We start from the raw sequence: 72,089 nt of genomic DNA on the forward strand, positions 1-72,089 counted from the left end.
CTCTTTTAATTAATCAATGTAAATGGGCCTTTACTGGAAAATAGAAGGGAAGTGTTTCTAGAACTCAGGATATAATGTTACCTCAGGGACTACCGTACCCTCTTTTTATTTTGAAGTGGCAATTTTTAAAAAATGTAGAGACGCTAGGTCTGGACTGGCTGAGAGAAGGTTCACAAATTATTGCTGAACAGGTGATTTTGTAAACTCAGGACTTCTGTTTCTCAGTTTACTTTCGCTGCAATTCATTTGTATTCAGTCTGGTGGGAGCTCAAATCAAGCAAATTATCTGGATGGAGCAATTTATGAAACAAGAAATAACTCCACTTCTTCCTTATTTCTCTTTCTCATTCCCTCATGGACCAATGCAATTATCACTCAGCCGGGGACTAACGTAAATATTGATCAAAGCAGGAATCCTACAAGGTGATTGCTCGGCTTGGCCTTGCTTCAAGTTTCCCTTGTTCTTAGTGCCTCTCCTGGTGCAGAGGCTAAGCTGCTTTCATTTCTCAGCTCCTTTTTGCTTCACTTTTTCTCTCAAGACAATCTAATTTAAAATTGATCCAAAGCCACCCAATTTTCCCTCCAACGTCACATAATTTATTATTTGACACAGGCATTTATACATGATTATATACTGTGTAAACTAAATGAGTTTATTAAAGAAAATCAGGAGGAACTAGTTTTTTTAAAAACGTGGGCTGAGCACATGCGTTGTCTTCTCTCTCTTCCCTAAGTCTGCAACAGCAACTCCGAAGAGTGACAGGAGCCAGGATGGAGATGTCCGTGGATGAGAGACTAAGGGAATTTTGGAGAAAGGGATCTCTAGAAATGTGAATCAGTCTGGCATCAGATTTTTCGTCAGAATGAAAATATTAAAAGGCAGCAATTCTGTCCTTCAAACTTTGAAAGTCAAATGATTTAGAACGCATAGTTCTAAACCTGGCCAGTTTTTAAATAGATTGTGAGGGCAAAATGAAGTTCTTTTTGGTAAGACAACATCTCTGGTAAGACAATATCTTAAAACATTACTTCTCCACAACTGTTTTTGCGGAGGAAACTTCATCGTTGAACTCCAGGGCCCTGAGTATGAACACCAAGTGGAGGGAATGGGATCAAGAAGCACGTGCGATAAGGAGTCTCATGAAGACTCCTCGGTGGCCTGGTGGCCTGGTGGCCTGGGGATCATCAGTGCAGATAAAAGTAGAAACAGAAAACATCACCAAAGGGTTGATTTGCCAAAAAGTTAGGATTTTTTCTTAAGCGTTCATTTTTTAAACATTTTTTTTCAACTTGTTGGTGGAATACTTAATGTGCAAAAAGCTGCACATTTAATGTATACATTTTGATGCATATCCCCATGATACCAGTACCACAAAAAAAAAATAATAGACATATCCACCACCCCTCAAAGGTGTCTTGTGTCTACTTGCTTTGTGATGGTGTATGTGTGTGTATGGTAAGAACACTTAGCATGAGATCTACCCTCTATAATTTCTAAATACACAGCACAACACTGTATTGTCAACTGCAGACACAGCGTTCTGCAGCAGATCTCTAGAACTCAATCATCTGGTCTAGCTGTAACTTTATATCCGTTGAACAACAATGCCCCATTTCCCCCTCTCTTCATCCCCTGGAAACCACCATTCTATTCTCTGCTTCTGTAAGTTTGACGATTTTAGGCTTCTCCTGTATGTGAAATCAGTCAGTATTCTTTAAAAAAAAAAAAAAAAAAGAGGGCGCCTGGGTGGCTCAGTCGGTTAAGCCTCTGCCTTTGGTTCAGGTCATGATCTCAGGGTTCTGGGCCCTAGTGGGTCTCTCTGATCAGCAGGGAGTCTGCTTCTCCCTTTCCCTCTGCCCCTCCCTCAGCTCATGCTCTCTCTCGTTCACACTCTCTCTCTCAAATTTAAAAAAAAAAAAGGGGGAGAGACAAATCAGGCAGTATTTGTCCTTCTGTGTCTGGCTTATTTCACTTAGCATATGTTCCGAGCTCATTCATGTTGCAAAGTTAGGATTTCCTCTTTTGAAGCTTTTGTTTTGCTTCAACCACTGACCCCTTATTTAATTGGGCGAACTTCCCTTTAAATGCTGTCCCCTGGGCTGTTCTGCTGTCTGATACTCTTCCCCTCCTACTGCCTTGGTCTGAAATACTTTTGTCATATCAGTTTTGCCACTGTAGGGGCAAGGACAGGACACGAATTCAAACAAATAGAGAAGCCAGTAAACAGTGTTAATGGTAGTAAACCCATTTATTTGTTCCTTTATAAAATGAGTGAAACCAGGGGCAGGATGGTGGCACGAAAAAAAAAAAGCAAATATTAATCTTTCATAAAGGGAATAGAAAAAAAATCAACTATTCAATGATTTAAATATTTGGCAAGTTGACCATGACATTAGATGAGTAAGTCAGTAGGCTCCAACTAAAATATCTTCAAGGAAAGGGAAAGGATTTTAAGAAACTACAAAATGAATAAGAAATGAGGTTATTAGGGATATGATGAGAAAGGTATATGTATCATCTCCTGAGAAAAAAGCAAAGCAATCAGAAACTCCAGGGGAGGAAAATGCTGTACAAGAAAAGTGTAGCGCCAATATGAATCTGAAATTCAGCATGATTTTGAGCAATGTGTACAGTTAAAAAAAAGAAAATTCATTTGATCTTCACGTGAGGAACATTCTTGGTTGAGTGAAGGATGGGATGGCACTGGGACCATTAGAGAAGGAAATCTGACGACAGCACACTGTTGGAAATGCAAAAAGCAGTGGGAATGAGCTTCATGATGATCAGAACATGCCTCTATTTTTCTATAATTCTTGCTGCTTTTCCTTAGTCTGTCAGCTGAGCTTTAAGGCTGGCTTCCTCTTCAACTCAAGATGGCTGCCTGTGTCAACAGAGCCTCATGTTTCTTGTTTCTAATGGAGGATGGGGAGAGGAGGAGTGAAGTCCCATAATCACTGAGGTTGGCATTCATTGGACAATCCCTGAGCCAATCCTCAAAACCAGGATGCCAGGTGCTGATTGGTTTCAGCATGATTATCTGCAGAAAACAGAAGACCCTTGGGTGAGGGCAGTTCTACCCAAACCACAGACTGCTGTGTCACGAGGGAAGGCAGAAGGGGTTCTGGGAGGCAAAAACAACATGCAAAATGCCCTACTACTTTCATGGCTTTTGTAAACTTTGTAAAAGGATGTGATTTTCCTTCAATTTACCTTCAGAACTTAGAATTGCGCTGTACTAGCAGCTACTAGTTATGTGTGGCTATTCACATTTAAATTCACATTTAGTTACAATTAAGTACAATTAAAACTGGTCTTTCAGTTTTGCTAGCCATATTTCAAGTGCTTAATAACCACACATGGTGGGGCCCCTGGGTGGTTCAGTGGGTTAAGCCTCTGCCTTCGGCTCAGGTCGTGATCTCAGGGTCCTGGGACCAAGCCCCACATCGGGCTCTCTGCTTAGTGGGGAGCCTGTTTCCCCTGCCCCCCTCTGCCTGCCTCTCTACCTATTTGTGACCTCTGTCTGCCAAATAAAAAAAATTAAAAATAAAAATTAAAAAAAATGTGTAAAAAAATAACCACACATGGCTCATGCTACCACATAAAACAATGCAGATTATAGAAATTTCTATCATCACAGATAGTTCAGTGGACAGCCCTAGATTGGAGCATAAATGCTCCATGTTTGAGGATGCATGTTTTCTTTGAAGTCCCGTACTTGGGTATGCTTTATCTGTGATTACAATGCCTATTTCCCCCCAAAGCTTGCAGTGTAAATAAGAAACACAGAGGTTTTTCAGCTTCAGCAATATCCTTCCTTGTGTACTTACTTTCTCAAAGGAAAGCATCCAGGGGTCACTGGACAGAGATTACGAAGTAGGTCAAATCTTTTGCATTTCAGCCCTTTTTGGTTGCCCCTTATCCACCTGTTCCTTATATGCCCTCCCTCTAGGTTGTGCTCCATTCCATGATTTTCCTCCTTAAACAGCAGCTGATACTCCATTATGCAGCTACCATTACCTTAGTTTCTAAGGTGCATATCTATTATATTAAAATTGATCTTAATATGTTCATGGGTGTGAGTAGTGGTTGGAGGGCTGGCACAAACTTTAATGCAAAACTCTGTATTTCACAAAGAAATGATTTGGTGATAATTGAGGTAGCTAAATTTAGTAATTAATTGTTAACATTTTTTTTTCTGAGTAGAAATAAATTTCTTGGGGGCGTTTGAGGGATCACATCCTTCCAGAACACATAAGAAGGAGCTGAAGGTGGTGAGGAGTAAGCAGAGTTCTTCAATGTTGCTCTTTCTGAAGGCATAAGGAAAAAGCTTTTGGAATAGGGAGTGATTTAAAGGTTTACAAGTGTTAAAAAAAATCAGCTAAAAATTAATGAGAAAATAACATAAGTATCATTTACTGGGCACTTAATGTATGCTGGGTACTGCTTTATTTATAATATCCATTTCTTATTCTCAACAATTCTATGAGATAATTACTATTGTTTTCCCGTTTCTTCATTGATAAGGAAACTGAAGGACTGAGAGATTAAGCAACTTGCTGTAGGGTCCAAGGCTATGAAATGACCCTATATATGTGAGCCAGTCTTGTGATTCCCGCCTCGGCAGGCAGCCTCTGTGGCTTCATCACCATGCACTGGCTTGAGGAAGCCATTAAAACTTCCCAGCACCAGCGGCTGGCCTGTGTCTTTGAATCTTTGCTATCCCTATTTATCAGGAAGTAAACATAGGCAGGGAGTTCTAAGGTTAGTTGGTTGATTTTTATGAATCCCCCATAGCTGAAAAGATTCTAAATAGTCAAAGTTTGCTTGAGGGTGAGGAAGTCCAAGTCAAGCTAAGTAGCAATTGATAAAGTAGAAATTAGTAGTAAAATCTATTCAACATTTACTTAAACATCTATATTAGTTTAAATCTTGCCCTATTTTGACTTAAATCTGTTCTATGATAATGATTAGAGAATGTCAGTTATTTTCACAGAGTCTTCTTTTCCTGTATGTGGTTATACTGTTCTACAACCGAGCAGCCACAGGACTTTTCAAGGAACCAGGTGTCCCTCCACTAAGACATTTCTAACTGCTTTAGTGAAGGGAGGTCCTTCTGGGCTTTCTTATGGGTCATAGTTGGGATGGGTGTGCAGATCACACATGACAAATCCAATCTACCATTTGGATTCTCTCCAAAGCCTTTGGATTCTCTCTTCCATGACATGACAGGGAAGCTCTGGAATCTCAGTCTCTTAAGCTGTAGACCACCTTGGAGTCCGAGTCTCTGCCCACCAACCAATAAACTCTTAGAGCTACCTACAGCTGCACGAGCTAACACATTAAATCCAAAGAGTGAATTGAAGCAGAGAGGCAGTAAGGAAGTAAGTGGCACAGCTAGTTATATATCGTTTACTGAAAAGTAATCCTAATTGTTTAATTCAAGGAAATACCTGAAACATAACCCAGAGATTTTAAACCCAGAATCCTCCCAAATTTTCTAACAAAGATATATGCAAAATTCTACTTATAAAAATTCAACCAATGACATAGAAAGCCAGATAAATGTCCTTTTTGTTTGTTAAGAGATAGTCTGCATTTCAAAACACTTGTAACAGTCTTCTATTTCTTGTGTTGTGAGTCTGTGCAACCCAAAAGGTTTTGGCTGTGACTGTAAGCCCATGCATTTCACACAGAGAAGCAAGAGGGCCTGATCACAATGAAACCTCTCACTACAGGCTAATTATCAATGTGGTCTGGTCACTTGCTGACCCCTGTTGCCCCAGGATACCTGTATCAATTACACCATACTGCCTCTCAAATTCATGTTTATTGTGGCACAGAAAGCATTTCACAAAACGATGGGAAATGAATTTTCTGTGACTTATTGGTGAGGGAGATATTTGGGGGAAAGGAGAAAACTTTTTGCCTGGGGCTATTCCCCTAATTTCCTAAAGGATAAAATAAAGTTGAGAGCAGTATAGATTTGATCTGATCCAGCCACAGGCTGAGGAGGGTGACTAGGCTGAGACAAATAAATAACACCATTTTTCCAGATGCACATTCAAGGCATTACCCTTAGGGAATACCCTACTATCCATACTTGTCTTTATCAGATACTTTCCAAACACTTTATTTTTTATTGCTTTTACCTTTTTGTAGGCGGTGGTAAAAACTCTGAAGTTCTACTCTCTCAGCAAATTTCAGTTATACAATATAGTATCATTAACTATAGTTAATAATCACCACGTACACATGAGATACTCAGATCTTAATTGTCTTATAATAGACAGTTTGTACCCTTTTAACAACCTCTTTCTGTTTCTCCCATCCTCTAGCCCTTGGAAAACACCATTCTACTCTGTTTCTAGGACCTTACCTTTTTTTTTGTTTTGTTTGTTTTGATTGATTTCACATATTAGTGATACCATGCAGCATTTGGCTTTCTGTGGCTGACTTAATTCACTTAGTATAATGCCCCGCCACCCCAGTTTATCCGTGTTATTGCAAATGGCAAGATTTCCTTCTTTTTTAAGGCTGAATAATATTCTGCTGTGTAAACACACCACATTTTCTTTATCCATTCATCCATTGATCAACACATAGTTTCCCTACCTGGTTATTGTGAATAATGATACAGTGAACGTGGGAATACAGATATCTCGTCAAGATAGTGATTTTGCTTCTTTTGGATATATGCCCAGAAGTGGTGTTGCTGGATCAGACAGTAGCTCTGTATTTAATTTCTTGAGGAAAAGCCATACTGTTCTATAGTGGCTGGATCAGTTTACATTCCCACCAACAGTGTGCAAGTTTTCCTTTTCCTTGCCAGCGTGTGGTATCTCCTGTAGTTTTGATGATAGACATCCTAACAAGTGTGAGGTGCTGTCTTGTGCTTTTGGTTCTCATTTCCCTGATGATTACTGACGTTGAACACATTTTCTATTGGTCATTTATATTCCTTCTTTGGAAAAGTTTCTATTCAAGTCCTTTGTCCATGTTTCAATTGGCTTGTTTGGTTTTTTGCTCTTGAATTATATTTTTACTATTGAGTTATTCCATAGGTTGTCTTTTCATTTTGTTAATGGTTTCCCTTGTGTATGTAAGCTTTTAGTTTGATACAGTCCCATTTTTTAAAAAAAAATTTTTTAAAGATTTTTTATTTATTTATTTCACAGAGACAAATCACAGGTAGGCAGACAGGTAGGGAGAGAGAGAGGGGAAGCAGACTCCCTGCTAAGCAGAGAGCCTAATGTGGGGCTCGATCCCAGGACCCTGAGATCATGACGTGAGCCAAAGGCAGAAGCTTAACCCACCAAGCCACCCAGGCACCCCTAGTCCCACTTTTCTATTTTTGCTTTTGTTGTCTATGCTTTTAGTGTCCAAAAAAAAAAAAAAAAAAATCATTGCCAAGACCAGTGTCAAGGAGTTTACTCCCTATGTTTTCTTCTAGGACTTTTATAGTCTCAGGCCTATGTTCAAATCTTGAATCCATTTTGAATTAATTTTTGTTTCTGGTTTGAAATCAGGGTGAAATTTCATTGTTTTACATGTGGATATCCAGTTATTGCAGCATCATTTATTGAATAAACTCCTTTCCCTATTGTATATTCTCAGAGCCTTGTCAACAATCAATTGACCTTGTATGCATGAGTTTATTTTTGGGTTCTTTATTCTGTTCCATTGATCTAAAATTCTGTTTTTATGCCAGTACTATAATGTTTTGCTTACTATAGTTTGGTAATATAGTATGAAAGAAGGAAGTGTGATGCCTATAGCTTTGTTCTTGTTTCTCTACATTGTCTTGGCTATTTGGGGTCTTTTGTGATTCTTAGGAATTTTAGTATTCATTTTCCTATCTGTAAAAAATAACATTGAAATTTTGATAGGGATTTCACTGAATCTGTAGTTTCAGGTAGTATGGACATTTAACTATATTAATGTTCCAATCCATGAACATGAATATCTTTCCATTTATGTGTGTCTTCTTCAATTTCTTTCACCAATGTTTTGCAGTTTCAGTGTATAGGTCTTTCACTTTCTTCATTTTGTTCCGAAGTATTTTATTCTTTTTGATGCTATTGTAAACAGATATTTTTCTTAATTTCTTTTTCCAGATATTTTGTTGTTAGTGTATAGAAACACACTGATTTTTGAATATTGATTTTGTATCCTGCAACTTTACTGAATTTGTTTATTATTTCTAACAGTTTTTGGTGGAATTCTTAGGGTTTCCTATATCTAATATCAGGTCATCAGCAAACAGACAATTTTACTTCCTCCTCTCTGATTTGGATGACTTTTATTTCTTTTTCTTCCCTAACTGTCCAGGCTAGGATTTCATTGCTATATTGAACAAATGTGAGAGTGTGAGGTGAGAGTGTGTATCCTTGTCTTGTTCTTGATCTTAAGGAAAAACTTTCAGTTTTTCATCATTGAGTATGATGTTAGCTACGGGCTTGTCATACGTGGCCTTTATTATGTTGAGGTACATTCCTTCCATACCCATTGTGTTCAAATTTTTTTTATCATGATATAATGTTAAGTTTTGTGTAATGTTTTTTCTGCATCTATTGAGATGACCATGTTGGGTTTTTTCCTCCTTTATTTTGTTCATGTGGTATATTACATTTACTGATTTGAATATATTGAACCATCTTTGCATCTCTTGAATAAATCCTACTCGATTATGATGTACTTTCCTTTGAATGTATTGTTGATTTTGGTTTGCTAATATTTTGCCTGGGAGTTTTACACCTATGTTCATCAGGGACATCGGCCTCTAGTTTTCTTGTGGTGTCCTTGTCCTTCTCAGAGTAATGCTGAACTCATAGAATGAGTTTAGAAATGTTCCCTCTTCTCTTTTTTGGAAGAATTTGAGAAGAATTGAGAATAATAATAATATCAGTTATTATTTAAATGTTTAGTTGAATTCACCAGTGAAGCCATTATGTTCTGTTCTGTTGTTTGTTGGGAAGTTTTTGAGAGCTGATTCGATCTCTTTAGTAGTAACTGTTCTATGCAGATTTTCTATTTCTTCATAATTGAGTCTTTGTAGCTTGTGTGTTTCTAGGAATTTATCCATTTCTTAAAGGTTATCTACTTTGTTAACATATAATTTTGATAGTAGTTTCATATGATTCTTGGTATTTCTGTAGTTATCAGTTGCAGTGTTTTCTTTTTCATTTCTGATATTTTTGGTCTTTTTTTTTTTTTTTTTTTTAGTCCAGGTAAGGGATTGCCTATTTTATTTATCTTTTCAAAACATTAGTTCTTACTTTCATTGATCTTTCCCATTGTCTTTCTAGTTTCTATTTCATTCATTTCATTTTATTTACTTTCTCCTACTAATTTTGGGCTTAGTTTATTCTTTTTCTAGTTCCTTGAGGTATAAAATTGGGCTGTTTATTTGAGTTCTTTTTTCTTTTTTCTTTTTTCTTTTTTTTTTGAAGATTTTATTTATTTATTTGACAGAGATCACAACTAGGCAGAGAGGTAGGCAGAGAGAGAGAGAGGAAGTAGCAGGCTCACTGCTGAGCTGAGAGCATCACATGGGGCTCGATCCCAGAACCCTGAGATCATGACCTGAGCCGAAAGCAGAGGCTTTAACCCACTGAGCCACCCAGGTGTCCTGCATTCTTTTTTCTTAATGTATGCATGCATCACTATAAACTACCCTCTTCAAACTGCTTTTGCTGCATCCCAGAAGTTTTGGAATATTGTGTATCCATTTTTATTTGTCCAAAGATTTTTTATTTCTCTTTTCATTTCTTGCTTGACCCATTGATTGCTCAAGGACTGTGTTGTTTGGCCTCCACATATTTGTGAATTTTCCAGTTTTCCTCTTGTAATCACTTTTTAATTCTATACCATTGTGGTCAGAAAAGATGTTTGATATGATTTCAGTCTTCCTAAATTTCTAAGACTTGCTCTGTGGCCTAACATATGATCTATCCTGGAGAATGTTTTGTGTGCACTTGCAAAGAATGTGTATTTTGCTGCTGAGGGATGGAATGTTCTATACATGTGTGTTAGGTCCATCTGGTACCCTGGGGCAGCAGTTTGTGAGGTATGCAGTCAAATTCCTTGCCGGGAAAGGCTGGGAAACCAGTGTTTTTGCCTGCTCTCTCTCTGCTGAACCCTGAGGGGATAGCTGTGGCAAGTGTTTATGTCCCTTTTAACACGTGTTTCTTTGTTTGCTATAATCCCAAGGGACTTGTGAATGCAAGCCCTCTTGCTTTCAGAGTTAGATGGTTTGGGCTCCTATCCCTTGGGTGGTAGCCCACATTGGGGCACAAAAGAAATTGTGGTCCAAACCTTTCACTCCTGGGGGTGAAGCTAAGAGTTGGGGATTCCCTCCTGACTGTATGACATCGTGTCAAAGGTAGGTTTATGGTGAGAGTGTGTCTCAGTTTTTCTTATTGTTTTAAGGTAGGCATTTCTTGTCATCTGATGTATAGGAGTTCCTCAACTCATTTTTGGATTTCTCTCACAGGGAAATTGTTTCCTGTGGCTGTACTCAGTGCAATCATGGGGGGGAAAAATTCAGGAGCCTCCTATGTCACCATCTGGTCTGGATCCCCCAGGTTATCTCAAGTACTTGAAAGGAGTAGAAATCTAGGAGGGAGGATGTGAGAAGTTATTTCTCACAGATGCAAAAATTAATATTGACATATTAGTTTTAGAGGCTATCATATATTGTGTCCTTTAATCCTGATGACTCTCCAGAAGCACAGGTGTTACCATTCCCATCTTAGAGATAAGAAAACTGAGTCCAGGAAGGATGAATGACTCGCCCACATTAGTAAATCTCAGAACCCAGTTGACAAGTTGGTTAACCTCTTCTGAGGCTCCTATTTTTTCTGCTTTATTGCCTCCTAATAATAATTAAATCTTGTTAAAATACTCATTTAGCATCTAAATAAAATGTCTTCACAGCCTACACAGGGAAAGTGCATCAGTTATCCAGGCAACTGGAACAAGTAAGACCTGTGGTAGGAGAGGAGTTTATAATTATTTAGATAATAAACGGATTGCCTGTTTTATCCAATGTTTTATAACAACTCTACATTTCTTTCTTTCTTTTTCAGTAAGTCTAAGTACATAATGCATGAAATATAATTTCTCTCACATTATTTATGGCCTCCTTCCTTCGACGTAGCTTTCTAATTGTAACAGGGTCAGCTTCAATTTGCCACATGGAAACTTAATTGAAAATGAGTGAATAATCCAGTCCACTAAAATGTCAATCCTGTAAGGAGAGAAAAATAGGTCAAGTTAATAATTTAGCCTCATATAAGATTTACCACCTTTCTTATTTTCTACACGTTTATCCTAGTCTTTTGTGAGTACTGGCTCTGGTTTTGAGAATTGGAAAGATCTTGCCTATAAAGTGTTCCATAAAGCATACCACTGAAGAACTCGGAGGCTGTCTGCTTTTCTTCTATAAAAATGTTAACTAAACTTGATAGTATTATTAAAAATTATGCTAGTTGAAATAATGCATTGTCAAACATAATCCTGACATATATAAAAAGTATTAATGAGCATAGATGTTTTCGTGAGTTTCTCCCCTTTTTGAGTTGCATATGTTGCGCTAGAAAAGATCAAGTCCTATGACTTGCTACTTTAACAAATTTATTTCCCACAATAGACACCCTGCAAGCAGAAATGGAGTCCTAGTACCTGGAATGAGCCCCTGCAAGGCCCTGTTCTCATCCCCTTCCTCAGACCCCCGTAAGTTTATACACACACACACTTCCACATCATCTTCAGGTTTTAAGAAACAGTTTTAAAATCATTAACTTGTCCAGTCCCTTTTCTTTAGAAGAGGAAATGTGCCTGAGCGTGTCAGAGCCTGAAGCCACACAGTTTTCCACAGACAGAAGCTGTTAAGGACACAGGTGTTATGCCTCAATGGCCATGCTTGTGGCTTGCACTGCAGGGACTCCTTCAACCACTTCTTTAAATGCAGGCAGGGCTTATGTTCAGGGCACATGCTTTATTTCAGAATTTCCAAAGCCACTCATTTTGAGGAAAAGTTGCAGAATTACTTTCCCTGAAGAATAAAACATGTTGACTAGATACCTATCTGTTCAGGACCAGAAAGGAGCTATGTACTCTTCAGATCTTGCTTCGTCTTCTGTATCACTAGCCTCCTCCATCCTATCTGCTATTTACACAGGTATAATTTAGTTGAAGCTTCAAAGAACTTGTTTCACTAAAGAGTCCTATTTATTTTGATTAGGAGATGAATCAACCAAATATATAACTCATTAAGAAATTCAGCTTCATTAAATTTGCTTATAATAAACTGCATCCATTTAAAGAACAAAATTGGATGAGTTTTGACAGTGATAAACCAGTGAACCACCAGCATTATCGTGATACAAACCATATTCATCACCTCCAAAAATTTCCTCTGGCTGTTTTGTAATTTATCCTTCCCTTAGCTCAAAGCTCCAGACAATGTTTGGTCTGCTCTTTGTCCCTACAGATTAATTTGCATTTTCTAGATTTTTATGTACTCTGAAGTCTTTTGTGTCTAAATTTTTCCATCCATGGTGACAGTTCTTTCTTTTTTCTACTGAGTGGTATTCCATCGTATGGATTTACCACTTTTGGTTTATCCAATCAATTACTGATGGACATTTGGTGTGTTTATAGTTTGAGGCCATTTGGTTTTCCATTTCATATTCAGTCAATGATATATGAGCATTCCAGCTGCTCCATGACTTTACTAACACTTGATATTATCAGTCTTATTAATTTTAACAAGTTCAATGGTTATATATTAGTATCTTATGGTTTTAATTATTATTTCCTAAATGATTAATGATGTTGAACATTTTTTCCTGTGTTTTTGGTTGTTGTACTTTTTGAGGCATATGTTCAAATCTATTATCGAGTTGATTGTCTTCTTGAGTTTTAAGATTTTTTTTTTAATAAATTCAGGACACAAGTTCTTTTTTAGGTGTATGTTTTGTGAATATTTGCTCCCATTCAGAGTCCTCACCAATTGCACCATGGAAACATTAATGGTCCCTATAACCCATTTTTGAGGCATATATGTAGATGGCAAACAAGACAAAAAATAAGGTTACAGTGTGTTATTCCACAATTTAATTTTAAAATATGCATTACACACTTATTAGTAGTGATTATCTTCTCTTCATCCCAGGCTGTAAATTATGTACTTCATAGTCTGATTCTTCTTCTCTGAAAAATAATATATTACAGTTAACGCCCAGGGCCATTCTTGACAATAATATCCTTGCTATTTTAATGTCTAATTTAACACACACATGCACACACACATAAACACAAGCACACCCACACAATGCAGTTCAATGACCCCAAACCATAATTGCCTGTTAAGTGTATGTTTAATGTAAGTGGATCTCTTTTCAGATGTGGAAATACCTGCTTAACAATAGTCTTGTAATTAGCCCACAAAACAGGCATGACCATTTATTAGAAAAACAAAGTGGACTCAGCTCATTTCCAGCCTAAGATGCTAAGCATCAAGTTTGAACTCAGAAGAGCTTTTATAACCAATGGATACAGCCCTGAAAATGGAGTTTCCCACTGGTGATGCCAAGAGACCCTTGAGTACAGAATTAGGCACTGTGGTGATAAACATCTGACATTTTCATTTGCAAGTATTCATGTTTCATTTTAGATAATGTTCCCTCTATTTACTTCTTCAGCAGCAATGCATCAAATATCCTACAGTGTAATCCTTCTCTCAGCACTTATCAATGAACTATGAAATAGTATTAAATAGAATTAATTAGAAGTTTTAATGAATCATGTCTGTCCTCATTTATTATACAATGTAATTTTCAAGGAGTGATTAATTACGAGTTACAGATGAGTGAATGGTTAATGTAGTTTGTTAACCTTACTAAGGAGTGACTGTACACAGCAAGCTGCTTCTCTCTGTTTATTAGCATGTGGCTTTGTACCACCATCAGTTCAAGTGAATAAAAAGGTTTTAGTGACTTTGCAATTAATATGCACTGTCAGCTAATAATTTATTCCCTTATTTTCTTTCGTCTATATCCTATGAAGATTGTGAAGATTCAAAGGTAGAATTTAGCCACCCTTACTTTGGAGTGTTTCTACAGAGCTGTTAGTTTGCCCCTAGCACGTCCACCTGAGCTGTGTGATTATTTTAAGTAGACCCTATTTAATATACGATGGCTTGTTTGAAATGATTCTCCCCGCATATTTCCTTGAAGAATAGACCAATTTACCACATCATTACTATCATTATCTAAAAAGTGGTAGCTGGCTGCCCTTCATTTTCAATTTTCTTAGATGCACCTTTCAGAAGCTGAAAAATGCCCAAGCTGACAAAAATGCAGTGGTTAAATACAGAATAATTTTGTGGACGTGAGTAATGGAGAATGGCATATAGGAATGCCAAGAGGTTTTGTTTTTTGGGCTTTTGGGTTTTGGCTTTTTTAGCCTTCCCAACAGACACACTCATAAAAGACCATGACATCCCTGGGGAATGAGTCACCATCTCACAACAATCTAGTCTGCTGCTTCTTCCAAGAACTCATTTGCTGTGGTTAGATGGAGGTGGAAACCCTCATGGCATGCCCCCACAAATGCCTCCATTTGCTACCTGAAACGCAGACAGCAAGAAGCTCATTTTGCTGTGAAAAGCAGATGCTAGTGTTTTCTGCTCTAAATCTAGGGGAGTTTGATAGCTCTTTGGAGGTACAGCTAACCTCAGTAGGAAAAATAACAATACTTATTTATATCTGTGTGATGTCTAATGATTTTCATTATTTTTTCATAGGTATTATCTTACTAAATCTAGGTAAAAATTCCATGAATAAAGAAACTATTACAAGATGTTAACTGACTTGTCCAGGCCCCCATGAGCAGTGAAAGGATAAGCTAAACATTAATTCAACAATATTGAGCGCCTAATATCAGACATCTACTACTTGTTGACTGGATAAGTCCAAATCTTCTCTATCATGGACCTAGATACCAGTAGGGGAGACAAGAAATAAATGAATAAAGATAGTGATAAGCCCTGTAAAGAAAATCTGAAAAGGAAAGTGTTCAGAGAGGAAATGGGCATGAGGAAGGTTATTTATTTATTTATTTATTTGAGATTTTTCTTTCTTTCTTTGACAGAGAGATCACAAGTAGGCAGAGAGGCAGGCAGATAGAGAGGAAGAAGCAGGCTTCCTGCTGAGCAGAGAGCCTGATGCGGGGCTCGATCCCAGGACTCTGAAATCATGACCTGAGCTGAAGGCAGAGGCTTAACCCACTGAGCCACCCAGGTGCCCCAAGAAGGTTATTTTAGACAAGGCAGTTAGAGAAAGCCTCCTTGAAGAGATGTGATATCAGAACAGAACTAACTAATGAGGAGTCAGTTAATTAGAAAGAACATTCCAGGCAGAGAGAACAGCCAATCCAAAGGTCCTGAGCCTTTTGGTGTGTTTGAGGAAGTGTAAGAGACCGACGTGGCTGGAGAGAAACGCAGCGAGGGAGAGATGAAGCTAGAGAGATACACAGGGGAGATCTTCTAGTTAGTTCTTTTGGAGGTGCCAGCAAAGACTTGGGATTTCAATAATGGATGTTGAAAGGGCTTTTCGAGTCCAATTCTGCCTAGAATTTCTAGGACATGAGAAATGGAAGATAATGTGCTAGAACATCAGGTAGCATTTTAGTTTCCATTTCTCATGTTAGGGAAGAGAAGTAGAAAAAAGAATTTCCCCTGGAGCTTAGGATTTGAAGCTATTAATATAAAAGTATACTGGTAATGTCCTATCTTCATTAGGGGACTCAACTGCCAGACGAGCAATGCTCTTTGAAGTCAAGGACTACTTTTTATTCTGTACTGCACACAAATCAATGTCTCGTGTTTCCAATCAGTGCTCTCTGAAATGAACTGAATGACCTGATACTTATTGCTCCGTCCAGCCCTAGTCTGAGGAATCCTGATAGGAGATGTCATGGTGTTTGAAATCGCTGTAACAGAACAGAAGGATCCAGAAAGCAGCCCTCACTTAGCACTTGGCTTCACAGTGTATATGCTATTGATCCAGGCATCCAGTTTGTCTGTAGTGGGGTACTGCTTATCCCTGAGGCAAGTATGTAATAATGCACTTATTTTGCAAAGTGTTTTCCTCTCTTAAACCTACATTTTCTAACCTACTTCCCCAAGTAAAACTATGAGGAATTACAAATGTTAATTCTCTAAGGAATGCTATGGAAAACCTATTGCTGTTTCCACTCTGTTATGTACTCTGAGAGGTGATGAGCGCAAATAAAGGAGCAAGACCACTTTATGTTACAGCAACAGGATTTTATCAGGAATCTCAATACCATAAGCTTCTAAAAGCCAAATTTTTTATTAAGGAATTTTTTAGATGATCCATTTCATTTTTTAAAAAGATTTTATTTATTTATTTGACAGAGAGAGAGACAGCACAAGCAGGGCAGTGGGAGAGGGACAAGCAGGCTTCCCACTGAGCAAGGAGCTCCATGCAGGGCTCTATCCCACGACCCTGGAATCATGACTTCAGCAGAAGGCAGACACTTAATGACTGAGCCACCCAGGTGCCCCTAGATGATCCATTTTAAAGTACATGTCTTTGTAATCATAAAAGCAAGTGTAAAAGAGGAAAAACCTTTTGGGGTTACTCTTCTTAGGTTCAGTGGCTAAGCAAGGTCTATTCCTTGATGTGGCGATGGTTTTATGTGTGTATGTATATGTCTACTTTATTCTAACAATAGTAGATCGGAAGGTAGATTGCAATGTAATAAACCTAATATATGAACACAGGTATATGAAACAAAGTTCTGGCATTTGCCAAGTTCCATTGCATAGTAGTTAAGACTAAAAGGGGAAAAAGTATTTTTAAAATTACAAAATATTGTGAAAATGCTAAACTGTATGCCGCATTATACAGAACGATATAAAGTTTCTCAGAAGAGATATAAAGTTAAAATGAAAGTTTGAGGAGAAAATTCACTGGTCAATTCCTAATTTAATTGTTTAATAGATGTCATTTTTTAGAGCAGTTTTTAAGTTCACAGCAGAAGTGAACAGCAAATACAGAGCATTCCCATATACCTCCTGTTCCCACCCTTCCCCCATACCCACACAACTTTCCCAGCTCTCAACATCCCACACCAGAGCGAGACATTTGTTTCCACTCTGGTGAACCTACCAGTTGAACCTACATTGATACTTGATTATTATCCAAGTTTTATCATTTACATCATGGTTCACTCTTGGTTTTGTGTATTCTGTGGGTTTTGACAAATGTATAATGACATGTATATACTATCATGGTAGCATACAAAATAGTTTCACTGCCCTAAATAGCCTCTGTGCTCTGCTTATCCATATATCCTTTCCTTCAACCCCTGGAAACCATTGATCTTTGTACTTTGTCTATATGAATCTACTTTTTCAACTCTAAATTCTACAGAGTTTAAAAACACATTAAATATTTCAATGAAAGTTTAGCATTCAATTTGAGATATATTTTAAGTGTAAAATATAGGTCAAATTTTGAATACTTAAGTATGAAAAAAGGTAAAATGTCTCAATCATTTTAAAATACTGATTACATGTTGAAATGATAACAGTTTGGCTATATGGAAAGAGATAAAACATATTCTTAAAATTAATTTTATCTATTTATTTTCACATTTTTAATGTGGCTGAAAACATTTTAATTATGTATGTGGCTTACATTATATTACTGGACAGTGTTGCTTTAGACTTATGATAGCTGAACTCCAGAAATATCATTAACTGGGAGACCAAGCATTTCTCAGGCATTATGAGTAAACTGCCTTTCACTCTATTTCATTAAATTCATATTAGCTAGAAATTTAAGAAATTTGCCTGCATAAATATGATTAACTATTGACTAAGACTAAATAATCATCAGCTGATGTGTGGATGTAGTGAAGTAATATAGGGAAATTAAACATTTTAACCATAAACATATAACACAAGTCTCCGTTTTTTGTATGATATCATGGGCCTTATAACCACATGGCCTCATTTTGCCTGCAAACACCATGCCACACAGTCCTGATGTGGGAAACAGAAGCAGAAGAAAAGTTATTAAATTTCCTTACTATCTAGAGTCCACTGACAAGTCCTTGAAACAGGCAGAGTGACATTCTTCGAAGGACTCAACTGCCTTCACGTTAATACTTTGTGAAGGGCAAAAGGCAATCCTGGGGTGCCTGGGTGGCTCAGTGGATTAAAGCCTCTGCCTTCAGCTCAGGTCATGATCCCAGGGTCCTGGGATCGAGCCCGGCATGGGGCTCTCTGCTCAGTGGGGAGCCTGCTTCCTCCTCTCACTCTGTCTGCCTCTCTGCCTACTTGTGATCTCTGTCAAATACATAAATAAAATTAAAAAAAAAAAAAGCAGTCCTAGCCTGACCACCCCCCACCCCAACCAGGATCCTGTAAGTCTACTTTAACATAAAAATTTTTTTGGAAACTTCCTTTATCTCTAAACCCTTCAGGATACATGCTGGCAATCATCCCCAAGCATATGGCCCACCGATATACATCTGAAGGGTCTCATGCCTAAGGTTTTATTAGATGGTAATAAATGACCTTTTCCCAACAACAGCTAGCCCCTTAAGATCCTGGAATCCTTGCTTCCAAAATTCCTTAGAGACTGACGACGCTCTCCCTGACCCCCTCCCAGCTTGCAAGTATATAATGGGCCACTCCTCACAACCCCCGGGCAGAGGCAGCAGCAGCTCTTTCTGCCCACGGGTCCTGTCCTCCTGCTTTAATAAATCACCATTTTGCACCAAAGATGTCTCAAGAATTCTTTCTTGGTCATCAGCTCCAGACTCGACCCCACTGAACCTCATTTATAGTCTAAAACTTTATCAGCCCCATCAACCCTTTGGCACATATCTTTCCCCATGTGGACCCTTCATCTAACAACAAATGCCCGAATTTTCCCAAGAAAATAGAAGTAGGCAGATAGAACTAGCTTATTTTTATCCCAGGCTGACAGCCTTTTCTTTCTACCTTTGTCATACATTAAATATGAAATCAGAAGGAAGGAGGGAGAAGAAGGCACTGCGGAGGGTTTTTGGAGAGAGAATAAGTGAGGGTGACACACCTGCACTCTCTCCTTTTTCTCAGCTCTTAGATTCACTAATGCTTAAAAAGGGAAATAGCACTTAAAAGTGCTATATTGGTAGTGGCGCTCAATCTGGTCTCCTCTCTCATCTGTGCTTCCACAATGCTGGGGGGTGTGGGGCGAAGCAGGGACCTGCTCTTTCAAAGTGTTCTTTTCATGCTCACTCAGCGCTCTCCCGATTCTCGGATCCCACACAGGACAGGCAGAAGGACGTGAAAAGGCATCGACTGAATTCTGAGTGGCACGTGGTTGTTTCTGTTGTAGCACACATTCTCAGAGCAGCTTTGTTCGGCTCCCAGGTTAGATGATTTTTTATTAGGTATTTGGATTAATCTACAATAAAATAACAAATCCATTTGTGGAGTGGTTGCAGGGTTATGGCTGTCCATGAAGGGGGAACTGGGACGTGTACCTCACAGTATGTATAGCATGATGCTGAGAGAAAGCAATAAAGGCTTAATCATCTCTAGATACCCCGACCTTCAGGGTAACTTGAAGGTGCCCTTTGTTAGGTTTGCAAGTTACCCAAGCTTCTACATAACACATAGCACGATTCGATACCTGTCTCAGTGACTAGACTACAGATAAAAGTAAAGAGGCTGTCCGCTCAGAATAAAAATAAGCTCCATGAGGGAAAATATGGGCCTGGACTTTATTCCCAATACCTAGCCTAGTTCCTGGCATATAGTAGGCACTGAATAAAGATTTATTGAGTGAATGAATAAATAAATGTGAGAATGAATTTCATGTTCATCAGTAATGCTTTACTAGAAAGGATATTTGGGGAAGCAGACCACAAGCCCATACATACAGAATGATATTGATAGAAATCAATGAATAGAGTATCTCACTCACTTTTCAATTTAAAGTGCTCCAGTATCAAAAGTTTGTACTTGTTCTTTAACTGACTGCTGAGATGTGCTATGGTAATTGAGGTAGGCCATCATCTATATAGCAGGATGTAATTTTTTAAAGTCTATAACTAATCAGTTGTGTGTGTGCATGTGTGTATATTTAGGATATACTAGTAACATTAAAAAAAGGAGAGGGACACCTGGATGGCTCAGTTGGTTGGGCACCTGACTCTTGATCTCAGCTTGGTCTTGGTCTCAGGGTGGTGAGTTTAGGCCCAGGTTGGGCTCCACACTGGACATGGAGCTCCATGCCCAGTGTGGAGCCTATTTAAAAAAAAAATTAAAGGGGCACCTGGGTGGCTCAGTTGGTTAAATGTCTGACTCTTGGTTTCAGCTCAGCTCACGATCTCAGGTCATTAGATGGAGCCCCTCAGTAGGCCTGGTGCTCGGCAGGAAGTCTGCTTGAGATTCTCTACCTCTGCCCTTCCCTGCCCCACATCACTCACTGTCTCTCTCTCTAAAATAAATAAATCTTTTAGAATGTTTTTAAAAAAGAAGCAGAAATGATTAAAAGCAGTTGATTCTGGGGAGTGGATGTTGGGGTCCTTTAAGTGACTATTCCTGTGCTTTTAAGTCCTTCTGTATTTTTGTTAACATTTGTATTTTTGATGAAAAAAGAAAAATCTCTACTTATCCATTTGCTAATAAGTCTGCTTCATAGTCACAAATTTTGTACTTAGTATTCTTTGCTTTATAATACTAAATATATTTTCTGAATTAAATTATAAGGTTCTAATGCCACATACATCTTTATACTTTTCATGATGTATAGTGCAACAGGTACTATATATATACTATATTAATGTCTATTGACTGATTAGTGAAGATTGGAGGTTATCATTTTTAACTCAGGTAAGTCATGTTTCTAATTTAATCATCTGTAAATCCAGAGAAATGTCTGTGAGATCAGGCTATTTAGAATCATAGTATGTAATCATATAATCCCAGAGGCGAAGAGACCATAAATGGTCATTTTTGCAATTTTTCATCCAGTGCCTTTTAACTTCATGCTAAAACACACCAATGAATAGGTATCCTGCATGGCTAAATATTCTCTCTTAAGGAAAGTCATAGTGACTAAAATGTTCTAACTTTTAGAAAAATTTCCCTTACCCTGAGGTAAAAAAAAGAAAAGAAAAAAAAAATCTCTATGTATAACTTCAGTGGGTCCGTATGATCCATTAAATCCATCCAGAGTGAATCCAATGCTCACTTCCTGTGAGAGACTTTCAGACACTGGAAGAGTAGTTTTTGTCTTCTCTTTCCTCAGCTAGATAGGTTGTGCCTCTCCCCCCAGTGCTGGAGCCTGCCCATAGAAACCACATCCAGGGGCCCCTGGGTGGCTCAGAGGGTTAAGGCCTCTGCCTTCGGCTCGGGCCATGATCCCAGGGTCCTGGGATCGAGCCCCACATCGGGCTCTCTCCTTGGCGGGGACCCTGCTTCCTCCTCTCTCTCTCTCTCTGCCTGCCTCTCTGCCTACTTGTGATCTCTCTCTGTCGAAAAAATAAATAAAATATTAAAAAAAAAAGAAAAAAAGAAACCACATCCACTGTGTGTATTCCTGTAATTACTATGGCATTTCTGTCTTCCAGAATGTTGGTTACTTTGGGATAAACTTTAGAGAGAAACATGGAAAGTCCTAGAAAATCTAACACAAAGATCCTGGTAATAGAAGGAAGCCTGGGGGAAAGAAATTTGAACATTTGTTCTTTGGAAGGAAGTCCTAGTCTAAGGTAATGATTTTCAAGGTGAAGAGTTTGAAACGAACTCAAGAAAACATTTACCAGTCTTCTACCTACACTGGTGTTAAGGAAGAGGGAGTTAATTTTTAAGGCCTACATCACAGCAGCCCCAAATCACCCTCCAGAACTATGGATACAGGACCAACAGTGGCAGGAAGTGGAACAGACAGGCTCATTTTTTTAATCTCTGCCATTGCAATAGCTGATTTTTATGTCCCTTATTGCATGGCTTAGTTATGTGGTGTAAGAATGCCATGTATTGCTCATTCTTATTCTGCACAGATGCAACTGTTGACCTTCAATGTCCGTTTCTCGGGCTTTGAATGACAGTGACCCTGACACCAGCCATATCACCTTTGTCCCCTGTCTGACACCTTTGCAACTGCAGTGTGCCAGGGGTCTTATTAATACGTTTTCCTTCCAGTATTTTATTAATAGCTGGCTTTCATTAAACTACTCTTATCACTTCAAGGCAAAGGGATTTCTCATTGAAATAAGAACAATATTTTGAGTGCTCATAGAAAACTGAGTTTAAGAGCTCCATGCAATTACATTTTTTACTCAGCTTATATTATTATCCTTACCCTGAAGGTAATCAGTGTGAAAACTGTCAAAATCTTTCTTTTCCAATTTCTAGCTTTCCAAAATGATGGTCTTCCATTGAGGATATTTTAAAGTAAGGGATTCAAATTTCAGGTCTTATAAGCTTTAGAGAAGGCAAATGGTTGGTTATATGGAAAAATCAGTTATTCCTTGGACTTTTGTTTCTTATTTTGTTGGAAGCAACTCAGATATCCTCTCAGAACTGAAAGCATACAATACAGGTCATTAAAATGGGTAAGAAAGCATACATTGAGCACTCCTGGAAACCTTGGACTAAGCCAAAAGTAGGAATCAAATTGAAAAGTGACATTGATGTCTTTCTTGCTATGACTAAATTAAACTCCCAAATTTTATTATTCCCAAGTCCTCATCTGTGTGCTCATGTCCATTTCATTATAACTAGGTAATTGTCAAATTCCACTTTGGTTTAATTTTTCAGCTAGAGGGGAACTGTATCAAATTTCAACCTCACAGAAGGTACTTTGGAAAGGCAGAACGATCTTTGCCTGTTGATAAGGAGAAAAGTGTGCAGCGTTTAGAAACGTTTCTACACTATTGCCTTACCCAGAAATGTGACAGCAAACAGTACTGACCATCAAGAAAGTCACACAAATCTCAGGTTTACTTCTCAGAATGCAGCCCAAGGGGTCTGCACACATTTTACTATGGGAGTTTGTTTAAAAAATCCAAATGACAGGTCCACTCAGCTGTGTTTGAGAAGGAATCCACTAAAAAAAAAAAAACAACCCCCCCCCCCACACACACAAACAAACAAAAAAACCTTCAAATGTGTGACACCATATATAATTTCACCATGAAATTCCAGTCGTACAACTCCCTTTATAGAGTTGGTCATCTATTAAATCTTTCCTTCTCTATGTTTTATACTCAGTATTTCAGGAAATGATTTATCCCTGCTCCTCTCACATACACATCTCAAAGTCCCCATGCAGGTTGCTATGTAGATAACAACGCAGATGTCAGTGACTTCCCTTAAAAGATCTCAAAATACAATTCAAAAGGCACATGCCCTGGGTTTCATTTCATGTTAATAAAATCACACATTGTAATTCCTGACCCAGATTAGCATCACGAAATCTGTGATGTATTCTTCCTACTCTCATCCTCTGCAAGTTCAAGTGTTTTCCACTTGCTTTGCAATCTGCAATCCACTCCCTTTCCAATGTATCTTATTGTTGTTTGTGTCTTCCTGTTTTTTGAAAATAAAATGTACAATTGTTGGGGCGCCTGGGTGGCTCAGTGGGTTAAAGCCTCTGCCTTCGGCTCAGGGTCATGGTCCCAGGGTCCTGGGATTGAGCCCCACATCGGGCTCTCTGCTCAGCAGGGAGCTTGCTTCCTTCCTCTCTCTCTGCCTGCCTCTCTGCCTACTTGTGGTCTCAATCTGTCAAATAAATAAATAAAATCTTTAAAAAAAGTACAATTGTTGATTGAAGTAATAAAGCTCCCATAAAGTAGAGACTTACTGATTTTCACCATCAGCGTTCAACACAACTGCCAAAGAGTCACTTCTGTCGGTTTCTAAATTAGCATAATTCAGCATCTGAGTTCCCAGGAATTCATAAAATATCCAGAAGAACTTAACATCTCGAGATCTGTACAGTGTCTAAAATTGTGCTTTTGTGGACTGCTCAGAAAGAGCTAAACCCACCATTTGCCCAAGGCCCAGTCATCCTAACCTGCAACTCAAAGTCAGGATTTGCTCAAAAACGTCTGCCCACAAGTCTGACACCATCTTTTAGAGGCATTCTTTGGAACTAAGACATCACAATTTATTCAGATTCTCATTACATTGCGAATGGTGGCGATGGCAGGTCATCCACACATTAGCATGTTTTCAGATTAGCTTGTCACCTTGAGCTACAGAAGAACTGAGGCACAGGACTGGTCAATTTTAATAGAGTGTGAAAGCACATTACATCAGTTTCTTCTTCGAAGAAGCAAATACATGTCTTTGAAATCCCCAGCACATCTAGTGTATCATTGGTCTTTATACTTGCCGAACAATACTTGGTGCGGAGAGCACCAAGAAGCAAACCGAAATCATTTAATGTGCTTGTAGAAGGCTGGCTCTTCTTCCCTTGGCTTTTGCTGATAAATCTGTTAACTCTGACCTCAGCTTACTGCCCACTTATGTGCTGGCTTATTTCCTTGACATCTCTTCCTCCGTGTTCTTCATGGGTGAGTTTAGAGTTCCTAAAGTTTTCTTTCTGACCGTCTTATCCTGGAGATAAGAAAGAAGAGCAGATATGAGCCTCTGTGTGTTTGTGGTAGTGCTGGTGGGGAGGAAGGAGTTCTAGAAATACTATTTATGATCATCTCACCTTCAAAAGGGAAGTAAAAGTTATTCATAATATGTGTAGGTTTAGATATTGAGTATGTTTTATTTAGTGTCTATGGTACCTATTCGATAAGGCAAAAATAATTTTATTCAGATCAGCACACCCCAGCTTGGCATTTAAAAAAAAATCTAATATGATTTAATCTTTAGTATTTAATCTAATATGATTTAATAGAGTTAAGGAAGATGGTCCATTAATTAGGTGCCAACTTCTTTCAGGGGCTTTAGGAATAAAGAAACCAATAAAATGAAGCATCATTTCCAGTGCATCAATGGGGAGCTGACTGTGTTTTGATGGGGATGGGTGGGGAGCTGGCGCAGAAGGGGAGAGGAGAGGACACTGCCTGATATTAAATAAAAACCACACCTTTTATTAGGGGATGGAAGGAATTGCTGCAGGCGGCCATGCCCTCTCAGAGGATGTGATGAAACCCCACTACCCATTTGTCTTTGTATTTCTTTGGTTGTTTGTTTCTCTTGTTGTTGTTGTTTCCTGTAAGCATTGAAATAGCTTATTTTTCTTTAACTCTGGTTACTTTTTGCCCCCACATTTATTGAGGAACAATTGATAAAAAATATATATACTTAAGGTGTGCAACATGCTGGTTTGATATAAATATTCCTTGTGAGATGATTACAGTCAATTTAATCAGCTCACAGAGTGACCTTTTTTTTTCGTGTGATGAGAATAGTTGCTATCTACCCTCTTAGCAAATTTCAGTTATACAGTAAAGTATTATCAACTAGAGTCACCATGTGATGCGTTAGATCCTCGGAGCTTGTTCATCTTGTAACTGAACGTTTGGATACCTTTAACAACCTCTCCCCATTTCCCCAGCCTCCAGGCCTGACAACCTGACAACCACTATTCTATAATTTTTTTTCTGTGAGTTTTATTTCGTTTTGTTTTGTTTTGTTTTTTTTAATTCCACATATAATTGATATCACGCATTATTTATTTTTATCTTTCTGTCTTCGTTCACTTAGCAAAATGCCCCAGAGATTCATCCATGTTGTCACAGATGGCAGGATTTCTTTCCTTTTTAAAGTTGACTAATGCTCCTGAATGTGTGTATGTGTATGTGTGTGTGTGTGTGTGTGTGTGTGTACCTCCATTCATCCAGTGAGTGACACTTGTTACTGTATCTTGGCTACCGTGAATAATGCTACAATATATGCACAGGAGTATATGCACAGTACATATGCAGATATATGCACAGGAGTACATTTATCTCTTTAAGATAATGATTTTGTTTCCTCTGGATATGTACCCAGAAGTGGCATTGCTGGATCATATGGTAGTTATATTACTTAGTTCTGTTTTCCATAGTAGCTGTACCAGTTTACATTTCCACCAACGGTGTTCCAGGGTTCTCTTTTCTCCATATTTTTACCAGCACTTGTTATCTCTTATCTTTTTCATCATAAATATCTAAACAGGTATGAGGTAATAAGTCATTGTGTGTCTGATGTGCATTTCTCTGATGTTTAGTGATATTGTACACCTTTTCATGTACCGGTTGATCATTTGTATGTCTTCTTTAGAAAAATGTTGATTCAAGTCCTTTGCCCATTGTTTCATCAGATTGGTTTTTTGTTATTGAGTTGTATGAGTCTCTTGTATATTTTGAATAATAACCACTTATTGAATAAGTGCTTTGCAAATATTTTCTCCCATTTCATAGGTTGCCTTTTCATTTTGCTGATGGTTTCCTTTGTTGTGTAGAACCTTTTTAGTTTGTCTGGTCCCACTTGTCTATGTTTGCTTTTATTGCCTATACTTTTAGTGTCATGCCCAAGAAATCATTGCCAAGACTAGGGTCGAAGAGCTTGTTCCCTGTGTTTTATTCTAGGCATTTTATGCTTCGGGTCTTATGTTTAACTCTTTAATCCATTCTAACTTGATTTTTGTGTGTGGTGTAAGATTGGTTTCTGATTTCATTCTTTAGCATGTGGATATCCCATTTTCCCAGCACCACTTACTGAACAGATGATCCTTTCTCACTGTGTGTTCTTGGCTCCCTTGTCATAGATGAATTAACTATATATGCTTGGGTTTATTTCTGGGCTATTATGTTCCATTGATATATGTGTCTGTCCTTATGCCAGTGCCATACTGCTTTGATTACTACAGCTTTGTAATATAGTTTGAGATTAGGAAGTGTTATGCCCCTAACTTTGTTCTTTCTCAAGATTGCTTTGGCTATTCAGAGTCTTGTGTGATTCCATATATATTCTAGGATTGTTTTTCCTATTTTTGTGAAAATGCCATTGGAGATTTTATATGGATTGCAATGAATCTGTAGATCGCTTTGTAACTCATTTTGCTTTGAACGGACAGTGAAATTGAATAAAACTTGTCAAGAAATGGCTACAGGGATATCCCCCACAGTAGTCCTACTACTGTCCACATTTGTTCTAGGGAAGAGAATGCCAGGATACCAAGATTATCTTGTCTGCTTAAAATCCTTCCTGTGTTAGACTGTAAAAGAACAGAAATTTGGCCAGTTTATGCCATTTCCTTTTTTGTCCACAACACCACCAATAAACAAATGTATTACTGAGTAGTTACTTTGTAGTTGGGACTATGATTACATTTATGTGGTTATCCCTTTACTTTCCCATATGTTGTGAAAGAGGTACTGTTTTTACCCTATACAAATAAAGAAACTGAGGCTTAGAGGGAAATTAAGTATATTACCTAGCTGCTAAGTACTGAGGCCAATATTTGAATTCATGTACTGCTGAATCCAGAGGTTACATGCTTAATTCCTACATAGAACTACCTTTTAAAGGGCCCTCCTCCTCCTTTGTTTAAATCCCAGATTTCATGTGCTTTATTTGGTTCATCTGAAGAAGTGGAATGGGGACAACAATGGGCTGTTTACTTCTAAAACTACCTTAACAGCCTTCTGGAATCATAATGTCCTGCAGGAGGTTATTTCTCAATCTACAGATCTTAGAACACAGAGACCAGCCCACTACCAGACTTGGGCACAACAGATTTTGAGAATGGGTGTGGAGTACAGCCTATCTCAGATCAGTGAACCTCAATTTCTACACAAGAAAGAGAAATCATAACAGCCAGACTAATTTAACTGGATATAGGGATAGGTAGAGCTTGGATACTGGAAAGGCATGCTTGTTATATCTCTCTTCTCAGATTTTCCTGGACCTCAGCTAATTTTTGATTGAGTGCTAGAAAGCAGTCAGTGGGAGATTGAGTACTTTAATGAGTTTTGAAAATCAGAGTGTTTTGTATTAACATTCAGTTAAATTAAAATTCACCATATTGATTCCTTGTCAAAAAAGAACAGGTAATGATTTTACTTTTGTTTTGGGAGTCCTTGTCCTAAGATCAGGGCCCTGCATGTATTACTAGAGTCCCTTCTAAAGGATCTTTTCTCTCATCTACTTAAAATTCTTGCATGTCTTCTGATTTTAGTTTAAAATCCTTACCAAGGCTCACAAAACCTTCCTCTCCCCAGTCCTTTACACAGTCCCTGTACTTTGTACCATGTAGAACTATTTGCGAATCTCAAAACATGCTTCTCCCTCTGCCCTTTGTGGGCATGCATCCATACTGATTCTTCTGCTCCCAAAATGATTCCCTACTTGTTTCCTGGCCAGTTCCACCAACTCAACCTCAAATATCAATTTACATTTCCTCCTTCTGGGTCAAATTTCTGAATAGTCTCACCCAAACTCAAAGAAAAGCATAGGCTAGCGTTCTCATCAGTGTCTACAGCCCAACAAGCTGTCAAGAACTCATTCTGCAGTCATACAGCAGGGTCTGAACTATCCCTTACCACTTAATAGCTGAGTAAACTTAAAGCAAGTTACTGACTTCTCTGTACCACAGTTTCTTTGTCTAGAAGATGGTTATTAATAGGACCAAACTCAAAGGTTATTGTAAGGTTAAATGACAACATGAAGAACTTAGCACGGCACCTGAATCATTATAAGTTCTCCATAAATGTTAACTAATAATCCCTGATCAGTAACACTACATTGTTTTAGCATATTTATTGTTCTATCTCTCAATAAACTGTGAGCAATTTGAGGTCAGTCACTGATCAGGGATTATTACTTAATATCTATGGACTTGGTTAACGTTAACCATTAGTTAACATTTTGTCTTGGTTTTCCCTTGTGCTCAGCACATAGTAGGTGCCCCACAAATGTCTATTAAATGAGTGAAAATTAAATATCATGAAGATGATCAATGAATGAACAAGATACCCATGCTTAACTATGCCAGTTAGTTAATTATTGTGTTAAACATGTCTAGAGTTCTTTAACATTCTCCAAAGGTGTGCTCACCTGGTGGAACTTTGACTTGATACACTGCACATAAGTCGCATCTATAACATGTGAGCATAAGAAAGTGGCCTCTTTATCAAAACAGTATAGGGGCACCTGGGTGGCTCAGTGGGTTAAAGCCTCTGCCTTTGGCTCAGGTCATGATCCCAGGGTCCTGGGATCGAACCCTGCATTGGGCTCTCTGCTCAGCGGGGAGCCTGCTTCCCTTCCTCTCTTTCTGCCTGCCTCTCTGCCTACTTGTGATCTCTGTCTGTCAAATAAATAAATAAAATCTGAAATAGATAAATAAATAAATCTTTTAAAAAATACAGTATAAATCTATCTGCTATGGAAGCAGAGAACAGGTTCAGGATTAGAGCTTCTAGGTGGAAAAGGATCATTATGATCCTGGTCCCCAATTCCTTTCCTCTCTCCCCCGCCCTATATGAGATCATTTCTGCTGCCACAAACCAGCATGCAGGGTCCCCCACCTGAAAACCCCACTACCTCTTGTAAACACTGACCTGAGCTATATGCTGAAATACCATCCTTTGCATACTCACAGTAGCTGTCCAAAACGACAAAGAATATGAAAACGCCTAAGTTTCTCCAGTATAGGTTTATGATAGTAGATCTAAGAAGTCCTAATGTCCTAGTACCCTTTGCCATCCCATGGAAGCTGTGGCCAATTAGTTATTTCATTCAATATCTGCCCTGATTTCCATCTATACTGCAGAAATTAAGAAGATATGAATTACGTTTCCCAGATGCTGTTGCCTCTGGGTTACAGATGTGACTGCCGTTCTCCAGTCAGTTTCACTGAATTCAGAGAGGGGAGGGTAGAGAGAGGACTGGTTAAGGCAGTGTCCATTTTGTCTGAAGGTTAAAGCTCTCTCATGCCTAGAAGCCAGCACTGGGGCCAGTGGTGTTCTTAGTTCCTGGCTCTCTAATGGCAACAGAGCAGTGTTATTTCTGCAACATTGTGTTGAGAGTCATTACTAAGGGCCTGGTAGGGAACCCACTTCCTTCAGCCCAACCACACTTCTGTAAGCATCTAAATCTTGGGATTAAATTCTTTTCTGCCTAAAACAACTAGACTTGTATGATACAATCCCCTTGGCAGCCTTTCCTCCAGCTTTGTCGTTACTGTGGTCTTATTCTCTAGCCAACATCTTCCCCCTTCCTGACTCTCCTTCCTCCAACCCTACCCATTCTGTGCTAGAAACTGACAATGACATTGCCTTTCTCCAGATAAGAGTCTCCAGATATCTCTTGGCTTTCAGATCCCAGTCAAGATTATAACCCATTGCACTCTGATTTCCAGCCCAAAATTTCACCTTCTCATTAGGAAGGACACTGCTTTTTACAAACAGCCTGCACACGCTCACAGAACCCTAGGGAATACTTTGCCCGGGGAGGGCTTCTGGATCTACTCACTTTGGGTAAAGTTTTTCCCCTTTTTATGGCATCAAATAATTTCACCCACTACAAATCCCTCTTAGAAGGATACACCAAAAACACAGGCCCTAAAGGATTCCAAGAACACAAACTCAGTCACAGATAGTGATAACCGCCACGTGTAAAACTACAGATGGCCACAGGAATAGAGCTCCAGCTTTTTATTACAATGTGTTTATTCATTCATACATGCGAACCCAAGGGGCTTTTGCTTTCTCCTCACATTTCACTCTTCCCTTGCCCTTCCTAAGAGAGGAGGTTTACTCTCTAATGCTAAGATCACATTCTGAGAATGCTAAAACGTTACACAGCCAGGATGTGAGCACTTTGAGAACAAGAACTGTCTTAACCGTCTGTCCATCCTCAGCACCTAACATTGAACCTGGCCCACAGGAGCCACACACATTCCCACAACAATTCTGTGACAGCCAGTGGAGGTCCTACAACTTAATTAAATTCTGACACTAACTCCTTGGAGTTCACACAGAACCCACAGGTTAAGGACTCAGTCCCATAAGTCTGACCCAATTTCAGGTGCCAGTCAAAAGTCTCAGCTGTCTATAACATACCCACACTACTTCCCATTGGGCTACAAATTCAAGCGCTCTCACAACACTTCAGGTTTGCTAATTCACTCAGGAGCTACAGACTCACGGAATGCACTACACTAAAAATTAGCATTTTGTTATAAAGAATAAAACTTAAGAACAGCCAAATGGTGAAGATGAGCAGGGCCAGGTCTGGCAAAGAAGAGTACAGAGCTTCCATCCCTATGGACTTGGGGTGGGGGGGGGTGGGCACCACTCTCGGGGTATATTGGTCAATATGATCACCACCCTGGAAGTCTTCTGAACTTTACTGTTTGAGTTTTTATTGAGGTTTTCCTAGGTGGACATGACTGACAAAATCAACAGTCTGACATCTGAATTCAATCTCCAGTCCCCCTTCTCTCCCTCGAGGTGTGGAGCTAAAAATGTCAACCCCCTCACCAAGTGCTTAGTCTTACAGGTGGGGCCAGCACCACCCTTGAAAGATCCAGGGGCTCTCCTTGAGTCACCTTCTTAGCATAAACTCAGGTGTGCTGGAAAGGGGCTGTTTAGGAATAACGAAAGGGACTCCATCAGGAAAATTTTTGAAGCTCCATGACAGAAAGCAGGGACAAAGACTGATAACGGTCTTTATTATTTCACACTATCTGAGACACATTTACCAAATTGAGTTGAGCTGGCTACCTCCAAGTTCCCGTTGGTCACTTTATAAAAATTAAATGAAAGGGTCTTCAATTCTAGGATTAAAATGCTCCCATTGGAAGTAATGGTCTTTAAGCTCTTCCTTGAATATTCATTTAAAACACAGTTAAAAAAATAAAACATAGTTAAATAATCCCCAGTTGAAAGCCTGAATTTAAGTCCCTTTTTAACTAAGATGATAGGAGATGAATTCTGCCACCCCAGATGGGCATTTAAGGCTTTAGTATATTTACTACTAGCATTTTTATATCACCTTTGAAGTTGCTATTGTAGGGATACCAGATAACTTTATGGCCAAATTCTGGGTGAAAATACAGTAAAATAGAGTAGATATCGACCACTTTGAGTTTTACCAAGGTAAGCACACAAGGAGAATAAAACATTTCTTTGTATATCTGACCAGTGTTGTTTTTAGCAATGAAAATGGAATGAGGGTAGAGATGTACAGTTACTATGCTGCAGGGTTTGTACTACTTTGATTAGAAGACAGAAAATCTGCCAGGAAGGGTTTGCTTTTGTATATAAGGAAAATTTAATGGTAGATAAATGGTAGGTAGATCCATAGGTAGATGATAGATAGATGTTCATGTTTACAGATATACATATATGTGGATATATATAAATGCATGTATTTGAATGTACAGGGAGTCAGTGAGCTTTTTTCCTACAAAGGGACAAATAGTAAATATTGTAGGCTTTCTAGGTCATACATCACAATTACTCAACACTGCCATCATACTGGGAAACCATGCATAGACATTACATGAAGGAATAGTCATGGTGGTGTTCTAATAAAGCTTTATTTATGAACACTGAAATCTGGATTTTATATAATTTTCATGTTTCACACAAGAATATTCTTCTTTGGATTTTTTTCAACCATTTAAAAACATAAAAACCTCTCAGCACAAAATTGCTCTCAGACGATTACTATAGACAATCTATGATGATGTCTCATCACTCTGGTTGCATGACCTGAGTGAAACTGCTTGACCTGGGGACTCTTCTTCCCAGTCTCCCTCCTCTATCTCATTCTTGAAAGACAAGATGGGTTTAATGGCAAATGTGCCCCAGATACTTCCAACATTGACTGTTCATGCTATTAATATCAAGGCAACATAGCTGGTGACAGCTTCTTTCATTGATTCATAATTCATGTCCCCGTTAAAGGGTATCTGATCTGATGAGCTATACATATTTCACTCAGAATATGCTAATGGTGTCAGTTGATATCAAAATAAAACCACAACTTATTTCTTTCCTGACTAGGAAATTAAGGGAGAAAATGCCACCGTTGGGGGTGGGTGGGAAATCCCAAGGCCTGGAAAATAGCTCTGATTTTTGAAAGCTCAAATCTTGTTCAAATCACAATCAAACTGCCTCTTAGAGATTATGCCCAAGTCAGTGGTGGGTGTCCTATGGCAATATGGCAGTATTTATTATGAACTAGCTTCATAAAGTTTCAAGCTTTGCAAATATATTTCAGAAAGTGGTTGTATTTTTTAAAGCAATTTTAAAAATTCTCTGTTTAAGTGAATAGGTTCATCAATCAGAAGCCCAAAGGCAGGTGGAAAAAAAAGGGCAATTTTTTATTGTTATTAAAGTAGGAGAAATAATATCTGAGGCCCGAGGCTCAATTTGTGAAGAGCATGATCCACAGGACTCCTGTTCAAGGTAGGCAGCTGCTGAGACACTTCAAAAGATCATCTTTATTGCAGAACAATTGCCTGACCCAGTTTCCTGGTCAGCAACACGCTTTTGTAGAAACTTCAGGAGCTGATGAAAAAGCTCAGCAAAGTTAGCATGTGTACTTTCATCTAGGGCTACTGGGAGGGGAAATATGAAAACGTTTTCAGGTCCCTTGGATTTAGTGCTGACAGGTCTATGGCCATAGGAGCAAAGAATGAAACAAAAGACATGAGCCTGTTTTAAAAGACAGTGTCTAATTTCTTGGCAAATGCGCTTGCTGTTAGGGTTTGTAGATCACAGAGGTCTTTCTGTATTCATAGTCTTTTTCCTATCAAAATATTTTTATATTGTAATAAAATCCTACTGTAAAGTACATTTTGACCATTGACTAAGGACTCACTGCCTCGGTATAAAATGATATTCTTCTATCCAGTCTTATGTCTCCTTGAGAAAGAATTCTTGGTGCATAAGCATCTAAACAGTATTTAATTTGGAATCCCGACATGCATCATAAAACTAACATAAAGAGCAACAATGTATGTTTTAATGATTTCAAGGGGGAAAACACATTTTCTCAAATGGCTCTAAGTTAAGTTCCATTCATTGCATTCTGGAAAATATGACATCTTTAAGCAAAGAGCTCTTCAGCTTTTTATTTTAAGCATCTGTGTACTTACATTTATCAGCAAAAAGAATATTTCAAACGAGCTATTCGGTTTTAGAATTTCCTCTTCCAGTTTTTTTTTCCCCCCTTTAGGTTCATTTTGGAGAATATCATTTTAATTCATTTTTAACCCTATTTTTTGTAGTATTAGTTTCCCAGGTTGCTGTAACAAAGTACCAAAAACTAAGTGGTTTAAAACAATGGAAAACTACATCTCATGGTCTTAAGAGCTTAAAATCCAAAATCCAGGTATCTACAGGGCCATGGTCTCTTTGATGGCTCTAGGAGACAATCCTTCCTTATATCTTCTAGCTTCTAGTGTTTTCCAGCGGTTCTTGGTGTTTCTTATAGCTAGCTCAATACAGTTACATGGTCATTTTCTCCTTATGTACCTTCATGTGGTCTTCCCTCTGTGTACACTGTCTGTGTCCAAACTCCCCTGCCCCCCCTTTTTTTTTCAATTTTACTTTTTCACTGTTCCAAGATTCATTGTTTATGCACCACACCCAGTGCTCCACGCAATACGTGCCCTCCTTAATGCTCACCACAAAGCGCACGATCCCCCCTCCCTTCTCCGCTCCCAAACACTCAGTATGTTTCTCAGAGTTCACAGTCTCTCATGCTTCATCTCCCCTCCAATTTACCCCAGTTCACTTTTCCTTTCCTTCTCCTAATGCTCTCCATGTCATGCCTTATGCTCCACAAGTAAGTGAAACCATATGATAATTGGCTTCCTCTGCTTGATTTATCTTACTCAGCATAATCTCCTCCAGTTCTGTTGATGTTGATACAAAAGTTGGGCATTCATCCTTTCTGATGGCTGCATAATATTCCATTGTATATATGGGCCAGATCTTCTTTATCCATTCTTCTATTGAAGGGCATCTTGGCTCCTTCCACAGTTTGGTGATTGTGGCCATTGATGCTATGAACATTGGGTTACAGATGGCCCTTCTTTTCACTACATCTGTATCTTTAGGGTAAATACCCAGTAATGCAATTGCAGGGTCATAGGGTAGCTCTATTTTTAATTTCTTGAGGAATCTTCACACTGTTTTCCAAAGTAGCAGCACCAACTTGCATTCCCACCAACAGTGTAAGAGGGTTCCCCTTTCTCCACATCCTCTCTAACACTTGTTGTTTTCTGTCCTATTTATTTTGGCCATTCTAACTAGTGTGAGGTAGTGTCTCAATGTGGTTTTGATTTTAATTTCCCTGATGGCTAATGATGATGAACATTTTTTCACGTGTCTGTTAGCCATTTGTGTGTCTTCTTTGGGGAAGTGTCTGTTCATGTCTTCTGCCCATTTTTTGACACGATTATCTGTTCTTTGGCTGTTGAATTTGGGAAGTTCTTTATAGATCTTGGATATCAGCCCTTTGTCTGTAGTGTCATTTGCGCATATCTTCTTCATTCCGTGGTTGCCTGTTAGTTTGTTGACTGTTTCCTTCACTGTGCAGAAACTTTTTATCTTGATGAAGTCCCAAAAGTTCATTTATGCTTTTGTTTCTATTGCTTTTGTACAGGTCTTGAAAGAAGCTGCTGTGCCCAATGTTGGAGAGGTTACTGCCTATGTCAAATATGTAGATTATTTGACCAGAGATTGAGGGTCCATACCTAGGCTCTCTACTCTGTTCCACTGGTCTATATGTCTGTTTTTGTGCCAGTGCCATGCTGTCTTGGTGATCACAGCTTTGTAATAAAGCTCGAAATCAGGTAACGTGATACTCCCAGCTTTGTTATTCTTTTCCAACATTTTCTTAGCAATTTGGTGTCTTTTCTGGTTCCATACAGATTTTAGGATTTGTTTCAAACGGAGATAAGTATCAGGGCCTAGAGCAGTGGTTCTCAATTTGAATCACCTGTAGGGTGCTGAAAAAGATCTTGGTGGCTGATCCTCAACCCCATGCTAGTAACTGAGTTGGGTTACTGTGCCATGAGAGCCCGAGCATTTTAAAGCTGCCCACATGTTACTAATGTGTGGCCAAAGGTGAGAACAGCTCATCTAGCACCGTGTTAATCAGTTACCATATTAATCAGACATTAATATTATCTAGGAATCACTTGGGCATCTTGTTAAAACACAGATTCTGACTCCATGGGTCTGGGATGGGGCTTGAGTTTCTGCATTTCTCCCAGGGGATGCCATTGCTGTTGACCCACTGACCACATTTTGAATAGCCAGATCTAGAGAGCTAGTTATCAAACCTGGCTGCACAATGGGGTATCCAGCAGGCTTATACAAACTGCTGACCCTTGGGTTTTACCTCTGATATTCCGATTTAATTGCTCAGGGGTGCTGTGTGAGCTTCAGGGTATTTAAAAGCTTCCTATGTCATTCTAAATTGCAGCCCAGTGTGGGAACCACTTTTACTGGAAAAGACAGAAGCAGTCTAGTTGTTTCTGGCAATCCAACAGTGTGAGCAGGTGGGCTATACTGGGCATCACACAAGTGTACCCACACTGGGCAAGGAAAGGTCACACCAGTGAGTACCAAGAAAGGTGCCTAGATAATCCTGATGTTCTAGCTTTAGGTTTCTACCCAATATTCATTACCTTCTTCCTATTGCTATATGCTCATTAATACACTGACAAGTGTCCTGGTGGCATTCTCCTTGAGTCATGCTACCACCCATTAATAACTGCCTTTCTCTTCCATGTCCCTGCTTCCCCCCTAGAGAGAAGGCTGGCCGGCCCTGTGGGCTCTCTGCAGGGAAGAAAGAAAGGCTGGCTAGGTTCCCAAGGAGGGTGGCACCTAATGGACCAGTTCACTTGCTGGGCACATAATTTAGAAAGGTGTCAAAGTGTGAGAGGTAAAACTAGTGAGAGAGGAGAAAAGAGAATAGTTTAAGGTGATTTTATTACACCATGTTCGCCATTGGGTTAAGTGAGGGGAATATTAGTCTCTATGGGAAATCTTTAACAGAATTGATAAGGCTCAAAAATGCATTCATGGTGAATGCAAAATGCTCCTCTAAGCCTGACTTCAAGGCTTGTGCAGCATAAAAACAAAGGTTGTACAAGGAACCAGGAATCTCTGCATAACATAATTTTTAAAGATTTTATTCATTTAGTTTTTGAGAGAGACAGCATGAATTGGGGGAGGGGCAGAGGGAGAGGGAGACTCTCAAGCAGACTTTGTGCTGAGCATGAAGCCTGATGGGGGCTTGAGCCCAAGGCCCTGAGATCATGCCCTGAGTCCAAATCAAGAGTCAGATGCTTAATCGACCTAGCCACCCAGGTGCCCCTGTGCAAAACAAATTTTTAAGAACAGGTGATAGGGGATCAACAGGCAGAAGTGAGAAAGCAGGCAAGGCGGCTCGTGAGGGATGTTATCAAAAGAGGTTAATTAAATCTCTTTCATCTTGGTCAACCAAGAGCTTCCTTAGTCCATGTGAGAGCTGAAACAAGCTTTTGTAAGAGCAGTCAGAACTGCTTGAACAAACTTGACCCCCAGGGAAGAAAGCTGAATACTCCTCACCACAGCAGCACCGCCAGGATGGCATGGCCATATATCCAGTCCCAGTTTACACGGGTTGTCCCAGCACCTTGTGCAGTTTGTCATTTTAGCACTCTCATTGTGTTTGGGTTTGGACAAGAAGTGGTCACCCGTCAAATGGTAGACTCTGTGTTATTTAAAGGCTGAATTGAGTCCTCCTAAAATTCATGTGTTGAAGCCTCCACTTGAGTCATGTCTACTAACATCCCATGAGCCAAATCAGGCCACAAGATCAAGCTCAAAGTCAAGGATGATTAAATATACTCCGCCAACCAAGGCCATGGTAATGGTGTGAATATACAATAGTATTTAAAAGGGAGTGAAAAATTACATCAATTATTTGATCTACCACACTTAAGTGTGGTTGATTGGCCATGGATTTCTTCTTAACAAATGAACTTCGGACTAGGGACTTACCATCAGGCATATCTAGAATAATTGTCTAGACAACACACTATGAAGCAGTCACTTCCCATTGCTGAGCCTTAGTTTCCATAAAGAAAATATTCGTCTAACTAGATTGGCAATTATAGCAACCACTTGGCCCACATAGTGTTTTATTTGTTTAATTAGTTGCAAATATTCCAAAGGATTTTGCATTAAAATCCTGTTTCTCTCAATAAACTGAAAACTCTGACTACCATGTGCATGAAGACAACAATCACCAGGAGTAGAGCTGCAGTTCCCCCTTGACATGTCTGCCCTTTCCTGATGCCACAGTCCCCACCAGACAACTCTTTTTTTAAATAGTTTTATTTTTATAAACATATAATGTATTATTAGCCCCAGGCGTACAGGTCTGTGAATCGCCAGGTTTACACACTTCACAGTGCTCACCATAGCACATACCCTCCCCAATGTCCATAACCCCACCACCCTCTTCCTACCCCCCTACGCCCAACTACCCTCAGTTTGTTTTGTGACATTAAGAGTCTCATGGTATTTCTCCCTCCCAATTCCATCTTGTTTCATTTATTCTTTTCCTACCCCCCAAGCCCCCCACATTGCATCTCCACTTCCTCATATCAGGGAGATCATATGATAGTTGCCTTTCTCCGATTGACTTATTTCATTAAGCATAATACCCTCTAGTTCCATCCATGTTGTCGCAAATGGCAAGATTTCATTTCTTTCGATGGCTGCATAGTATTCCATTGTATATATATACCACATCTTCTTTATCTGTTCATCTGTTGATGGACATCAAGGTTCTTTCCATAGTTTGGCTACTGTGGACATTGCTGCTATAAACATTTGGGTGCACGTGGCCATTCAGATCACTATGTCTGTATCTTTAGGGTAAATACCCAGTAGTACAATTGCTGGGTCATAAGGTAGCACTATTTACAACTTTCTGAGGAACCTCCATGCTGTTTCCAGAGTGGTTGCACCAGCTTGCATTCCCACCAACAGTGTAAGAGGGTTCCCCTTTCTCCGCATTCTTGCCAAAATCTGGCATTTCCTGACTTGTTAATTTTAGCCATTCTGGCTGTTGTGAGATGGTATCTCATTGTGGTTTTGATTAGCATTTCCCTGATTCTCAGTGATGTGGAGCACTTTTTCATGTGTCTGTTGGCCATCTGGATGTCTTCTTTGCAGAAATGTCTGTTCATGTCCTCTGCCCATTTCTTGATTGGATTATTTGTTCTTTGGGTGTTGAGTTTGCTAAGCTCTTTATAGATTTTGGATACTAGCCCTTTATCTGATATGTCGTTTTTAAATATCTTCTCCCATTCTGTCAGTTGTCTTTTGGTTTTGTTAACTGTTTCCTTTGCTGTGCAAAAGCTTTTAATCTTGATGAAGTCCCAATAGTTCATTTTTGCCCTTGCTTCTGTTGTCTTTGGTGATGTTCCTAGGAAGAAGTTGCTGTGGCTGAGGTCGAAGAGGTTGCTGCCTGTGTTCTCCTCAAGGATTTTGATGGATTCCTGTCTCACATGGAGGTCCTTCATTCATTTTGAGTCTATTTTCATGTGTAGTGTAAGGAAATGGTCCAATTTCATTTTTCTGCATGTGGCTCTCCAATTTTCCCAACACCATTTCTTAAAGAGGCTGTCTTTTTTCCATTGGACATTCTTTCCTGCTTTGTCGAAGATTAGTTGACCATAGAGCTGAGGGTCTATTTCTGGGCTCTCTATTCTGTTCCATTAATCTATGTGTCTGTTTTTGTGCCCACCAGGCAACTTCTGTCAGTTAGGCTGTGGGCTTGCCTTCTAACTGAGCTTGGAACCCAGTCTAGAGTGTCCAGCTACAACATTCTGATATTCTGAATTGACAGGTTATACTTCCAATACAAACTCATTCCCAGTATTGCTCTTCAAATAGTCTCTGTGTTTGGCAGTGTTTAAGTTTGGGGCGAATTTCTTACTACAACTTTAATCTTGCACATAAAATCTATTCTTCACACTCTTTATTCACAGTCAGAAGGGAATGCCTTCTGAGTCACCAATGTTCCAGATTTCTGTGCAGGGATGTTCTATTAAGGACTGAAAGCTGTGTGGCACTAACAGCATCCTGTCTGGGGATTAGTTGGGAGCTTATCCTGAATAGAAACACAGCTTCTCTTTCTTTCTTTCTTTTTTCTTTTTTTTAAGATTTTATTTATTTGACAGAGAGAGACACAGCAAGAGAGGGAGCACAAGCAGGGGGAATAGGAGAGGGAGAAGCAAGCCCCCTGGTGAGCAGAGAGCCCGATGTGGGGCTCAATCCCAGGACCCTGGGATCATGACCTGAGCCCAAGGCAGACGCCTAGTGACTGAACCACCCAGGTGCCCCCATAGCTTCCTCCATCCACTGGTTGTTTCATCGAAAGACTCATATCCAATCAGCTGCCCTACTGGCTTGTCTTCAGGACCAAGTGGGTGGGCTTTCAGGCATGCTGTGCTCCCCCACAATTTATCACGATGAGCAAAGCTCTATGAGGGGTGCCTCTCACAAGAGAACCTCAAAGAAAAGTTGTCAAAAGCTGGGAATAAAACAACAGACAAGAACTCTGTGGCAAAAGTTGAGAGACTGAAAGATAGGTGATTTTGTTATTCTTGTTTAGTGTTTTAGGCTGGGCAGCTGCTCTAGAAGACAAAAAGGAAAGAAAGAAGAGAGTCCCAGGAGCAATACATGAAAGAGAACATGAGAACTATAGCAAGTGAGAAACCCAGGAAAGCCAGAAGTACCATGAAAAATAGCTAAAGAAAGAGATTCCATCCATCTTACCTTCTTTGACCTATCTGAACACTGAAAAGTACCCTTAGGTGAGGGCACCCTTACTGGGGCTTGAAATAACATTTGCAAAGTCTTTTGTAGTTAAATATATTCATATATTTTTATCTTATTTAACCTTTTTTAAATGTCTGATCTTATTTTTTGTGTGTGTTACTCTTAGAAAATTCTATTTTTGGCTGGACTCAGACTTAGATATAAATGTTCTCAAAAACGAGAGCTATGTCTCTTAGCAATCTCTTTCTGGCATTTTTCTTTGGCCTCCTTCATTCTCTTCTCCAAAAATTTATCAAATTCTGCAGCCCTGCCCTATTTTTCTTAGTATACCATTTGTTCAGAGCAATTCACTAATGTTTGTGTTGCAGGACAAGTGGAGTAACAAAACACTGAATCTTGAATAATTTAGCCCTGGGTTTCTTACCTTCTTTGTGCAGGGGCTTCCTTATAACACACCAGCAGGCATCATCTTCTCTAGAGAATTTTTGAAAATTTGCAAATTCTGCTAGTTCTTTTGGGGTTGCAGTGACAAAGAGTGGTATATCAGTATCAGTCAGTTCAGGGATAGAAATCTTTTTTTTTTTTTTTAAACAATAACCAAGTTGAGAACAGTCAGACTGGTGTTTACAATGAAAGCTTGAACAGATTTGTGCTTGCTTTCTCCAGTTCTCCTGGGTCTATAACAGGAATTCCTCTACTCAGTGATGAGCAGACATAGTTTTGGTCAAGACAGCCTACTTCACGGGGAAACCTTGTTTGCTGAACTGGACCATACTTTCCACTCCTCACTAGAGCATCAGCAGCAACTTCTGTGTCCATACCTTTCTCATAAATGTATGTTGTTTGCATTCATCATCCACTGCAGTAAGTTTCTAGCAGCTGGTGACTGGGAAGGAGATTTTCAGTTTCATCCTGAAACAGCTGATCATCTCCAAGATGCCCTGAAAAAGAGATGACCTCATTTCATCTTTACTACAGTCCTTTACTATACATCATTATCTCTCTTTATACATGAGAAACAGAAGCAGAAAGAGAGATTTTTCTCAAAAATTTTCATTCCATAAATGGTAGAAACAAGATTTGAAACTATGTCTCTGTTGCCCCAGACCACGCTCCTTCCACTGCATGAATCTTCCATCTTTAGATAAATAGGTGGGGATGGAACAAAGGCCTAAAACTGTTAAAACACTTGCCAAAATTCACACAGCTACCAAATAGCAAAGCCGGGATTTGAAGCCAGTCTTTCTGACTCCAGGCCCTAAACTCTTAAGCACTTTGATGACTAGGATTTCAAATCTTTTGACATAGGTAGATATCAATCTGGAGCTTAAATCTATCCTGGGAAAGGCATTATATAAATTTGTAATTATTGAGAGAAAATAAAGGGAAAATTATTAATATTCCTAATTAAAATGAATCCTCCTGGCATACAAGGCTGCCAAGTATGCGGGTGTAGTTTAAGGGAGGGGCCAGGAACCTCTGTATGCACTCGAACACTGTGTGTGTGTGTATGTGCGTGCGCGCGTGCATGCACGTGTATTGTGTGTGGTACCGTGTGTGTGGATGTATGTGAATGTGGATGTAGGAAGGGAGCTGAGGTACTCTGATGGAAATGGGTGCTAAAGTCAGGAAACACACCTGGGTCTGATACCTGATCGACAAACACAAGCAAGTCCAACTAGTGCAGTGGAAAGGAAGGTCCAAGCTCCAGTAGGATCATAAACCAAGAATTAGGGTAAAAATTTATGATCATAACCAAAGTTGGAGAGGATGCTCTGTGTATTATTTTGTAAACATTTTGTGTTCTACTTTGTGGATATAGAAATTGAAGTTGAGAAAATATAGACACATTGCCCAGTGCCAGAGACAGAATGTGGCGGAACAGAGATTCAAACTTCCTCAAGTAGCAAGATGAAGACAAACGCTTCCATGAGTAGGAGAGTTCAGATGAATCTAGGCTATTAGGAAATTTACCAAGGTTCAGTGAAAGCAGAGGCCAGTTGCCCTTACCATGGCCTTCAAAAGGAAATACTCACATCTGGCATCCTATTGTCACCTTCTGGGAAAGGAGAGAGCACTTGTTTTTAAATGAAGCCACTTACAAGGAGAACAAAATAGTAGATTAAAAGCTTCACTATCTTGGAGGGAAATGTTCAAACTATTCAGGCAAAAAAAAAAAAAAAAAAGGAGAAGAAGAAGAAGGAGGAAGTGGGGAAGAAGGAAGGAAAGAAAGGAAGGTGTGGGGAAGAAAAGGAGCAAGCAACAGTGAGAGGAAGAAACGGTAAGATAAAAGAAAAAAGGAAAAGACAGAAAAAAGAAAGGAAGGAAAGAGAAAGGAATGAAAGAAAAACAGTGAAATGTTAAAGGACATGGGCCCACCACAAATTAGAGCCCTGAGCAGTGAATCTATAGACAGCTGTCACTGAAGGTTACTTTCAGATACTGAAATAAAATACACCCTTATCTTCTGTGCCCCTGTAGATCATGAGTTCTGGAGATCATGGTCTATAATACATACAAATTTTGATAATTCTCCAAGGACTTAGAACAATACTGTGCATACAGTGGGTGTTGAATAAATAAAGGGTTGACATTGATTGATAGTCTCTTCCCTAAAGGAAATTGATCTCCAATTCAAATCTCCAACATAACACTGAGCAAGGTTAATCTTCATATCCCCACAGATGGAGACTAATGGGATAGGCCTAAGTAGGCAGAAGTACATCAGGAAACCAAATTGGGAAATGATAGCTATTGTCACCCAGGGAATTGCCAAAAATGGATGTCAGTCATGGCCCCCAGCTCCAATGCCTGAACACTTTTTTCCCTGCAGATACAAATACACTGGTGAAAGAATACTGACCAAAATAAAAAATGCATAATAAATAAAGTTTTAACAAATTATTGAGAACTGACTTTCGGGGTACCTACGTGGCTCCATTCATTAAGCATCTGCCTTTGGCTTAGGTTATTATCCCAGGCTCCTGGGATCCAGCCCCATAACGGGCTCCCTCTCCTTCTCCCTCTCCCTCTCCCTTCCACTCCCTCTGCTTCAGCTCTCTCTCTCTGTCAAATAAATAAATAAAATATTAAAAAAGAAAAGAAAACTGACTTTAGCAAGTTGGTCATGAACAGCTCTTAGTTATGAAAATCTCTTAGTTTCTGAAAGATGGCAGCTGCCAAAATGCTAAAGGAAGGTGACAGGCACTTCCTCCTCCTCATCCTCAAACCAAATCTCAGTCAAAACACTGCCATACATGCACAGACGTATTGAACAAATGCACGTCAGCAAAGTGGTTCAGGTCCTCTGTAAACAAACCTCCCTTAGCAAGCTGACACTAAGCTCATACAACCTGCTCTGTAAACTTGAAGAAGCCCTAACTCTGTCCTTTCAGGGACTCCTAAATACTTTAGCCAGTCCCTGCATCTTAATTAGCATTCATTTCACCAATGAGAGCCCATTTCTAATACCCAGTATGCTGACTAGAAGTTGCCAGTTTCTCCAAAAAGCATTTATTTCTAATATCCATTATGCCAGTTAACAAATAAGGACATACGGATAAAAACCATGTCTTTAATACTTACCTCTGAAATGTGGCCTTTGTTATATAATGTTAGATGATCACCTCTGAGGTGTGGATTCCTGTTTACAACAACTGACTACCCCTTGGGAGTAAGACCAGCACTCATGTTTACATTATACTAGCTTTCTGTTGAGTATTTATTGTATATAACAACATAACATAAATAATGAACCATATTAAAATACTCTCCTTTTCTTTTTAATAATAATGATTTTAATAACTGGCAAGTAAATACATTCCAATTTTCACATTAAATATATTTAATATTTTCTGGGGTGCCTGGGTGGCTCAGTGGGTTAAAGCCTCTGCCTTCGGCTCAGGTCATGATCCCAGGGTCCTGGGATCAAGCCCCGCACTGGGCTCTCTGCTCAGCAGGGAGCCTACTTCCTCCTCTCTCTCTGCCTGCCTCTCTGCCTACTTGTGATCTCTCTCTCTGTGTCAAATAAATAAATAAATAAAAACATTTAAAATATATATATATATTTAATATTTTCTTCTTCTTGAATGGGAGACAATATAAGACATAATTGTCTATTACTCATATATACACAAGAAAACCCAACCCAGCCACTCCAAGATAATTTCATACCCTGTGATATGACCTATACAATATTTTGAGCAGCTACTTTCATGTTTGTCTTTTCAGTTGAGGGAACCCACATCAACAGGAATCACTCTGCTTTCTAATTTCTAGGTGTGGCTTAGTCCCCAAGACCACAGGCCTTAGAAAGCCCACTGTCCTCCATAAAACTTCTGTAAACTCCCAGAGAACCTTATAGTCTTCTGTCCCCTCAGGCTCTTGCAGGCACGTGAAGCCATATGCCTGGACTCACTGTGGTTTAGGTTATGGGTCTCACCGGCCCCTGTATCCCGAACCTTTTCTCATCACTTGACCCTAATATGGAAGTCAGTTCCTTGCACCGATTTTCAGAATATGCCCACATGCATTTTCTTATTCATTCACTCACTCACTCATTCAATGTCTTTACTGAAGATCTGGCAAAATTGAGATGTTTATATTTCCCAAATACAAAACTATAAAATTTAAAAAGAAAACTACTTATTTTGGCCATTCTGCCACACAGATCAATGTCCCACATCTGGCTGCTTACTGGTCCTCTGCGACAGTAGAGTTACTGGTTTTATGACATATTAGTTACATTATTTTATAGAGCAGGGTTCCATACTGTCCTTCAAAATCTCTCTTCCCTCAACCCCAGTCAGCGCTTTCAAATTTTGCACCATTGGGTGGTCCTGATTTTTCCAGGAACACACAACTTTTCACAATTGGGAGGAACAACAAACAGCAAAGATATGCAACATAGTGGCCATTTGAAAGTCACATTATATGTGAGAAAGAAAAACCAGGAACGTTCAAATCACAGGACAATTATCTAGAAATCTCTAATACACATTTTCTAACTTTCAATCTCTGAGTTATTTACATAAGAACTATTATCCAGGAAGGGTCATTTCTCCATTCTTCTCCTCTAATGTTGAAACAGTACATTATTATTTTTTCCACATCTAATTTTGTGATACATGACCTTTCTTCCGTTTTCTAGAGAAGAAAGATTACTTTATTTCCTACATGATGAAGATCTTACTCTCCTAGAGACAGCTTTTCTCATTCTATTCAACTCTCTGAAGATGAAAAACTAACCCTTTGAGATTATAAAAATAATCCACGGGTATGTTTATATTCCCTCTGGGGTCTGGACTATAAGGTGACACAGAAAGAAGCTGGCATATTTATTACCAATAAATTTCTCATGTGTGTTCCCTTTATTATTATAAAAAAAGATGAATCTGAGGTCCATTTGCCTATCCAGATGCAAATGAGGGAAATATGTGTGGGTGCCTGTGTCTTCCGATGCCTGAGAACTGCAGAAACCAGAGTGCTGTGACCCAAGAGGCATGGGGAAGCCATGTTTGCTTCAGAGCAGTCCTGCCCAGATGTGTGTGAGAAGTTTGGGAAGCATGAGTTGCCTAGAACTGTACTTTCGACTGTGTAGAAATATGTTTTGTGAAAGATAAGCAGCAATGAAATAGCAAATTTATAGAGGCACTACTTCTCAAACTCTAATGTCTAAAGGAATTAGCTGGGATCTTATTAAAATATAGTTTCTAATTCATCAGATCTAAGATGGGGCCAAGAGTCTGCATTTCTAACAGACTCCCAGGTGACATGAAATGCTACTGGTCCAAGACATTAGAAACCAGTGGAAGTCTTTGCATGGACTCCAGAGGACATTCTAAACACAAGCTATTTTGAGTTTTAGTTCACTGTTACTAAGGACCTCAATAGCTATATATATATTTTAAATGTCTGGATGAAGTCAAACTGTTTTAAAGGTTTTTGTGGAAGCAAATGGCCTATGTAAAAAGTGAGGAAATCATGTTTCATGGATTTTTCAGAAAGCTATTTAACCACCATCCAGACCAAAAAAGGGCACATTACCAGCATCCCTGAAGCCTCTTCACACCCACATCTAAATCACTACCCTCCCTCCCCCTTCTCGAAGGCAACCAGCATCCTGATTCCTGTAAGCAAGGTTGGTTTTTGCCTCTTGTAACTTTAGAAAACAAAATTGTGCAGTAAGTCCTCTTATTTCTGGTGTCATTCACCATTATGTTTGTGATATTCATCCTCATTATTGTATGTAGTTTGTTATGTTTTGTTCCTCTGTACAGGGGTTCAGCAAACTTTTTCTTTACAGAGCCAGATAGTAAATAGTTTTAGTTTTGACTGCCATAAAAACTCTGTCAAAATTACCCAACTCTGCTGCTGTAGTATAAATACAGCCCTAGATAATCCAGAAACAGACCTGGCTCTGTTCCAGTTAAACTTTATTTACAGAAGCAAGGTCATAGTTTACTGACCTCCTCCTCTACTATAGTCCATCCTAAGTATATATCATCATTTATGTCTCCATTTCCTTCTTAATGAGTAAATTAGTTTTCCATTGCTGCTGTAATAAATTACCACAAATTAAGCAGCTTAAAGGAAAACAAATTTACTGTTTCCCACTTCTGTAGGTCAGAGTCTGGGTGGCCTCAACTAGTTCCCCCACTCTGGGTCTCACAAGGCTGAAATCAAAGTATCAGGGAGCCTGGGATCTTATCCAGAGGCTCTGGGAAAGAATTGCTTCTGAGCTCATTGTTGTAATTGGGAGAAGTTGGCTTATTGTCATCATAGGACTAAAGTCCCTCTTCCCTTCTTGGCTATCAACTGGAAGCTGCTTTACCCCCTCAAGGTCTCTCTTTAGTCCTTGTACATGGCCCCCTCCGTCTCAGAACTGGAAACAACACAGAAAATGCATCTCACACTTGGAATCTCCCTTCCAGGGGCTTCATTTTTTTATGTTTTACCTTTAAATTATTTTCCTCATCAACCGGTTTAGGGTATGGTATGAAGGACAGATGAATAATTACTTTTTTTTTTTTTTCAGTCTGGGTATCCAACTGACCCAGCACTGTTTATTGATAAGATTGTTCTTCCTCCATTGCTCCATGGTGTCAAACTTCAGTAAGTCAGTGGCCATATATATGTGAGTTTATGTTTGGACTACTTGTTCCATTGGTCTAGTTCTCTATCCTTACACTAGTAATGACTATAGCTTTATTACAAACTATCTGATAGTGTAAGTCTTTGAATTTTGTTCTTTGAGATTGTGAGTCTGGCAGAGTTTGACCTGAGACTGATTTTGATTGGCGTGTGCCACCTGGTAGAGGGATTGTGGAGATGGCTTCTGTCTGCCTCTTACCACTGAAACCACCAATACTCACTGTAAAGAACTGAGGATTCACTCTATGAATTAATTAGTTTGCTATGCATTGCTAGGTAATTTTGAACTTTATCCTGAAGGCAAACAGGAGTCAGTAAAACAATTTAGGCAAGCAATTAAGTTTTTTAATTGCTTTTCTAATAAAGAAGTTAGGTGAGAACAACATGGTTAAGTTTTACTTTAAATAAATACACTAATAATCATAAAGTAGATGGGTGAATCTGGAGTTTATTGAAGTGGTTAGGTCTAGAGACGACAGGACCCTGAGATGGACCTGTGACAAGAATAATATAGGAAGGTGGTAGAGGTAAAAGAAAAAAAAAAAAGAAATGATTTAATGGATGTTACTTGGAGTGTTGACTCCAGTAATGAGGGACATGGTTCTTAGCCAATACTACTGACAAAGAATTCAGGAAAAGTTATATATAAAGGTAATGGGTTGTGTATTGCATACATTGAGATTAAGTTGCCTGAAACCTATCTAAATGGGAACATTTATCAGAAAGAGGGGTTGGTGCTCAGCAGAGAACTCAAAGCTGGAAATAGGTTTTTTTTTGGGGGGGTTGCAATTAGATAATAATTGGAGCTACGACTAAATCAGATCACCCAGCAAATGTATACAAAGCAAGAAGAAAAGAGTACTGTGGGTAGAATTTGGTGAATTTCAACATCTGTATAACATGCTAACAGAGAGAGAAAGAGAATGACTTGTTTTAGAAGTGGAGAGGGAATCAGGAACAAACAATAATCTTCGGTCCACCTCGTGTTACAACTTACTCTACAATAATAGAACTATTGCCATCTCTAACATAGCAGCTGCTCTACTTAAAATACATAATGTTGTATGGAAAGAATATTAACCTTGTCTTTGTCCTTTCCAAAAGAATTCATTAAAATAGTGTTTTCTATAGTTGAAGCATTACCTCTGATGTTAATCAAATTATATGACCACACCAGAGATTAACTGATGAGGAACGATAATAATTTTCATGATGCAGTGAGGTAGCCTCATTTTAATTAAAAACCAATAATGACAGAGAAGTGGGAAGGGAAAATTTTCAGCTGGAATCATGTGCTCAGGACTACAAAGAATAAAGGAGGATTTTCTTGGAGCATGGAGATGGTTAAGGGGAGATGCTTAGACTGAGAATGAGTTGGGATACCCTGTCTTCAATCCAGGGTTCTGTTTGCATATACTGGTGAGCACTGGGTATCTGCAGCTTCTGAAGATGATGTTGCAAGTTCCTAGTGATCTCCTTGCAGTTTCCTAGCAGGGCCCCTACAGTGAAATGCCTGCAATGTGGATAAAAGTGAAATGCAAGGCATGCTGGGACAGGAAAGCCACTCTGCCAGCCAAGCTGTCCTCAACCTGTGAAGAGTCTGTTGCCCTCTGGGCTCTTGAACACAACAACCAAAGGCCATCAGTTCATGGGTTCCATGTTCATTTCATCCAGTAAAGGAGTTGCTTCATCCACAGGGCAGCAAAACAATATAAAATTAGAGGAGGGAATCAAATCAATAGTCAGTCCAGCAGGAGACAGTGAGTGTTCTCCTTTGAGCTGTTAGCAGGTGCGCTGGGTGAATACAGATAAGTTGATAAATGGCTGATTCGATAGACTGGTAGCAAACACATGCTTTGCCAGAGATGACTTTTTAAGTCACCATACATCAAACAGACAGTGTCAGCCTTTGAGGATAAACCTGTGAAGCCTTGTTGTGCTCTTTGAACTACCTCTGAGACCCAGAGACTGAAAAAGGGCCTGAGTGTTCCTCTGAATCCATTGGGAGGATTGAAAGCTTCAAAGAGGAGCGCCATCATATCCAAGGGGAAATACATTGATTGAAAGAACCAGTGTGAAATAGTCTTTAATAATTACCAGAAAGCTGGAATCGACTGGTGTTTTGCTGAGCTATATTTTATCTTTATTGGATTAACTGTGACACAGTAGGTTATGTCAAAGGGAATCTGCATGAATATTAAAAGTAAATGTGGTGTGAATAATAGATAACTTACATTAGATGCACCAGCATGCAGTAATTTTTATTCACCTACATAATTAGATTAAAACAAATCTGCTGAATAAAATACATTGTCTCACTATAATCTGGTTTGAAAATATCCAAAAGTTATGGCCATAAGGATATTTGCTGGTATTTTACATATAAATACATAATTCACCCTAAGAAATGTTTTCCAAAAGGTCCCTGATAGCTACAAGAGTGGGTAAGAGTGAATATTAACAGTCTGAAGCCAGTAAGAAATACCCTTAAGGTCAAATAAGACTTCCACAATGTTGCTACCAGAGTAAAACCACCAATATGTAACTTTTATGTTCATCTCTGGGAAATTATGTGGGATAATAAATTACCTAGGAAAATTAACTTCCAGAAGGCCCTTATCTGCCACTTAAAAGCCCGCCATGATTATTTTTGTATGTCCATTTTCCTCTGTCTACTCTAGATCTGGAAGATAAACCTTATTTTTATTTTTTTTTCCTTTTTTTTTTAATTTTTTATTTATTTTCAGCGTAACAGTATTCATTGTTTTTTCACCACACCCAGTGCTCCATGCAATCTGTGCCCTCCCTAATACCCACCACCTGGTTCCCCCACCCTCCCACCCCGCCCCTTCAAAACCCTCAGGTTGTTTTTCAGAGTCCATAGTCTCTCATGGTTCACCTCCCCTTCCAATTTCCCTCAACTCCCTTCTCCTCTCCATCTACCCTTGTCCTCTATATTATTTGTTATGCTCCACCAATAAGTGAAACCATATGATACTTGACTCTCTCTGTTTGACTTATTTCACTCAGCATAATCTCTTCCAGTCCTGTCCATGTTGCTACAAAAGTTGGGTATTCGTCCTTTCTGATGGAGGCATAATACTCCATAGTGTATATGGACCACATCTTCCTTATCCATTCATCCGTCGAAGGGCATCTTGGTTCTTTCCACAGTTTGGCGACCGTGGCCATTGCTGCTATAAACATTGGGGTACAGATGGCCCTTCTTTTCACTACATCTGTATCTTTGGGGTAAATACCCAGCAGTGCAATTGCAGGGTCATAGGGAAGATCTATTTTTAATTTCCTGAGGAATCTCCACACTGTTCTCCAAAGTGGCTGCACCAGTTTGCATTCCCACCAACAGTGTAAGAGGGTTCCCCTTTCTCCACATCCTCTCCAACACACGTTGTTTCCTGTCTTGCTAATTTTGGCCATTCTAACTGGTGTAAGGTGGTATCTTAATGTGGTTTTGATTTGAATCTCCCTGATGGCTAGTGATGATGAACATTTTTTCATGTGTCTGGTAGCCATTTGTATGTCTTCATTGGAGAAGTGTCTGTTCATATCTTCTGCCCATTTTTTAATATGATTATCTGTTTTGTGTGTGTTGAGTTTGAGGAGTTCTTTATAGATCCTGGATATCAACCTTTTATCTGTACTGTCATTTGCAAATATCTTCTCCCATTCCGTGGGTTGCCTCTTTGTTTTGATGACTGTTTCTTTTGCTGTGCAGAAGCTTTTTATCTATGAAAAACCCACAGCAAATATCATCCTCAATGGGAAAAAGCTTGCAGCCTTCCCATTGAGATCAGGAACACGACAAGGATGCCCACTCTCACCACTGTTGTTCAACATAGTATTAGAAGTCCTAGCAACAGCAATCAGACAACAAAGAGAAATAAAAGGTATCCAAATTGGCAAGGAAGAAGTCAAACTCTCTCTCTTCGCAGATGACATGATTCTTTATATGGAAAACCCGAAAGACTCCACCTCCAAACTACTAGAACTCATACAGCAATTCAGTAATGTAGCAGGATACAAAGTCAATGTCCAGAAATCAGTGGCTTTCTTATACACTAACAATGAAAATACAGAAAGGCAAATTAGAGAATCGATTCCATTTACTATAGCACCAAAAACCATAAGATACCTCGGAATAAACCTAACCAAAGAGGTTAAAGATCTGTACTCGAGGAACTACAGAACACTCCTAAAAGAAATTGAAGAAGACACAAAAAGATGGAAGACCATTCCATGCTCTTGGATGGGAAGAATAAACATCGTTAAAATGTCTATACTGCCCAGAGCAATCTATACTTTTAATGCCATTCCAATCAAAATTCCACCAGTATTTTTCAAAGAGCTGGAGCAAATAATACTAAAATTTGTATGGAATCAGAAGAGACCCCGAATTGCTAAGGAAATGTTGAAAAACAAAAATAAAACTGGTGGCATCACGTTCCCTGATTTCAAGCTTTACTACAAAGCTGTGATCACCAAGACAGCATGGTACTGGCATAAAAACAGACACATGGACCAGTGGAACAGAGTAGAGAGCCCAGATATGGACCCTCAACTCTATGGTCAAATAATCTTTGACAAAACAGGAAAAAATATCCAGTGGAAAAAAGACAGTCTCTTCAATAAATGGTGCTGGGAAAACTGGACAGCTATATGTAGAAGAATGAAACTTGACCATTCTCTTACACCGTACACAAAGATAAACTCGAAATGGATAAAAGACCTCAACGTGAGACAGGAATCCATCAGAATCCTCGAGGAGAACATAGGGAGTAACCTCTTTGATATCAGCCACAGCAACTTCTTTCAAGATATGTCTCCAAAGGTGAAGGAAACAAAGGCAAAGATGAACTTCTGGGACTTCATCAAGATAAACCTTATTTTTAAATGAAGCTACACTCCTCTTTTGAGCTGGGCAAAGCTGGCATCAAGATTCTTCTGGTAGATCTCAAAGCCTCCTGCTCTTTAGGCTGGTAGCTTCCCATCCTCCACCATCATCTTCCCAGAGGGTGTTTTCCATTGCTTCAGAAATTCAGCTAGACTCTGCTGTTAACAAGAGGCAGGTTCCAACGTGGATGCTGGCGACTCCCCCACCCGTCTTTCTCTCTGCTCCTGGCAACTTCTGAATATCCTGGGCCATTGCAAAAGAATGTCCATAAAGAGGAGTCTAAATGTGGCTAATGTGGCTAAAATGTGGCTCAGCAAAGTATGTGGGTGGAATGGACATCACTTCTTTTGGTTATGCTGGCAGTAGACCACATGGCTCATCAAGCAGGTGATGCGTGGGGTTTATGCTCATGCTGGTGGTTGGGCTGCCTGTCTTCACTGGTCCCCACAGCTCTTCAGTGTGGTGAAGAGATGGTGCTGGGCTCTTTCCACTGATCTTGCTTTCCTCCACGTAGTATCCTGGATTTCAGTTCCCTCCCTCATCCAGCTCCTGTTCTCCCTTCCCACCCCAGTGCCCCTGGACTAGGTGGCCACGTGCCCTGATCTGTCCGAGTCCTGGCCTGGCCTACTCACTTGGTCCCAGCATAATAAATAACAATGCCTCCTTTCATTCTCATCTTTTACCTGTGTGGGCATTAAGTGATGCGGTCACCCTAATTTTGCCCAGTCTTGCCAAGAAGGTCGTTGTCTGGCCCAGTCTTCCCTTGCAATCTGCTGTTACAGCACAAACCTGATTCCTTGTTTCTTGTGGGGTCCTATGCTTGATTCTTAAGAGCCTTTTTCACACCCCTCTTCACAAAATCAACTCTTGCAAATGAATGTTTCAGTATCAAAGTTAGGTTTCTGAAGCTGGCAGCACACACTTATGGTGGAAGTCCAAGACGGAACATTAACTGCTCTGCTCTCTCTTTAAAGTCCTACCACTCTAATTCACCTTGAGACAATGGAGATGGTGGATAGTGGAAATGTCATATACAGAAAAGTCCAGAAAGGAAACCCCAAGGGTTCACATTAGAAGCTATTTCCTCACTATTCTCCCACTTGCAGGCCCTCATTCTTGTCATACTTTCTGTGCCTGCTGTAAATTTTGGGGAAAAAATAATAATCGCTGTAAATTCTTGTGTATTTACTAGTACTCAGCACACAGGTAACCTCCAGTACTTGTGGTAATCCTGTGGGGTGGGTATTATTATCAGTATCCCCATTTAACAGATGTGGCAGCTGGTAAGCAGAGAAGCTAACTCGGCTGTAAATGGTTACATAGCTTGTCAGTGGTGGAGCCAGCAGGTAAGACTGTGCAGTCTGACTCCAGAGCTCATGCGCTTAAAACAAAAGGCATTCCTAAAGACACAAAGCTTGCAGATCTATAATGTGGCAGATTAATCAAAATACAGTATAAACTTTCATTCCTGAGAGAGAAAAGGATATAGGAAGCGCTGTCAGAAAACCCATTTTCACTTGTGTAGTTTCCCCCAAATGACCCTAAAATCCTCCCAAGAACGGCTTCCAAAGAAGCCCTTGCCTATCCTCTTCTGACAGGATGGGCCAAAAGTCTTCCCCCAAGAATTACTCTCGCCTCATAATTATTCAAATCTGTGTGCATTTCGGCTCAGAAGCAAACTCTCTGCATGGAAAGGGTCAATGGAGGAGAGTGGTTAAAAGCAGCAGCAAATCTCTCCCAAGGCAGGACTCACTGTGGCACCTGAGCTCCACCTACTGTGCTTCTTGAGGCTGCCTTAAACCCTGGAGCCCAGCTGGCCCAGAACCCAGGCGCCAGTCTGCTCCCCGGGGCCCCTGGGCTGCAAGGACCCCCCTCGGTCAGAGAGCCATGGAAGAGGCTGCCAAGATCAGACTCATCAGGCTGGTCTCCTCCCAGCTTCTCATAGGAAGTGAGAGTTGAAGGGAACGGACAGAGAACAAATCTGCAAATGTAACCAGAGGTATGTATTTAAAAGATGAATAAGAACAAATGACTCTCTTCTGAAAATCTAATTCAACATGTATATGCATCAGAGCAGAAATCACTGAAGCCAGGCTCTCATGAGAGTTGATTATAGCGTGTAAACAGATAACTAGTCATTATAAAGGGAGAGTGCTTTAGGATTGTCAAAACAATCGCACGGAAATGACCCCAGCGCTATCTAATCGCCATCGTACATTCAATACATGCGCGGACCTGTATCGATAAGAGGGAATTAGTATCTCAACGGCAGGGCTGTTTTTTCCCTGATCGAGTTAGGTGTTTTTCAGTGATGGATGAGGTCAATCTGTGACCGGCAGAATTTGTCAGAATTAACACAGATGTTCCTACGTGTGGCGTTTGGGTTGTGATTTTCATTTGTGGTTTTATTGTTCCCTTCTCAACATTTCATGGCACTAGTAGATGTTTCCTAAGTGTGCACCCCTTGTATTACGTTTGCAGAATGATTTTGGGCCAGGGCATCCCATGCAGTTACAGCTAGTGATTCTTGTATAAATTTTTTCCCTTGATCAATGTAATGTATGCATGTAGTAGAAAATCAAGTAGAACAGATTGGCTTCTACAATACAGTGAGTATCTGTCAACTCCCAACTCCCCACTCCATTCTCCAAGGGCAATCATGTTTCTTCCTGTTTCTTCTTCTTTTGAGAGACCTAAAAACAAATTATTCAGATCCATGTCTAATTCTTGATGTATAAATGTTATGTATTTTCAGTTTAACTCCCTGATTGAAAAGGATCCTCCTTAATATCACCTTCCATACTCTCTTCCCCTTTTCTCAATTCTTAATAGTTATATATTGTTTTTAGTGCTTTTAACAGTTATGTTTGAAACTGCAAATGAAATACACAGCCCCTGATTTCATGTTCCACACAATTTTGAAAATATAGAATGAATCATAGGTGGCTGGGTGGCTCAGTCAGTTGGGCGTCACCTTCGGCTCAGGTCATGATCCCGGGGTCCTGGGATCCAGCCCCACATTTGGCTCCTTGCTCAGTGTGGAGTCTCCTTCGCCCTCTGCCGCTCCCCTGGCCCGTGCTCATAAAAATAGATGAAATATTTTAAAAATATATAAAATGAATCCTAAGAGCAAATTGTAAAATAAGAATTTTAAATGTGTCTATCCTTCCATCTCTCTCCCACCCACCCTTCCACTTCCTAATCTATTTTAAACATTTAATTGTAGCTCTTGTTTTGACTACAGGTTGGCTACAAGAGTTTACAAGCATGGCTGTAACAATAAATATTGCTCATTTGTGAAGTTAGAACATGCTAGAGTTAAACTTCATTGTCTGCAGTTCCTATGACATCACTGCGCCCCCCCCGCCCCCAATCATTTAAATCACAATGCTCCTAGTAACAAAGTCACTGGTAAAATTTCTCCTTTCTTTCCCTCTACCAATAAATCAAAACCATGCCATATTATGGGTTGTTTTGTATTTTGGCCATGAATTGTATTTTTTTTTTTGTTCTGGGCATTTCCTATTGCCTTTTTTTTTTTTTAATAGTTGAAAGAATTATATCCCTTCATTGTGTGAAATGTTTTGGAGATTCTCATTCTCTTTCACTTGATATACATCCGTACCTCTTGAAGATATTTTACTTGGATCACTAACCCATGTTCTAATTTGGACTTTTGTAAGCTTACTACTCAGTTAGTCTCTTGGAATTTCATTTTATTGGATTTGTAATGTCAATAAATTCCCTCCTTTGGGTGTTGGGGTATATCCACAAGTAATTTCCTCAGATATGGTAAATAAGAAGTAAAGTTCTTGAGTTCTTGCATATTTAGAATGATTTTGTTTTGCTCAGAATGTGATTTGATGTGGGTTATGGTTTTTTCTTTATTTTTTTAATACATCCTAAGCAGTATTGGTTACTGATTTATTTTATTGCAAAGATTCCTTGTTCTCCATAGCTTTGGAGTTTTGTTGTTGTTGTTGTTTTGCTTTCTTATTTCTTTAATACTTTCCTCCTCTCCTCCTCTACATTCTCTCTGCTTTGGCTCTCTCTGGATATCCTATTAGATAAAGGTCTGAACTTCTGGGCTGATTTTCCATATCTTTTATTATTCACCTAGTATTTTGTCTGTTTTTGCTTTATATTCTGAAATCTTCCAAATTTTCTATTAAGTTTGTTATCAATTTCCAAGAGTATTTTGTCTTCTCTGATCATTTGTTTGCAACCTGTTCTTTTATGGGTGGCATCCCATTTTGACTCTCAGAACCCCAATCACATTTTTTCAAAAAATATTAATTGAAATGTTTACTGAGATCTTTGGGATTCACATGCAATCATAAAAAATAATATTCACAGATCCCAACTATACCTTCATTTCCCCTAAAAACATTGTGAAACTATAGTATAATATCACAACCAGGATGACAATCCACTAATCATATTGAGATTTCCCCAGCTTTATTGGGCTCATTTGTGTGTGTATGTTTAGTTCTATATGATTTTATCACAGGTACAGGTTTGTGCATCTGTTAGCACAGTCAAGGTATTGACTCGTTATCACCACAAGGATCCCTCTAGTTTCCTTTTTACCCTCCACATCCTTTCCTACTCCCTTCACCTACTAGGTAACCACTAATCTGTTCTCCCATTTCCACAATTTTGTCCTTTTAAAATGCTATATAAATTAAATCATGTAACTTTTTCCTTTTTCCACTTGGCATAAATTACCTAGAAATTCAACCAAGCGGTATGTATTTTTATTGATCTCTCATTCATTTCTGAGTAGTATTCCATGATATGTATGTAACACAGTTTAACCGTTCCCCAGCTGAAGGACATTTGGGCTATTTCCAGCTGGGGGCTATTATGAATAAAGCTGCCATGAAACATTCATGTATAGGTTTTTTTTTTAAATTTATTTATTTTAATAAACATATAATGTATTGTTATCCCCAGGGGTACAGGTCTGTGAATCACCAGGTTTACACATTTCACAGCACTCATCAAAGCACATACCCTTCCCAATGTCCATATCCCCACCACCCTCTCCCGTGCCCCTCCCCCCAGCAACCCTCAGTCTGTTTTTTGAGATTGAGTCTTTTATGGTTTGTCTCCCTCCCAATCCCATCTTTCATTTTTTCTTTTCCTACCCCCCAACCCCCCCACTTCGCATATCCACTTCCTCATATCAAAGAGATCATATGATAGTTGTCTTTCTCCGATTGACTTATTTCGCTAAGTATATTAATTACCCTCTAGTTCCATCCACGTCATTGCAAATGGCAAGATTTCATTTCTTTTGACAGCTGCATAGTATTCCATTGTGTATATATACCACCTCTTCTTTATCCATTCATCTGTTGATGGACATCTAGGTTCTTTCCACAGTTTGGCTATTGTGGACATTGCTGCCATAAACATTCGGGTGCACATGGCCCATTGGAGCACCACGTTTGTATCTTTAGGATATATACCCAGTAGTGCAATTGCTGGGTCATAGTGTAGCTCTATTTTCAGTTTTTTGAGGAACCTCCACACTGTTTTCCAGAGTGGTTGCACCAGCTTGCATTCCCACCAACAGTGTAGGAGGGTTCCCCTCTCTCCGCATCCTCGCCAGAATCTGTCATTTCTTGACTTGTTCATTTTAGCCATTCGGACTGGTGTGAGGTGGTATCTCATTGTGGTTTTGATTTGTATTTCCCTGATGCCGAGTGATGTGGAACATTTTTTCATGTGTCTATTGGCTATCTGGATGTCTTCTTTGCAGAAATGTCTGTTCATGTCCTCTGCCCATTTCTTGACTGGATTATTTGTTCTTTGGGTATTGAGTTTGATAAGCTCTTTATAGATTTTGGATACTAGCCCTTTATCTGATATGTCGTTTGCAAATATCTTTTCCCATTCTGTCCGTTGTCTTTTGGTTTTGTTAACTGTTTCCTTTGCTGTGCAAAACCTTTTGATCTTGATGAAGTCCCAATAGTTCATTTTTGCCCTTGCTTCTGTTGCCTTTGACGATGTTCCTAGGAAGAAGTTGCTGCGGTTGAGGTCAGAGACGTTGTTGTCTGCGTTCTCCTCAAGGATTTTGATGGATTCCTTTCTCACATTGAGGTCCTTCATCCATTTTGAGTCTATTTTCATGTGTGGTGTAAGGAAATAATCCAATTGCATTTTTTTGCATGTGGCTGTCCAATTTTCCCAGTACCATTTGTTGAAGAGGCTTTTTTCCATTGGACATTCCTTCCTGCTTTGTTGAAGATTAGTTGACCATAGAGTTGAGGGTCTATTTCTGGGCTCTCTATTCTGTTCCATTGATCTATATGTCTGTTTTTGTGCCAGTACCATACTGTCTTGATGATGACAGCTTTGTAATAGAGCTTGAATTCTGGAATTGTGATGCCACCGACTTTGGCTTTCTTTTTCAATATTCCTTTTGCTATTCGAGGTCTTTTCTGGTTCCATATAAATTTTAGGTTTATTTGTTTTATTTCTTTGAAAAAAAAATGGATGGGATTCTGATAGAGATTGCATTAAATGTATAGATTGCTTTAGGTAGAATAGATATTTTCACAATATTTGTTCTTCCAATCCACAAGCATGGGATATTTTTCCTTTTCTTTGTGTCTTCCTCAATTTCTTTCATGAGTACTTTATAGTTTTCTGAGTATAGATTCTTTGCCTCTTTGATTAGATTTATTCCTAGGTATCTTATGGTTTTGGGTGCGATTGTAAATGGGACCGACTCCTCAATTTCTCTTTCTTCTGTCTTGTTGTTAGTGTAAAGAAATGTGACTGATTTCTGTGCACTGACTTTATATCCTGACACTTTACTGAATTCCTGTACAAGTTCTAGCAGTTTTGGAGTGGATCCTTTTGGGTTTTCCACATAGAGTATCCTATCATCTGCAAAGAGTGATAGTTTGACTTCTTCTTTGCCGATTTGGATGCCTTTAATTTCTTTTTGTTGTCTGATTGCTGAGGCTAGGACTTCTAGTACTATGTTGAACAGCAGTGGTGATAACGGACATCCTTGCCGTGTTCCTGACCTTAGCGGAAAAGCTTTTAGTTTTTCTCCATTGAGAATGATATTTGCAGTGGGTTTTTCATAGATGACTTTGATAATATTGAGGTATGTGCCCTCTATCCCTACACTTTGAAGAGTTTTAATCAGGAAGGGATGCTGCACTTTGTCAAATGCTTTTTCAGCATCTATTGAGAGTATCATATCTTTCTTATTCTTTCTTTTATTAATGTATTGTATCACATTGATGGATTTGCAGATGTTGAACCAACCTTGCAGCCCTGGAATAAATCCCACTTGGTTGTGGTAAATAATCCTTTTAATGTACTGTTGGATCCTATTGGCCAGTATTTTGGTGAGAATTTTCGCATCTGTGTTCATCAAGGATATTGGTCTGTAATTCTCTTTTTTGATAGGATCCTTGTCTGGTTTGGGGATCAAGGTGATGCTGGCCTCATAAAATGAATTTGGACGTTTTCCTTCCATTTCTATTTTTTGCAACAGTTTCAGGAGAATAGGAATTAATTCTTCTTTAAATGTTTGGTAGAATTCCCCTGGGAAGCCGTCTGGTCCTGGACTTTTGTTTGTTTGGAGAGTTTTGATGACTGTTTCAATCTCCTCACTGGTTATGGGTCTGTTCAGGCTTTCTATTTCTTCCTGGTTCAGTTGTGGTAGTTTATATGTCTCTAGAAATGTATCCATTTCTTCCAGATTGTCGAATTTGTTGGCGTAGAGTTGCTCGTAGTATGTTCTTATAATTGTTTGTATTTATTTGGTGTTGGTTGTGATCTCTCCTCTTTCATTCATGATTTTATTTATTTGCATCCTTTCTCTTTTCTTTTTGATAAGTCTGGCCAGGGGTTTGTCAATCCTATTAATTCTTTCAAAGAACCAGCTCCTAGTTTCGTTGATTTGTTCTATTGTTTTTTTAGTTTCTATTTCATTAATTACTGCTCTGATCTTTATGATTTCTCTTCTCCTGCTGGGTTTAGGCTTTCTTTGTTGTTCTCTCTCCAGCTCCTTTAGGTGTAGGGTTAGGCTGTGTATTTGAGACCTTTCTTGTTTCTTGAGAAAGGCTTGTACTGCTATATATTTTCCTCTCAGGACTGCCTTTGCTGTGTCCCACAGATTTTGAACCGTTGTGTTTTCATTATCATTTTTTCCATGAATTTTTTCAATTCTTCTTTAATTTCCTGGTTGACCCATTCATTCTATAGAAGGATGCTGTTTAGTCTCCATGTATTTGCGTTCTTTCCAAATTTCCTCTTGTGATTGAGTTCTAGCTTCAGAGCATTGTGGTCTGAAAATATGCAGGGAATGATCCCAATCTTTTGATACCAGTTGAGGCCTGATTTATGACCCAGGATGTGGTCTATTCTGGATAATGTTTCATGTGCACTAGAGAAGAATGCATATTCTGTTGCTTTGGGATGGAATGTTCTGAATATATCTGTGATGTCCATCTGGTCCAGTGTGTCATTTAAGGCCTTTATTTCCTTGTTGATCTTTTGCTTAGATGATCTGCCCATTTCAGTGAGGGGAGTGTTAAAGTTCCCTACTATGATTGTATTATTGTTGATGTATTTCTTTGATTTTGTTATTAATTGGTTTAAATAGTTGGCTGCTCCCATGTTAGGAGCATAGATATTTAAGATTGTTAGGTCTTCTTGTTGAACAGACCCTTTGAGTATGATATAGTGTCCTTCCTCATCCCTTATTATAGTCTTTGGCTTAAAATCTAATTGATCTGATATAAGGATTGCCACCCCAGCTTTCTTCTGATGTCCATTAGCATGGTACATTGTTTTCCACCCCCTCACATTAAATCTGGAGGTGTCTTCGGGTCTTAAATGAGTTTCTTGTACGCAGCATATTGATGGGTTTTGTTTTTTTACCCATTCTGATACTCTGTGTCTTTTGATTGGGGCATTTAGCCCATTACCATTCAGGGTAACTATTGAGAGATATGAATTTAGTGCCATTGTATTGCCTGCAAGGTGACTGTTACTGTATATTGTCTCTGTTTCTTTCTGATCTACTATTTTTAGGGTCTCTCTTTGCTTAGAGGACCCCTTTCAATATTTCCTGTAGAGCTGGTTTGGTGTTTGCAAATTCCTTCAGCTTTTGTTTGTCCTGGAAGCTCTTTATCTCTCCTTCTATTTTCAATGATAGCCTAGCTGGATATAGTATTCTTGGCTCCATCTTTTTCTCGTTTAGTGCTCTGAATATATCATGCCAGTTCTTTCTGCCCTGCCGGATCTGTGTGGATAGGTCCGCTGCCAATCTCATGTTTTTACCATTGTATGTAACAGACTTCTTTTCCCAAGCTGCTTTCAGGATTTTCTCTTTGTCGCTAAGACTTGTAAATTTTACTATCAGGTGATGAGGTGTGGACCTATTTTTATTGATTTTGAGGGGCATTCTTAGCATCTCCTGGATTTTGATGTTTGTTCCCTTTGCCATATTAGGGAAATTCTCTCCAATAATTGTCTCCAATATACCTTCTGCTCCCCTCTCTCTTTCTTCTTCTTCTGGAATCCCAATTATTGTAATGTTGTGTCATCTCATGGTGTCGCTTATCTCTCGAATTCTCTCCTCGTGGTCCAGTATTTGTTTGTCTCTTTTGCTCAGCTTCTTTATTCTCTGTCATTTGGTCTTCTATGTCACTAATTCTTTCTTCTGCTCATTTATCCTAGCAGTAAGGGCTTCCATTTTTTATTGCACCTCATTAGTAGCTTTTTTGATTTCAACTTGGTTAGATTTTAGTTCTTTTATTTCTCCAGAAAGGGCTTTTATCTCTCTGGAGAGGATTTCTCTAATATCTTCTATGCCTTTTTCAAGCCCGGCTAGAACCTTGAGAATCGTCATTCTGAACTCTAGATCTGTCATATTACCAATCTCCGTATTGATTAGGTCCCCAGCCTTGGTACTGCCTCTTGTTCTTTTTTTTTGTGGTGAGTTTTTCCGCCTTGTCATTTTGTCCAGATAAGATTTGCTTTCTCCTCCTCTGGATTCCGCTGTTCTCCTTGGTGAGTGAAGTTGCTCTTGGCTGGGTTTCTTGTTGATCTTCTGGGGGAGGGGCCTGTTGTAGTGATTATCAAGTGTCTTTGCCAGAAATGAATTGCACCGCCCTTGCCAGGGGCTGGGCTAAGTAATCTGATCGGGTTTGCTTTCAGAAGCTTTTGTTCCGAGTGCTTTCCATAGAGTTCTGGAGGACGGGAATGAAGATGGCGGTCTCCCAATCTCTCGGCCCGGAGGAGCCGAGAACTTGTGGTCGCACTCCTCAGTGCGCCCTCAGAGAAAAGCGCCCAATCGCCCCGCCTCCCTGGCCTGCGGTCACGCCTGGAGGAAAGCAGTCAATTGCTGGCACTTGGAGAAAAGCTCCCAGTCGCTTCTGTCTCCGTGGCCTCCCCGCCGCGCTCTGAGCCCACGCAGCCTGCAACTGGCACAAGGTAACCCCGGGCTGAGAGTTCACTCCTTGGCTCTATCTCTGTAGCTGGCTTCCCCGCTCTAATACCTGCGAGCTCTGTGGCACTCAGACACCCCCGGTCCTTCTGTGACCCCGCGGGACCTGGGGTTACACTGACCCCGCGTGGACTTCCCCCTTGTTTAGCCTCTGGAGTGATATCCCTCCATGGAGCAGACTTTTAAAAGTCCCGATTTTGTGCTCCATTGCTCCGCCGCTTGCTGGGAGCCGGCCCTTCCCCCCGCGGTCTGTCTTCCCATCGCTTTGGATTCACTTCTCCGCAGGTCCTACCTTTCAGAAAGTGGTCGATTTTCTGTTTCTAGAATTGTTGCTCTTCTTCTCTACGATTTCCCATTGGATTTGTAGGTGTTCACAATGGTTAGATAAGCTATCTAGCTGATCTCCTGCTACCCGATGTCGTCTCAGCCTGCAACTTCTCTGCTATCTTGACTCCTCCTCATGTTTAGGTTTTGTGTGAATATACCTGTTTATTCCTCTGGGAAAAATACCTAAGTGCAATCACTGGGTCATATGGTAGTTGCATTTTTAGTTTCATGAGAAACTGTTGAACTCTTTTGCAAAGTGGCTGTGCCATTGAACATTTCTACCAGTAACGTATGAGTAAGCTGGTTTGTCTGTATCTTCACCAGCATTCTGTATTCACTTTTTTCTTTTTTTTTTAGCTGGTCTGATAGTTGTATACCCATATCTCATAATTTTTGAATTTGCATTTCCTCAATGACTAATAATGAATATCATTTCATGTGCTTATTTGCTCTCTGTATATCCTAGTGTAATGTCATTACCTATCTTTTAACCATTTTCTAATTGGGTTCTTTGGTGTTTTTCCTGCTGAGTTCTGAGAGTATTTTATATGTTGTAGATATTAGTTCTTTATTGGGTATGTGGTTTGTGAAATTTTTCTCCCAGTCTGTAGCTGGCTTTGTCAGCCTCTTTATATGGGTGTTTACAGGACAAAAGTTTTAAATTTTGATGAGGTTCAATTTTATCAACTTTTCCTTTCCGCTCCCATTGTTTTTCTTATTTACTGATTTATTTATATTTATTAACATATAATGGATTATTTACTTCAGGGGTACAGGTCTGTGAAGCATCAGGCTTACACATTTCACAGCATTCACCATAGCATATACCCTCCCCAATGTCCATAACCCAGCCACCCTATCCCTCCCCACTCACCCCCCAGCAACCTCTCAGTTTGTTTCATGAGATTAAAAGTCTCTTATGATTTGTCTCCCTCCCTGGTCCCACCTTGTTTCATTTTTTCACTCCATACCTCCTACAACCCCCTGCCCTGCCTCGCCAATTCCTCATATCAGAGAGATCATATGATAATTGTCTTTCTCTGATTGACTTATTTCACTTAGCGTACTGCCCTCTAGTTCTATCCACATCCTTGCAAATGAAAAGATTTCAGGGGTTTTTGATGGCTTCATAGCATCCCATTGTGTGTGTGTGTGTATGTGTGTGTGTGACATCTTCTTTATCCATTAATGTGTTGATGGACATCTGGGTTCTTTCCACAGTTTGGCTGTTAAGGACATTCCTGCTATAAATATTGGAATGCATGTGCCCCTTTGGATCACTACATTTGTATATTTACAGTAAATACCCAGTGGTATGATTGCTGGGTCACAGAATAGCTCTATTTTCAACTTTTTGAGGAACCTCCATGTTGTTTTCCAGAGTGGCTGCACCAGCTTGCATTCCCACCAACAGTGTAGGAGGGTTCCTCTTTCTCTACATCCTTGCCAAAATCTGGCATTTCCTGACTTGTTAATTTTAGCCATTCTGATTGGTGTGAGGTGGTATCTCACTGTGGTTTTGATTTGTATTTCCCTGATGCCCAGTGATGTTGAGCACTTTTTCATGTGTCTGTTGGTCATTTGGATGTCTTCCATGCAGAAATGTCTATTCATGTCTTCTGCCCATTTCTTGATTAGATTATTTGTTGTGTGTTGAGTTTGATTAGTTCTGTATAGATTTTGGATACTAGCCCTTTATCTGATATGTCATTTGCAAATATCTTCTCCCATTCTGTCGGGTGTCATTTGGTTTTGTTGACTGTTTCCTTTGCTATGCAAAAGCATTTGAACTGAATTGAGGAAGTCCCAATAGTTCATTTTTGCCCTTCCTTCGCTTGTCTTTGGAGATACTTCTAGGAAAAAATTGCTGTGGCTGAGGCCAAAGAGGTTGCTGCCTGTGTTCTCCTCAAGGATTTGGCTGGATTCCTGTCTCACATTGAGGTCCTTCATCCATGTAGAGTCTATTTTTGTGTGTGGTGTAAGGAAATGGTCCAGTTTCATTCTCCTGCATGTGGCTGTCCAATTTTCCCAACATCATTTGTTGAAGAGACTGTCTTTTCTCCATTTCCATTTTTTCCATTCCTTCGATTAGTTGGAATCCTTCCAATGATTAGTTGACCATAGATTTAAAGGTCCATTTATGGACTCTCTATTCTGTTCCATTAATCTATGTGTCTGTTTTTATGTCAGTACCATACCATCTTGATTATGACAGCTTTGTAATAGAGCTTGAAGTCTGGAATTGTGATGCCACCAACTTTGGGTTTTTTTTCAACATTCCTCTGTCTATTCGGGGTCTTTCCTGGTTCCCTATAAATTTTAGGATTATTTGTTCCATTTCTTTGAAAAAAGTTATGGTATTTTGATAGGGATTGCATTAAATGTATAGAATGCTTAGGTAGGATAGACATTTTCACAATATTTGTTCTTCCAATTCATGAGCATGGAAAGTTTTTACATTTTCTTTGCTATTTCCTCAATTTCTTTCATGAGTACTTTATAATTTTCTGAGTATAGGTTCTTTTCCTCCTTGGTTAGGTTTATTCATAGGTATCTTATGGTTTGGGGAGAAATTGTAAATGGTATCAACTCCTTAATTTCTCTTTCTTTTGTCCTGCTGTTGGTATATAGAAATGCAACTGATTTCCGTGCACTGATTTTATATCCTGACACTTTACTGAATTCCTATATGAGTTGTAGCAGTTTTGGAGTGGAGTCTTTTGAGTTTTCCACATAAAGTATTATATCACCTGCAAAGAGTGAGAGTTTAACTCCTTTTTTGCTGATTCAGATGCCTTTTATTTCTTTTTGTTGTCTGACTGCTGAAGCTAGGACTTCTAATACTATGTAGAATATCAGTGGTGATAGTGGATGACCCTGCTGTGTTCCTGACCTTAGGGGAAAATCTCTCAGTTTTTTCCTGTTGAGAATGATATTTGCTGTTGGCTTTTCATAGATGGCTTTGGTGATACTGAGGTATGTACCCTCTATCCCTACACTTTGAGGAGTTTTGATCAAGAAAGGATGCTGTACTTTGTCAAATGCTTTTTCAGTATCTATTGAGAGTATCATATGGTTCTTGTTATTTCTTTTATTAATGTATTGTATCACAGTGGTTGATTTGCGGATGTTGAACCAACCTTGCAGCCGAGGAATAAATCCCACTTGGTCATGGTGAATAATCCTTTTAATGTACTGTTAGATCCTATTTGCTAGGATTTTGGTGAGAATTCTTGCGTCTGTGTTCATCCAGGGTATTGTTCTGTAATTCTTTTAGATGGCATCTTTGTCTGGTTTGGGGATCAAGGCAATGCCAGCCTCATAAAATGAGTTTGGAAGTTTTCCTTCCATTTCTGTTTTTTGGAACAGTTTCAGGAGAATAGGTATTAATTCTTCTTTAAATGTTTGGTAGAATTCCCCTAGGAAGCCTTCTGGTCCTGGGCTCGTGTTTGTTGGGAGATTTTTGATGACTGCTTCAATCTCCTTAATGGTTATGGGTCTGTTCAGGTTTTCTGTTTCTTCCTGATTTTCTTTTGGTAGTTTATATGTCTCTAGGAATGCATCCATTTCTTCCAGATTGTCAAATTTGCTGGTGTATATTTGCTCATAATATGTTCTTATAATTCTTTGTATTTCTTTGGTGTTGGTTGTGATTTCTCCTCTTCCATTCATAATTTTATTAATTTGGGTCCTTTCTCTTTTCTTTTTGATAAGTCTGGCTATGGATTTATCAGTCTTACTAGTTTTTTCCTAGAACCAGCTCCTGGTTTCTTTGATTTGTTCTACTGTTCTTTTGGTTTCTATTTAATTGTTTTCTGCTTTATTATTTCTCTTCTCCTGCTGGATTTAGGCTTTCTTTGCTGTTCTTTCTCCAACTCTTTTAAGTGTAGGGTTAGGTTGTATACTTGAGACCTTTCTTGTTTCTTAAGAAAGGCCTATATGGCTATATATTTTCTATTTTCTTCTCAGGACCGCCTTTGCTGTGTCCCAAAGATTTTCAACAGTTATGTTTCCATTTTCATTTGTTTCCACGAATTTTTTCAATTCTTCTTTACTTTCCTGGTTGACCCATTCATTCTTTAGGAGGATGCTTTTTAGCCTCCATGTATTTGAGTTCTTTCCAACTTTCCTCTTGTGGTTGAGTTCTAGTTTCAAAGCATTGTGATCTGAAAATATGCAAGAAATGATCCCAATCTTTTGGTACTGATTGAGGCCTGATTTGTCACCCAGGATATGATCTATTTCGGGGAATGTTCCATGTGCACTTGAGAAGATGTGTATTCTGTTGCTTTGGGATGGAATGTTCTGAATATATCTGTGATGTCCATCTGGTCCAGTGTGTCATTTAAAGCACTTATTTCCTTATTGATTTTTGCTTAGATGATCTGTCCATTTCAGTGAGGGGGGTGTTAAAGTCCCTTACTATTATCGTATACTTGTCGATGTGTTTCTTTGATTTTGTATTAATTGTTTTATATAATTGGCTGCTCCCACGTTAGGGGCATAGATATTTAAAATTGTTAGCTCTTCTTATTGGACAGATCCTTTAAATATGATATAGTGTTCTTCCTCCTCTCTTATTATAGTCTTTGGCTTAAAATCTAATTTATCTGATAGAATGATTGCCACTTCAGCTTTCTTTGATGTCCACTAGCATGGTAAATTATTTTCCACCCCCTCATTTTAAATCTGGAGGTGTCTTTTGGTCTAAAATGAGTTTCTTGCAGACACCATATTGATGGATCTTGTTTTGGTTTTGTTTTGTTTTGTTTATCCATTCTGATACCCTGTGTCTTTTGTTTTGGGCATTTAGCCCATTTACATTCAGGGTAACTACTGCAAGATAATAATTTAGTGCTATTGTATTGCCTGTAAGGTGACTGCTCCTTGTCTCTGTTCCTTTCTGATCTGTTACTTTTAGGCTCTCTCTTTGCTTAGAGGACCACTTTCAATATTTCCTGTAGGGATGGTTTGGTGCTTGAAAATTCTTTTAGTTTTAGTTTGTCCTGGAAGCTTTTTATCTCTCTTTCTATATTCAATGATAGCCTAGCTGGATATAGTATTATTGGCTGCATATTTTTCTCGTTTAGTGCTCTGACTATATCATGCCAGTCCTTTCTGGCCTGCCAGTTCTCTGTGGATAGGTCTGCTTCCAGTCTTTTGATTTTGAGAGGAGATCTCTTTGCTTCCTGGATTTTGATGCTCGTACACTTTGCCAAATTAGGGAAATTCTCTGTTATAATTTGCTCCAACATACCTTCTGCCCCTCTTTCTCTTTCTTCTTCTTCTGGGCTCCCAATTATTCTAATATTGTTTTGTCTTATGGTATCACTTATCTCCCCTTGTGGCCCAGTAGTTGTCGATCTCTTTTTCTCTGCTTCTTTATTCTCCATCATTTGTTCTCTATCACTAATTCTGTCTTATGCCTCATTTATCCTAGCAGTAAGAGCCTCCATTCTTTTAAGACTATTTATTTGAGAGAGAGAGAGCACATGAGAGTAGAGAGGTCAGCAGGAGAAGCAGACTCCCTGCCGAGGAGGGAGCCTGATGTGGGACTCGATCCCGGGGCTCCAGGATCATGACCTGAGCTGAAGGCAGTTGCTGAACCAACTGAGCCACCCAGGCACCCAAGAGCCTCCATTTTTTATTACACCTCATCAATAGATATTTTTTATTTCAACTTGGTAAGAGTTTAGTTCTTTTATTTTTCCAGAAAGGGATTCTCTAGTATCATCCATGCTTTTTTGGAGCCCAGCTAGCACCTTGATAATCGTCATTCTGAACTCTAGTTGTGACATCTTACTAATGTCCACATTGATTATATCCCTAGCTGTCAGTAATGCCTCTTGTTCTTTTTTTTTTTTTTTTTTTTGAGGTAAGTTTCTCCACCCTGTCATTTTATCCAGGTAAGAATAGATGAATGACAGAAAATACTAAAGGGTGGCAATGACACCAGTAAAATATGTACTAACCAAATCAGTAGAGACCCAAAACCAGGTAGCAAAGAAAGGAGGGGAAAATAAATAAATAAATTAGACTGGTGAATAGAACAGGGCCACACATCTGATGTTGGGTGTATTTTAGTCTGTTAGAAGGAACTGGCTCCTAAAAATTAAAGAAAAACATATATGTAACACAAAAAAATAAGGATAAACATGACAAAGTGATGGAATATGACTGTAAAGATGAAAATTTAAAAAGATTCTAAAAAAGGAATTGATGAGAAGTTGGTTGAAAAAAGAAAAAAAAAAAAACAGGGAAAGAATGTGATCATGCTGGAGACTAGAACAAAGCCATGCACTAGATTTAGGATATATTTTGATCTCAGAAGAAACTGTATTCCAAAATTTTAAGGAAAACTTGTATGTATACAAAAATAAGGTTAAATACAATTAAGGGATAGAATATGACTATAATAATAAAAATTTTAAAAGATTTTCAAAAAGGTATTGATAAGATAAAATAGTTAAAAACATTAAAATAGGAAGGTTGAATAATTTTTAAAAATAGAATAAGAAAAAATAAAATTAAAAAAATTTAATTTTGAAAGACTAAAGAATCATGGGGGGAAAGCCATGAATTCTATGTGCTGTATTCCTGTAGCTCTGAAGTTTTGCAGTTCTCATTGATCAGTGAACTTGGTCTTGGCTGAATGTTGCTGTTGACCTTCTGGGGGAGGGGTATGTTGCAGTGATTCTCAAATGTCTTTACCTGAGGCAGAATTACACCGCCCTTGCTAGGGGCCGGGCTAAGTAATCTGCTCAGGCTCACTCTTGGTAGCTTTTGTTCCCTGATCGCTTTCTGTACAGCTTTGGAGGAGGAGAATAATATGGTGACCTACCGATCTCTGGCCCCATAGGGAACAAGAGCTCATGGCCCCACTCAGTGCACCCTCAGAGAAAAGCAGTCAATCCTTCCTGTCTCCCTGGTCTCTGGGCACGCTCCCAGCTCATCCGGCCTGTACCGATCATTTCTATCTCTGGTGCACACCCCATTTGGAGTCTCCAAACCCAGCAGATTCCTAGAGTGCGCTCCTTCACTGCTCCCCCTGGGGGAGGCTGGTGAGTTTTCCCAGATCTGCCACCTGTGGGGTCCCTGCTCAAAGAGCAGTGGTCCAAATGTGCCTTGGATCACAGTTTAAGGTGATCCCAAGCTGAAAGTCCATCCCTCAGATCTGTCTCTGCAGCTGGCTTCCTCCCTCTGATACCTGGGGGCTCTGCCACACTCGGGCACCCCTGGTCTTTTTGTGACCCCACGGGTCCTGAGACCACACTGTCCCCTCAAGGGCTCCACCATGCTGCTTAGCCTCTGGAGTGACATCCCTCAGGGGAGCAAACTTATAAAAGTTCTGATTATGTGCTTTGCTGCTCTACTGCTTGCCAGGAGCCAGTGCCGCCCCTACAGTCTATCTTCCTGTATATCACCTCACATTCACTTCTCTGGATGTCCTGCCTTCCTGCCGCTTTCTGTTCCTAGAGTTGCTGCTCTTCCTCTCTTCGATCTCCTGTTGAGTCTGTAGGTGTTCAGAATGGTTTGATAACTATCTAGCTGGATTCCTGGGACCTGATGATATTTAGGTCTCCTACCCCTCCACCATCTCACTCCTCCTCCCTCCCATTGTTTTTCATACTTTTTGTGTCAAGTCTATGAAATGCCTATCTTTAACTTTTTACAAATTTACATTTTACATTTATATTTATGATCTATTTTATTTTTTTAAATATTTATTTATTTGACAGAGACAGAATGTACAAGCAGGGCAAGCAGCAGGCAGTGGGAGAAGGTGAAGCAAGCTCCCTGTTGAGCAGAGACCCTGATATGGGGCTCAATCCCAGGACCCTGGGGTCATTACCTGAACAGTAGGCACATGCTTAATGGACTGAGCCACCAAGGCACCCCTATTTTGAGTTAATTTTTATATAAGGTGTGAGGGTTCAGTCAAGGTTAATTTTTTTTTTTTTTAACCTATGGATGTCAATTACTCCAGCACCATTTGCTGAAAAGGCTGTCCTTCCTTTAGTGAATTAGTTTTGGATCTTTGCCTAAATCAATTGGGCATATTTGTGTGGATCTATTTCTGGGTGATCTTTTCTGTTCCATTGATCTTTGTGTCTATCCCTCTGTCAATACCATACTGTCTTGATTACAGTAGCTATATAGTAAGCATTAATATGTGATACAGTGACTCCTCCCACTTTGTCCTTCTTTGTCAAGATTGTTAGCTATTCTAGGGCTTGTGCCTATCCATATAAATTTTAGAACAAGCTTGCCTATGTGCATAGAAACACCTCCTGGGATTTTGATAGGACTTGCATTAAGCTGACAGATCAGTTCAAGGAAAATTGACATCTTTACTCTGTTAA

Source organism: Martes martes (assembly GCF_963455335.1).
Source record: "Martes martes genome assembly, chromosome: 12".
Taxonomy (NCBI): Eukaryota; Metazoa; Chordata; class Mammalia; order Carnivora; family Mustelidae; genus Martes; species Martes martes.